The sequence below is a fragment of the Rana temporaria genome, chromosome 9 (assembly GCF_905171775.1).
Source record: "Rana temporaria chromosome 9, aRanTem1.1, whole genome shotgun sequence".
Taxonomy (NCBI): domain Eukaryota; kingdom Metazoa; phylum Chordata; class Amphibia; order Anura; family Ranidae; genus Rana; species Rana temporaria.
Genome location: NC_053497.1, coordinates 4,295,541 through 4,366,232, shown reverse-complemented (window position 1 = coordinate 4,366,232; position 70,692 = coordinate 4,295,541). Strand labels below are relative to the sequence as shown.

At 50.4% G+C, this 70,692-nt stretch overlaps 2 protein-coding genes and 1 long non-coding RNA gene across 3 annotated transcripts; all 3 read left to right on the top strand.

Moving 5' to 3' along the window:
• Positions 1-11,120: 11,120 nt before the first annotated feature.
• LOC120913033 lies at positions 11,121-17,423 on the top strand. Its single transcript, XR_005743475.1, has 3 exons — positions 11,121-11,371; positions 11,598-11,844; positions 17,300-17,423. It is a non-coding gene; the product is annotated as an uncharacterized LOC120913033 (long non-coding RNA).
• On the top strand, positions 11,851-17,784 carry LOC120913032. Its single transcript, XM_040322705.1, has 2 exons — positions 11,851-17,423; positions 17,650-17,784. The coding sequence occupies exon 1, from the start codon at positions 12,332-12,334 to the stop codon at positions 16,991-16,993; it is 4,662 nt and encodes a 1,553-aa protein (XP_040178639.1). The 5' UTR covers positions 11,851-12,331; the 3' UTR covers positions 16,994-17,423; positions 17,650-17,784.
• Positions 17,785-33,665: 15,881 nt separating this feature from the next.
• On the top strand, positions 33,666-59,247 carry LOC120913031 (putative testis-specific Y-encoded-like protein 3). The gene is made up of 8 exons (XM_040322704.1): positions 33,666-33,855; positions 33,965-34,749; positions 46,611-46,688; positions 50,326-50,437; positions 55,734-55,882; positions 57,535-57,620; positions 57,701-57,849; positions 58,729-59,247. Exons 2-8 carry the CDS (start codon positions 34,033-34,035, stop codon positions 58,905-58,907), a joined length of 1,470 nt encoding a protein of 489 aa, XP_040178638.1. The 5' UTR covers positions 33,666-33,855; positions 33,965-34,032; the 3' UTR covers positions 58,908-59,247.
• Positions 59,248-70,692: the final 11,445 nt, after the last annotated feature.

The window sequence follows — 70,692 nt, the reverse complement described above, 5'->3', positions numbered from 1 at the left end:
AATGATCGTGTGTACGCGGCATAAGGGTTTGGGATTTTCAAGGTGCAAAATTACTACAAAGTATTATATGAAAAAAAATTGATATTTGTATTCACCGTAAAATCCTTTTCTTTTTCGTCCATGGACGGACACAGCTTCCTTATACTCTTGACTGTAGGGTTATGTTCCGTCTATTAGGAGAGGACTAGGCAGACATGTTAATGGTTAAAACATGTAGGCCTGGATTCACAAAGGAGTTACGACGGCGTATCTCCAGATACGCCGTCGTAACTCTGAGTGCGGGCCGTCGCAACTCGGCCCCTAATTCATAGAATCAGATACGCCTCACAGTTGCCTAGATACAAGCGGCGTAAGTCTCCTACGCCGTCGTATCTTTGGGTGCATATTTACGCTGGCCGCTAGGTGTCGCTTCCGTATATTTCCGTGTCGAATATGCTAATTAGCTAGATACGCCGATTCAAGAACGTACGTGCGCCCGGCGTATCAAGATACGTCGTTTACGTAAGACATACGCCGGCGTAAAGTTACCCCTCATAAAGCAGGGGTAAGTCATGTTAGGTATGGTTGTCGGAAACGTACGAACAGCCTCGTATTTTACGTTGTTTGTGTAAGTCGTCCGTGAATGGGGCTGAACGTAAGTTACGTTCACGCCGAAAGCATTGACTATTTGCGGCGTAATTTTGAGCATGCGCACTGGGATACGTTCGCGGACGGCGCATGCGCCGTTAGTTAAAAGCGTCAATTACGTCGGGTCACGATTCATTAGCATACAACACGCCCACACCAGCCTACTTTGAATTACGCGGGCTTACGCCGGCACAGTTACACTACGCCGCCGTAACTTAGGGCGCAAGTTCTTTGTGAATACGGGACCTGCCTCACTAAGTTACGGCGGCGTAGTGTATCTGAGATACGCTACGCCCGCCTAAAGATAGGCGCGTCTACGTGAATCTGGGCCGTAAACTTTAGCAAAGCTGAAACAGCCACGCCCAGGGGGCGGTCCCTCTGGTCATAACCCCTCACACTGCTCTGAGCAGCGCAGTTCGTCAAAAAGCAGTACAAACTCAGTGGGTGCGAGAGTGGGTGCTGTGAAGTCTCTGTGGACTTCAGAGAAAAGGATTTTACGGTGAGTACAAAAATCCTATTTTCTCTTTCGTCCATGGACAGACGCAGCCTCCTTATACTCTTGACTGTAGGGACATCCCCAAGCAGTGTCAGAAACGAGGGGTGGGAACAGCAATCAAAAACCAAACTTCACCCCAACACACTAGAGCTCCTCAACGGAGGAGATGCAACCTCAAACAGCCGCCTGCAAAACTTTGCGGCCAAAGCCCAGCAAGCACCTATTGCCCTGGTTGAATGCGCCTTGACAGGAAAGGGAGGTGCCTGCCTTTTCAGAGCGTAAGCCTGAATCACGGTCTGTCTGATTTACCAACCCCTGGGGCGCAGATTGACCTACAGGACAGATTCTGGAATTGGCAGCAGCCTAAATTTCCATAATTCGTGAATGGGAGTGATTAAGCCTTCCATTCCCCACTAATTTTAGTGTAGCGCCCGTACTGAAAGTAGGGGGGGTGCTACATACTCCCCCCACTTGAGTGTCCAAAAGCATTCGATCCCGAATGCGGGCCTGATACTGAACAACAGGAAAGTAAAGAAAGAAGAGAAAAACACATTTGTAAAAACGGCATTACATTTTAATGTTCATGACACACACACATACACAACCCTGTCATCAGACTGCCCATTCTCCGCAGTGGACGACAGGTGGGTCCAAAAAAGAAAAAAACCTGTATGTACAGTATAAAGAAAAACATGTGATACACAAAAAAATAACAATGTAAGACATACATCCTAACATGTTACTATAGTCATAATTGTCTAGGATCAGGGCTGCACGCTCGAACCTGAACGTGAAACCCTCTCCAAATAGCATAAACCTGCAAGTACTGGTAAAAGGCATTTTATGCAGAGGGAGAGAGAAAAAAAAAAAAATGAAATCCACACATCAGTAATGGCATTGCCTCTTAAAGGGGAGTTCCAGCCAATATTTATGTTTATTAAAAGTCAGCAGCTACAAAAAGTGTGGCTGCAGGCTTTTAATAAACAGACACTTACCTGCTCCAGCGTTCCAGCGGCACGCCGGCCGGGGCTCCGCTTGTAAGCAGCTGTCAGTGATAGGGCAGTCTAGTGCTGCAAGAGCAAGTGGTAAAGTAATCATATGTGTTCATACTGCAGTCAAATTGTTATGTTTTTGTATGTATTTATGTATAACACTTCTGCCTCTAGAGTGTCTCCAACACCATTTTGGAGGAGCCCTGTGTTCTGATAGGCCGCACGAGATCTCGAGAGATTTGGGAGACCATCTTTGGGTGGTTTCTTTTTATAGTAAAGGTCAGGCAAGTTTTTAGGCAGAACACGTGTGGATGTAGATAGGGACAGAGACCCTGCTTGTGAGGGAGAGAGAGGAGAAGCCAGGGAGAGTGTTCCAGCCTGTGAGGGATAGTTCAGGGGTCCTACGGAGTCCTGCAGTGGTAACCTTGGTCGGATGAAAGACTCCCAGCTGCTACGGGTAACGTGTTTCCAGCCTCTTCCAATAAGCATTGTGTGCTGGGGTATATAATGTACCATTAAGTGGGAAGTGCCTGTGATACTCAGAAATCCACATCGCTTAGAACAACAGTATCTGTACTGCATATCTGTGCCTCCATGCCTGGAGAGGAACCATTTGCCGTTTGATTGTAAAGACTGTTACTACTACCGCCTCTCGGTAATAAACGTTACCTTGTTCAAAGAACTTTACGTGTGTCTCCCTCAGTGAATCGCCGCACCCCTCACCCCGCTTACATTTTGGCGTAGTCGGCAGGATGTCAGTTCCATCGTCCTCAAGCGGGGGAGCGGCTAGAGGGTCCTTCATGGCACCGTCTGGAGCGGCCTTAGCAGATTCCAAAATTCAATGATGCAAATATTCCCCTGACAGATTGGGTGGAGAGACTGGACAGCTCGGTCCGATTGTTCGAAATACCCGCAGCACACTTTGCAGATTTGGCGGTTAATGCGCTAGAAGGAGAAGCCCGCCGGGCTGTGATGGTTCTGCCCGAGAAGGAGAGAGATAACAGAGCTGCCATTGTGGCCCGCTTAGAAAGTTTGTATGGTGAGAATACCTCCATAGCCGAACTCCGTAAAAGAATTTCTACAGTCGGGAGCAGTATGATTGAGAGACTATTCCTCAATTTGCAGTGGCATTGCAGGAGATCTGGTGCCGGTTGGAGGAGAAAATGGCCCCCACAGGAACTGGAGTTGCTAACCCCGATCAGCTAATAAGGGACCAGTTCCTCGCTGGTGTGTGGTGCCCTTCATTAAAAAGAGCCTTGAAGGATCGAGTGAGGGCTGATGGTACAGTGAAGTTTGCAGTGATCCTACAAGAGGCCATCGAGAGGGAACAGGAAGAGTCGGACCATGAACGGGATGGTGCCAGAAGCCAGGTTACCCGCACTCAGGGAGCTGGGTGGCCGGTGGGGCGGGATGAAGCGACTGCCCTATGCCCTGCCACAGTCTCGATGGTGGAGACGCCCTCGATGGAGAAGGTCGTACGAGACTTAGCTGAGATGGTCGCCTCCCTCAGCCAAGAGGTGGCAGCCTTGCGGAGAGGGTCAGAACAACCCCGGGCGGTGACCAACCCACTCCGGAGGGACCCAGATACTGACCAGAAAATGCTGGCAGTGTGGACGGTTCAGCCACATCGCAAGGGACTGTGCGAAACGGGGAGCCCAGAACGTACAAAGGCATCCTTTAAACTAGTGATTCCTGTGGTAGAGGGGCGACCCGCAGGAAATGTTCAGTCACCGCCTCAATGTGATCCTACAATGATTTCTGGTTGCCCCGTGGTGACAGTGATGTTCAACGGACAGCCGGCCAGATGTCTGGTGGACACTGGATCAGAAGTCACTACCATGGCCTATTCATTCTATCAGCGACATTTTAGGCCGACCCCAACGCTAGACCCCTCCTGGGTGAGACTGAAAGCTGCCAACAACCTCCCTATTCCAGTAGTAGGGGTCACTTGGATGTCCATGAATGTATATGAGCAGATCCTCCATAGGGTTGGAATCGTGGTGACTCGGAATGCCTCTTTCCCAGAGATCCCAGTAGTGTTGGGCATGAACGCCCTAAAGGGACTGGACTTAACCCCTGATGGCGCAAATATATTGAAAGTCCTGGTTGATGGGGTAGGTGAACTTTGTTGCAGGGCAGCACCCCCCGGTTGCAGGAAGGTAGACATTTTCACACGGCTCTTCCCTTCTTGGTAGATGGGCGGTGCGAAAAGTCTCTGTGCACGTTGCACGCAGGGGAGGGTGGCTCCTCCCACTTGGAAAACTTTCTCAGGCACGTTGCTGGCGCGTGCTGAACTGCACGCACGCCCAGGCTTAGCGAGGCAAGGTTAACTCCTTCACCTCTGGACAGTTTTCACACACGGGCGAACACTCTTCGCTCCTTAGTAGATCACACTCACACTTTCTTTGGTTGTCAATGGCAACAGCCGATAATCCCGGACGAGCCCCCACGTGTAGCGCTACCCCCGGAGGAGCCGCTGTTCGATTCAGGATCGGCTTTCTAAGTTACCTTCTTGACTTGGTCTAGGGGTGACTTCTGTGAGTGTGAATAAAGAGCAAGTGTCCAGACACAAATTCAGTTTCAAAGTTTTATTCCAAGGCCTAAACTGGCCAACATCAATAGGGCACACGACAGGAAAAAGGCTGATGAGTGTAGAGGAACTTTAGTATCAGGCCCTTAGATGTTAGGAGAGAGCAAGCCTGCTCTCAGCAATGATGCAGATCAATTCGTCGCCACCCAATCAGGGTGGGTAAAGTGCCCCCGGACAGGCAGTTATCTCAGGCCTGGCAACCGGAGTGCCACTTGCAAAAAAAATCACTGGGAGGATACAGGCCTCTGCCACAGGCTGGACCATTTTGGATTTAGGAAAGTCAGTTTGAGTAGATCCTCCCAGTTAGTTCAATCAATGTCGCCCACTGACAGCTTAACCATACCTGTCATACGGTGCGGCGACTGGATCCCTGGTGGTTCGTCTAGGCCTCCCGGACAACCTCTGGTTTTAGGTTCTCCCGAGCCAAATTCCCACCGCACAGCTCCTAGCTTGGGATCCTTTCAGCAACAGTTTGGGACCCAGCAAGCCGCTGGGGGTCCCTCTCTAATTAAGGTGCATGATGCATGACCTCGGCATGGCAGGACGCGGTGGCGGGGCCCATGGATGTGCGTACCCTGAAGGTGGGCACCGCACCTGGAACTCGGGCCCCGCAAGAACAACCCGCCAAAAGCGGCCGCCACAGATATATCCCCCCTCCCAGCATGCCCAATGAGGGAAAAAAAACCCTGATTGGCTGCTGAAAGGAGGTGGATCCCCCAGAACCCCTCTAGCGCCAACTGCTGCCCAGGGGTGTCAACTCACCCCTGGCGTGCAGACTGACCTACAGGACAGATTCTGGAATTGGCAGCAGCCTAAATTTCCATAATTCGTGAATGGGAGTGATTAAGCCTTCCATTCCCCACTAATTTTAGTGTAGCGCCCGTACTGAAAGTAGGGGGGCGCTACACTTGAATAGAGAGCTCTCTATGGCTTCAGAGCTCAAGTCTTGCCCATGCAGCGACAAGACCTGCATCTGGGTGGTCAACATGCACTGTTCTCAGTCTTTTAACACGATCTGCAGATTATGGTCCCAGCCACTTTATGAGCAAATCAAGTTCCTCCTTGGCAGTAAAGTTGAGATCAGCAATAGCAGCTTTGAAGGTTGATCTCCAGGCCCTGTAGCTCTCTGGACAGTCATCATACCTTGAGAGGGTAGTGTTAATGAGCTCACGGCGTACCATATATCTGGGAAAATCATTCAAGTCTGACTTCTCACTCTTGGTGCCAAAGTAACTTGTGGAACCCCTCGGGTGTGAAAGTTCTTTGGTGAAGTAGGGTGAGGTTCACCAGGATAAAATGATGTTGCAAGAGCGTTTAACTGTGGTGTAGTCTCTAAGGCTTGTGCTGGCTGTGGCTTGTGCTGTGGCTTGTCGCTGGAAGTCACCTTGTTGTCAGCTAGAGGTGATGTGGTTTTCTGCATAGATGCACTTGTGTTGTAGACTTGAAAAGGCTCAGGCATTTGGAGATAAGAAGTCTCTGTGTTGAGAGTCAGAACAGTATTGTTAGTAGGAAGTATAGGAGATGACTCTGTATCATTGCAAACACTATGCTTTAGTACATATTCACTGGTGCGTTCAACTGGGTCTTTCAGCTCCGCTGGGATGGAACAGTCTGAGTTAGCACTTTCTCCCATCGCTTGTTCAAGGACTCTCAGCCGTGCTAGGGCAGCTGCTTCCTCCTTTTCCATTTGCAGAACCTTTGAGGCCCCGTACACACGACAGAGTTTCTCGGCAGAATTCAGCGAGAAACTCGATCAGAGCCGGATTCTGCCGAGAAACTCTGTCGTGTGTACACTTTCGGCCCGATGGAGCCGCCGAGGAACTCGTCGAGAAAATAGAGAACATGTTCTCTATTTTCTCGTTGTTCTATGGGAGAACTCGGCCCGCCGAGCTCCTCGGCGGCTTCAGGGCTGAACTCGCCGAGGAACTCGATGTGTTTGGCATGTCGAGTTCCTCGGCCGTGTGTACGGGGCCTATTTGGGAATCTGCCTTTGCTTGTTGAGCTGCCGCCTCTGCTTCAAGAGCTTTGCTTTTAGCATCCAGGTCTGCTTGGCGAGCTTTGCTTTGAGCATCCAGGTCTACTTGGCGAGCTTTGCTTTGAGCATCCAGGTCTGCTTGGCGAGCTTTGCTTTGAGCATCCAGGTCTGCTTGGCAAGCTTTGCTTTGAGCATCCAGGTCTGCTTGGCAAGCTTTGCTTTGAGCATCCAGGTCTACTTGGCGAGCTTTGCTTTGAGCATCCAGGTCTGCTTGGCGAGCTTTGCTTTGAGCATCCAGGTCTACTTGGTGAGCTTTGCTTTGAGCATCCAGGTCTGCTTGGCGAGCTTTGCTTTGAGCATCCAGGTCTACTTGGCAAGCTTTGCTTTGAGCATCCAGGTCTGCTTGGCGAGCTTTGCTTTGAGCATCCAGGTCTACTTGGCGAGCTTTGCTTTGAGCATCCAGGTCTACTTGGTGAGCTTTGCTTTGAGCATCCAGGTCTGCTTGGCGAGCTTTGCTTTGAGCATCCAGGTCTACTTGGCGAGCTTTGCTTTGAGCATCCAGGTCTGCTTGGCAAGCTTTGCTTTGAGCATCCAGGTCTGCTTCGCGAGCTTTGCTTTGAGCATCCAGGTCTGCTTGGCGAGCTTTGCTTTGAGCATCCAGGTCTGCTTGGCAAGCTTTGCTTTGAGCATCCAGGTCTACTTGGCGAGCTTTGCTTTGAGCATCCAGGTCTGCTTGGCGAGCTTTGCTTTGAGCATCCAGGTCTACTTGGCGAGCTTTGCTTTGAGCATCCAGGTCTACTTGGTGAGCTTTGCTTTGAGCATCCAGGTCTGCTTGGCGAGCATTGCTCTGCGCTTCCATCTCTGCTTGGTGAGCTACCATCTTTGCATGGCGAGCTGCCTTTTGTGTTTCTGTTTCTGCTTCCTTTTTGGTAAAGGAGCTTTGCACTTTATTTTCTTCCAGACGTGCACGGGCCTCTATTAGCTTGTCACTTAATGTTGAGCTTCTGGAGCAGGGCTGGCCCTATGATGGGACCGGGTGGTACCATGGGTACCAGGCAGCACTTTTAGGGGGGCAGCATACTGATCCTGATCCATAGAGCCATGGCAGGTCCTCTTTATATTCCTTTACATGTAAAGAGTCTCGACAGGTCCTCTATATACATGTATAGAGCCATGACAGGTTCTCTTTATACATCTATAGAGCCATGACAGGCCCTTGTTATACTCCTTTATACATGTATAGAGCCATGTCAAGTACTCTTTATAGTCCTATATACATTTATAGAGCCATGGCAGGTCCTCTTGATATTCCTTTACATGTAAAGAGTAATGACAGGTCCTCTATATACATGTATAGAGCCATGACAGGTCCTCTTTATACTCCTATACATGTATAGAGCAATGACAGGTCCTCTTTATACTCCTTATACATGTATAGAGCCATGACAGGTCCTCTTTATACTCCTATATACATGTATAGAGCAATGACAGGTCCTCTTTATACTCCTTATACATGTATAGAGCCATGACAGGCCCTCTTTATACTCCTTTATACATGTATAGAGCCATGACAGGCCCTCTTTATACTCCTTTATACATGTATAGAGCCATGACAGGTCCTCTTTATACTCCTTTATACATGTATAGAGCCATGACAGGTCCTCTTTGTACTCCTTTATACATGTATAGAGCCATGACAGGTCCTCTTTATACTCCTTTATACATGTATAGAGCCATGACAGGTCCTCTTTATACATGTATAGAGCCATGACAGGTTCTCTTTATACATGTATAGAGCCATGACAGGTCCTCTTTATACTCCTTTATACATGTATAGGGCCATGACAGGTCCTCTATATACTCCTATATACATGTATAGAGCCATGACAGGTCCTCTTTATACTCCTATATACATGTATAGAGCCATGACAGGTCCTCTTTGTACTCCTTTATACATGTAAAGAGCCATGACGGGTCCCCTTTAGTTATCGTGATATAAAATAATGAATGTGGGGGCCTTTTGGTTGGCGTGATTTTTTTTCTGGGGGGGGCAGCATTTCATTCTTGGTCCCAGGCAGCACGATGTCTTGGGCCGGCACTGTTCTGGAGCGAGAGGATCTGGAAGTACGTGCAGTGTGCTTAGTTGATGTGGATCTGTGAGATCTGGTCTCCTGCAGTTGATCAATGTGGAGTTCTGCCTTATGCTGTGCATTTTGCACTTAGGGCCCTTTCACACTGGGGCATTTTTCAAGCGCTTTAGCGTTAAAAAAAGCGCCTGTAAAACGCCTGAAAGAAGCTGCATCTGCAATCCCAATGTGAAAGCTCGAGTGCTTTCACACTAAAGCGCCTGAAAAACACCCCAGTGTGAAAGTGGTCTTAGCATTAAAAAAAAGCGCCTGAAAGAAGCTGCATCTGCAATCCCAATGTGAAAGCCTGAGTGCTTTCACACTGAGGCGCTGAGCTGGCAGGGCGTCAAAAAAAGTCCTGCATGCAGCTTCTTTGCAGCGCTTTAGGAGCGTTTAATACACCACTCCTAAAGCCCCCTTCCTATTGAGGAAGCTTTTTTTAACGCCAAAGCGCCTGAAAAGCGCCTCAGTGTGAAAGGGGTCTTAGCAGCGCTTTACCAGCGTTTTTCGGGCGCTGGCAGTGTGAAAGGCCTCTGAAAGCACTTGGGCTTTCACATTGGGATTGCAGATGAGGCTTCTTTCAGGCGCTTTACAGGCTTTTTTTAAACGCCAAAGCGCCTAAAAAACGCCCGAAAAACGCCCCAGTGTGAAAGGGGTCTAAGAGATCCCTTTGTTGGTTTAGTGTATCAGCCCTGGTCAGTTCTGCTGAAGAGTCCTCTATATTACAGTCCTGCAAGAAAGCCGTGTACTTTGCAAACAGCTGTAGCGCTACCCCCGCAGGAGCCGCTGATTTGTTATTGGGATTGGCATATTGAGTTACCTTAGTGTCGCGTATGGCTGGAGAACAAAGCAGTGAGCGAAGGTCCAAACAGTGAATAAAGGGTTTTCCAATGCTTTATTCCAGGCCAAACACGGCCAACATCAACATTAAATGGGAAGAGCGTGACCAGTGTAATTCGGATAGCCCAACTTCCCCCCTAAACCAACAGAACCTTTATATACATTAACTTAACCCATTACTAAGATTAACGAGAGACACAAAATTGTTGGAGTAAAAAATGGCCACGACAGCCAATTTTTATTTTTAACCACATAAATAATTTTAAATTAAATAATTAATCACACCAAACTTTATTCCTTAACAATTTTATAAACAACTTTATAAACAACTTTAAAGCGGAGGTTCACCCATGGAGAACACTTTTTCCCTTAGGTTCATGCTCGTTTTCTCTAGGGGAATCGGCTATTTGTTTTAAAATATGATCCGTACTTACCCGTTTACGAGATGCATCTTCTCCGTCGCTTCCGGGTATGGGCTGCGGGAATGGGTGTTCCTTCTTGATTGACAGTCTTCCGAGAGGCTTCCGACGGTCGCATCCATCGCGTCACGATTTTCCGAAAGAAGCCGAACGTCGGTGCGCAGGCGCAGTATAGAGCCGCACCGACGTTCGGCTTCTTTCGGCTACTAGTGACGCGATGGATGCGACCGTCGGAAGCCTCTCGGAAGACTGTCAATCAAGAAGGAACGCCCGCTCCCGAAGACCCATACCCGGAAGCGACGGAAGAAGATGCATCTCGAAAACGGGTAAGTACTGCTCATATTTTAATACAAATAGCCGATTCCCCTAGACCGAACGAGCAGGAAGCTAAGGGGAAAAAGGGCAAAAATTAAATAAATGGGTGAACTCCCGCTTTAATAACCCAGCTTCTTGGTCTTTGATGGCAACCCGGCTTCACCTTCCTTTTTAAAACACTACACTGCTGGAACATTAACCATAACCGGCCCCCAGCCGACCCAGCTCGGAGACGAACCTTTTCCCCCCGCAGTGCAACCATAACCGTATTCCAGCAGACAACGTTCCACTGGAATAATCCCCCATAAGGGTCCCATCCCACCGATGAGCCCACCACCATTTCCATCACATCTGTAACTGCCACCATCAAAGACCACCGAACACCGCCAACCCTTCCGCCACGGCTGTCATGACAACCTTACCATAGACCTGAAAAAAATAAAAAAAATAAAACGACACCAAAACGCACAACACAACACAGGGTGGGTGGGAAAAACCTGCCTCCTTGTTAAGTTTCTTCCCGCACTTTGCCACCACGACCCCTCCCCCTCCTTAAATAATACTCCTCCCCTCCTTGTTTTCCACAGCTTTTCCTTCCAACCAACCAGCTTCCTTCCTGCATTAACTCCTTGTTGCCCTACCTCCACCCAGTCATGCCCGGCCCTCCGTTATTCTGCCTTTTGTTGTTTCCACTCCGGGCCTCCCTGGTTGATGAAGAAAAGGGAGAACCTTGCTGTAACTGTCCGCTTATCATTGTGGATCTAGTTCAGCACTTACTGCTGGGTGGAACATTTCTGCCTCCCTTTGGTTCCCTGGGGAATGTTTTGATCAGCAGGATTACAAGACCACTCCTTCTTCCTGTCTTAGAAAGAAAGCCTTTTCCTGTATCTCAGATGCCACATGTTAGCTGTCTGCATAGGATTTCATGGAAGATGTCTGCAGAAAATCCCTAAAGCTTAAAGTTTGTACCCCCCTTGGCAAGTGGATCGAGGTATGCAGAAAAGTGTGCATTGTTATAAAGGTGTATATGTTCTAGAGATAAACCCTGTTCATGCTGTTTGGTTTTAAATACGCTATATGATCCAAGACACTTTGCATGTAACCATGTTTCTTTGAATGTTCAATGTAATTAGATGTGTGTGCAGACAACTGTAATTAACCCTGTAACCCCCTTTTTGGTGACAACTGTAAATAAGTGTTTTGTATGTCATTTACAGTTTTCACGGTGCTATGGTGCTATGGTGCTATGGTGCTTACGATATTCATATTTACGGTGCTCAAGGAGATAAAGAAAATAATATTCAACCCTGCTGCGCACCTTTGTTCCGAAATAATAAAACTACTGCACCCGTCAGAAGCTCTCCTCTTGTTATTTATTCGATGCCAAAGGGGCCGTAACAGTGAAAACTCGTCGCTGCGGTGGAGACTCGACATCACCAGCTGCGTCGCTGTCTTCATCGAACTGTGAGTAAAGGCTTCCCAACGCCTCGCAAGACACGTGCGGACGCCATCTTGGCAACAGAGACTTGGCTAAAAAAGTAAACGTGTCACGTGGACTTTTAAATATAGCGGGCTCTTTATATGTGATCCGGAAGCCGCCCTTAACTAGTATGCGAGCCAAATAGTTAATATTTTGCTAAACCAGTGATCAAGTTATTATATTCGTGTTTAGAGGCCTAGTGTCAGATTTAAAGCAACGCTATCTTCCAAGTTCCTAATCCACTAAACTGCAGTTATTTAGGTAAAGGGTTAATTGTCTGGTTAGAAAGTGTCAGCAGTATATTCGTTTAAAACATTTTGTAGTACTGTATGCATTGTTTGCTAATCTTTAGTTACAAGTGTGAACACCTGTTATCTGTTGTAGCCCTTAGTAGCAAGTTTGAGCCAACACTCATTCAAGTTAGGTTTCAGGCACACTCACACTTGAAAGGCAAAGGCACACTAGAACAAAATGTTGTCACCTGCTGAAGAAACAGACAAACCCACAGAGTCACAACAGGTACGATTCAGCTCTAGAGAGCGAAGCCTAACAGAAAAGGGCAAAGAAATGCACGAAGAAACAGTTAAGAAAAATGAAAAGGCATTCAACAAGGTGTGCAACTCTTGGAAGGAGCTAGCAAAGGAATGTAGGACAAAGTTAAAAGGTTTCTGCTCAACTGAAGACTTTAATACAAGATTGAAAGAGATTAAAGCCAAAGAAGCGTTAGTGCACCAACAGTATGAGTCCATGTGCCGAAATAATTCCACTACCCCGTACGTTGTTAAGAAAATGGATGCATGCACCGCGTTAACGGCTGAAATCTGCAACCTCATCAGCAAGCGGCTAGAGAATGTAGATGAAATCTTTAACGATCAACTTGAGAAGGAAAGGGTGAGGATGGTGCTTAATAAAGAAGAGCATGAGTCAGTCTTTGGAAACTCAGAAACAGAAACTGTCCTCTCAGAGTCATTACCAGACTCCAACGCAAGCTCAAGAGCCACTTCCAGATCTAGCAAACGCGCTGACGCAGAAGCAGATCTTGCAGCCAAAATAGAACAGGCAAAGGCGACGCAACAGATGCGCGAGGAGCAAGCTAAGCTGAACAAACTAGAGGCAGAAATTAAACTGAAGTTGGATGAGGAAAAGACAAGACTACAACAGCTACAAGCAGAAAATGAAGTCAAGGTAGCTGCAGCAAGAGTGAAAGCCTACAACGCTTATGATAGTCTTGAAATTTACGAACAGGAGACAGACCACAATGTGCAATACCTCTGCCAAAATAATGAACCACGAAACTCATTGAATCCAAAGGCTGTGCCATTTCAACCTTCAAATACACCACTTGGGGTGTCAAGACCAAATGAAGAAGTTAGTCTAACCCCAGGACTTGCAAGTCTGCTTATCTCCAACCGTCTCCCTATACCTGAACCAACTGTATTCACAGGTGATCCTTTGAAGTTCATAGATTGGAAGATATCCTTTATGGCGCTGATTGATCAGAAACCACTCCCTGTGTGCGAAAAAATGCTGTACTTGAAGAGGTATCTCGGTGGTGAAGCTCGTAAGGCAGTGGAAGGGTTCTTCTACCGAAATTCAGAAGATGCCTATCTAGGTGCTTGGGGAATCCTACAGGACAGGTATGGAGGTCCATTCATAGTGCAAAGAGCCTTCAGAGAAAGGTTGGCTAAATGGCCAAAGATATCAGCAAATGACCCTGTAGCATTAAGAGAGTTTGCGGATTTCCTTAAAGGTTGTGTGGAGGCCATTCCTCATGTTAAAGGCCTAGCTATTCTAAATGATTGTGAAGAAAACCACAAGCTTCTCAAGAAACTGCCTGAATGGATCGTGCGCAGATGGGGTCGCATCGCCGTGGACGAGCTGGACAAGTCCCAAGAATACCCAACCTTTGCTCGTTTCACAGAGTTCCTGCAAAGGGAAGCTAAGATTGCATGCAACCCCATTGCCTCTCCTTTTCTCCTCAGTACCAAGACTACAGATGAGAGAATTCCCAAGAGAGCCAAGGCGCTCAACACAAGCACTCAAATGAAGCCCTCTACCTTCAACGTTCCAAATATCTCAGCTTCAAGACCGAAACCACCTTGCCTAGTCTGCAAAGACGAAACACACGGTGTCGCTAAATGTCTGACTTTTGCGGCAAAGACCATCGATGAAAAGAGGGCCTTTATTCACGAAAACCATCTCTGTTTTGGTTGCTTAAGAAAGGGCCACACTACAAAAGACTGCAAAGGAAGACACACGTGTAGCATATGCAGTCGACGTCATCCAACCTGTTTGCACATACAGAGAGACACTGAGCCTGTCAAGGCATCAAACGATGATTCAGTAGGCATGAGAAATAAGGCAAACGACAACGTTCCCAAAGTTATGTCCCATACTTTGACAAGACATACGTCTGCCACATCATGCATTGTTCCAGTTCTGTTGTCAGCTACTGCGGAGCCTCAGAGGGAAATCCTCACTTATGCCTTACTTGACACACAGAGTGATTCAACCTTTATTCTTGCAGACCTGGTATCGAAGTTAAGTGTGAGCACCAAGCCATTACAGCTAAAGCTCAGCACAATGACAGCGGTTGACGAAGTTATATCAAGCCAAATTGCTCACGGTCTGCAAGTGCGTGGCTTCAACTCCGAAGTTCAAGTCCAACTCCGTCAAGCCTATACAAGAGATTTCATTCCAGTAGATAAGTCTCACATCCCCACTAAGGAGACTGCACTCCAGTGGTCACACCTCAAACACTTGGCAAACAAGTTACAGCCACTTCAAGATTGCGAAGTAGGACTACTGATCGGTTATGACTGCCCATCAGCACTGGCTCCCTTGGAGGTTGTTATCGGCTCCGAAAATGAACCCTTCGCTCAAAAAACTATGCTCGGCTGGAGCATTGTAGGATCAGCAAATCCACATCTTGATAGACAGGGTAGCCAGAGCTTCGTACACAGAGTCGCAGTGAAAGAAATGCCAATGCCGCCAGTCGCTGATGTGTTAAAGGCTTTAGAAATGGACTTCATTGAAAGAAATTATGAAGATAAGTACGTGTCTCAAGATGATGTTCGCTTCGTGCAGTTTCTCTCGGAAACTATAATGAAAAGGAAAGATGGACACTACGAGATGCCGTTACCCTTCAAAGACAACAGTCAACTGGCACTACCAAACAATAAGAGGCTGGCCCTTATTCGACTTCATCATCTAAAGAAAAGATTAAAGGGAAATAGACAGTACCATGAACACTACACTGCATTCATGGAAGAAACAATCAGAAGAGGTGATGCAGAACCAGCCCCTTCATTATCAGAGGAAGAGACAGTGTGGTACATCCCACATCACGGGGTTTATCACCCCAAGAAGCCAGACAAGTTAAGAGTTGTCTTTGATTGTTCAGCAAAGTTCAAAGGCATCTCCCTAAACGATACCTTGCTGACAGGTCCCGACCTGATAAACTCTCTAGTGGGAGTCCTCTGTCGCTTCAGGAAGGAAGCAGTTGCTGTGATATGCGACATTGAAAAGATGTTCCATCAGTTCTATATCCCCTCAGAAATGCGCAATTACTTAAGGTTCCTTTGGTGGGAGAACGGTCAGTTGGAAACAGAACCGAAAGAATACAGAATGGCAGTTCACCTTTTCGGTGCCAGCTCCTCTCCAGGATGTGCCAATTTCGGCCTTAAGTATCTTGCACGACAACACAAGTCAGAACATCCCTCAGCATCAGCCTTCATCGAGAAGAACTTTTATGTCGACGACGGCCTAACTAGCGTTCCAACAGTCAGCGAAGCTTCGAATCTAATCCTCGAAACTCAAGGATTATGTAAAAATGCCGGCCTACGACTGCATAAGTTCAACTCTAATAAAAGGGACGTCCTGTCCTGTATTGCTCCGTCAGAAAGAGCAACAACTAGTGTGCCTGTCAAACTTAGCCCAGACTCAACAACAGAAGGACAAGTACTTGGCATTCAGTGGTCAATTGAAAACGACACCTTCAGTTTCAGTGCTGACATAAAGCATCAACCCTCAACTCGTCGTGGTATCCTGTCAGTCGTAGCCTCCCTTTATGATCCTCTAGGCTTCATAGCCCCCTTCATACTGAGTGGCAAGTGCATTCTCCAAGAGCTTTGCCGCAGAGGCATCAGTTGGGATGAAGCACTTCCTGAGAGCTTGTGTCCACGGTGGGAGGCTTGGAAGAGTAGTCTGCAAGCTTTAAGGGAAATCAAGATACCCAGATGTTACCATCCCCCAGACTTTGGTAACAGAATGAAAGTGGAACTACACCACTTTTCCGATGCCAGCAACATAGGATATGGTGCCTGTTCGTACCTTAGGTACAAAAATGACAGAGATCAAGTCCATTGCAGCTTCGTAATGGCCAAGGCAAGAGTTGCACCAACGAAGATTGTGAGCATCCCAAGGCTTGAACTCTCAGCTGCCGTCACTGCAGCAAGGTTGAGTGTCATGTTGAAGGCAGAACTTGAAATAGAAATTGACAAAGAATTCTTCTGGACAGACTCCCAAGTAGTCTTAGCCTATATCAATAACCAAGCAAGAAGGTTTCACGTGTTTGTAGCCAATCGTGTTCAACTCATAAGAGAGATTACAGATCCAACCCAGTGGCATTATGTGGATACGACACAAAACCCAGCCGACCATGCATCCAGGGGTCTACATGTAGCGGATATCTCCACCTCAAGTTGGTTATCTGGGCCTAGTTTCCTTTGGAGATCTGAAGTGCACGCATCTTCAAGCTCTTCAGCAGAACTAATTGTAGACGATCCTAAAGTCAAACCCATTACAACCCTTGCATCACAAGCCAATGAACAATTCTGGAGTCGGTGGAAAAGAGAATACCTCATGAGTGTTTCCACAAGACAGAAATGGCACACACCTCGACGTAACCTCAAAGTAAATGACATCGTCATAATCAAAGAAGATATGTCTCCCAGATGCCAGTGGCAACTAGGACGTGTAATTGAAACTACAATAGAAAAGGATGATCTAGTTTGTCGAGTCAAGGTGTTAGTAGGTGACAGAAGATTGCAAGATAAGAAGGACTATGTATCAAAACCTTCAATTATTGAACGTCCTATTCAAAAGCTAGTAGTTCTCATAGAAAGCAAATAAGTTCAGTTTTAGTGATACACTAGCATACCACCACACAAGACAGTAGCCAGTCACAGAGGTACCTATAAGCTAAATTGTGTATGATGTACCATGTTTTATAGCGGCCAAGGTTATGTTCTGTAAATTATGTATGACTTTTAGGTTATGTTCATCATAACATAATTTGGTGGGAGTGTAACTGTCCGCTTATCATTGTGGATCTAGTTCAGCACTTACTGCTGGGTGGAACATTTCTGCCTCCCTTTGGTTCCCTGGGGAATGTTTTGATCAGCAGGATTACAAGACCACTCCTTCTTCCTGTCTTAGAAAGAAAGCCTTTTCCTGTATCTCAGATGCCACATGTTAGCTGTCTGCATAGGATTTCATGGAAGATGTCTGCAGAAAATCCCTAAAGCTTAAAGTTTGTACCCCCCTTGGCAAGTGGATCGAGGTATGCAGAAAAGTGTGCATTGTTATAAAGGTGTATATGTTCTAGAGATAAACCCTGTTCATGCTGTTTGGTTTTAAATACGCTATATGATCCAAGACACTTTGCATGTAACCATGTTTCTTTGAATGTTCAATGTAATTAGATGTGTGTGCAGACAACTGTAATTAACCCTGTAACCCCCTTTTTGGTGACAACTGTAAATAAGTGTTTTGTATGTCATTTACAGTTTTCACGGTGCTATGGTGCTATGGTGCTATGGTGCTTACGATATTCATATTTACGGTGCTCAAGGAGATAAAGAAAATAATATTCAACCCTGCTGCGCACCTTTGTTCCGAAATAATAAAACTACTGCACCCGTCAGAAGCTCTCCTCTTGTTATTTATTCGATGCCAAAGGGGCCGTAACACTTGCAGTGTCAGGCCCGGATATTAATTGAGCAGTCTTTGCTCAATAGAGTACCAAATTAATATTCGTTGCCACTCTAGTCGGAGTGGGTGAAGTGCCCCCAGACAGACCCCTCTCACAAGCCTGGCAGCCGAAGTGTCACTTAGGATTGGCTGGGAGGAACAGATCTCTCTCACAGACCTGGCTGGTTGACACCGGCCAATTAGGCCTAGGTGTCACTGACTAAATGAGAGGGGGGACGACAGGGTTAAGTGAGCCTCATCCCCCTCCCTTTCTTTTCTATAGGGGACGTCCCATAGGTTGGCAAGGGACCAATAGTTTTTTGGTTGGGGGTAGGCCTAGGTGGGACAGAGGGTGTAAAAGGAGGGGTAAGACCCCTCCCCACTTCCTCTTACCTGGACAGCGCCAGCGGAGAAAGCTTCGGCTGAGGATGGCTGACGAGCTGATGGATATGCTCCGGGAGAGGGTGCGGTCCGATGGCGACTTCCTCGCCCGTGTTGCCGCCGACTTGGGAGTGCTGGGACCGCCCTCCTCGCCGTGCCACACTACAGGTACCAACGTGGGGGGTCGGCGGGCCCCTCGTAGGGCCATCCGGCCGCCTGATCGATTGAGCCCGAGCCCCCTGAGAGCTTCACAGCGGCGGGGGAGCTCTGTGGCAGCTGGAGCTGGGAGGGGGGGGGAAGGGGCGGGGCCGCCGCTCGTACGCGCGTCGGCGCGGTAGCTCCGCCCCCTTCTTGTCGCAGCTCTCCTCGTGGCATCTATTCACTCCCCTGCCGAGTGCCTGTTGTGAGCTGTCCCCTTCCACAGTCTGGCTCTGCTATTATGGGCAATGCAAACGCCTCAGATGGATCCAGCTCCTCAGCTACAGAGGAGGCTGGTTTAGTGTCCAATACTGTCCCCACTGCTGCAGCTGCACATATTATAGACCCACCTCCTGATCAGCCTATTGTTAATGACCCCCCAGCGTCTGTATTTGAGGATGCTGGGGAGGACGCTGGAGCCCCCTCTTCCCCCCTTTTATTTAATTCTGTTGATGACCCCCCCCGCGCCGGGTGTCGCAAGCGCGACCGCTCCCGCAGACGGGAGATACGGTCCCCTTCCAGGTCCTCCTCCCACAGCTCAGATAGATATTACAGGCGTAGCAGAAGCCGTCGCCATAGGTCACACAGGCGTCGCAGCAGGTCCAGGCGCTCCAGATCCTCTCGCTGGAGGTCGCCGTCCTCCTCTCGCAGCCGCTCTAGGACCCCGGCGGGCCGGGAGGGTTATCGTAGGTCCACATGCGGATCGTCAAGGCGCTCCAGGCAGCCTTCTCGCGTGGACGTCAGGTCCGGCGCGCCCGCCTCCTCTGCTACCCCATTGGCTGCTCCTGTCCAGGGGCTCTCCCTTCGATGTCGGTTCTGCCTCCACGTGATCCAGTGCCTGCTCCTCCGGTGATGCTGCCATCCGTGATTTCTTCAGAAATGCCTCCTGCTCCGTCTCCTGCCGTGGTTGGTGAGTTTGACTACGCGGGGGCCTGGGGGGCTGGGGGCGGGTCGCAAGGTTTGGTTCCGGCCCTTAAGGCCTTGTTGACGCAGCTGGAGTCCGGTTCCCAAGGGGCGGTCTCGCCTCTTCCGAGCAAACGGGCTCCGTCTCCGCCAAGAGCTGGTGTGTACAAGGAGTCTTTTTTCTGCGGGATTAGCCCGTTGGGTTCACACGTTAGCGACGACATTAGGCAAAAAATTTGGGATAACAAGTATGTAGACATCTGGTCGCTGGTATCGGTGGACCAACATACAATTGATAGAGAGCGCAAGCCTTTCACGGATAGATCAGCTGAGCGTAGGCCCCGTGTCGCCAGGACAATAGGTAACTGGCTTCAGGCTTTTGCGGTGCTGGGTGGGATAATGGGAGAGAAACATCCCGAACGCTGTTCTGAACTCTTCATCTATTTGGACTCGGTCTACAATGCATTCAAATCCCATGGCGGCAGCGCCTGGTGGAAATACGATGAGGAGTTCCGAAGGCGCTTGTCGTTGCAGCACGAAGTGGGGTGGGGTTGCAAGGCTACGGACGTCTGGCTGCGTCTTATGATGGCGCAGAGACAGACTCCCTTTCTTGGCGGGGCCGCGGCGTCCTCAGCAGGCCAGCAGGGCGCGGCGGCCGCAAAGAGACCCGGCACTTGCTGGCTCTTTAACGAGGGCCATTGCAAGTTCTTCGGGCTATGCAAATTTAAGCACGAGTGCTCCTCTTGTGGGTGCCCCCACGGTGCAGTCCGTTGCCCCCGCGGTGCTAAACCTGCGCAGAGGGGAGCAGCGCCTGCTGATGGGAAAGACGCCAGTGAGCGTGGACGAGATGTTGCCCTGGCTAGAGCGCTACCCCAATAGGTCTGAAGGGGAACAACTGCGCTTAGGTTTTTTGTATGGTTTCTTCATCCCCTTTGTTCCTTCAGCGTCACCTCAACTGGCTGGCAATTTGCAATCGGCTGCACTTTATCCGGAGGCTCTTCGGGACAAGGTTAGTAAGGAAGTTAACCTGGGTCGCATTGAGGGCCCATTTTCATACCCCCCTTTTCCCAATTTGAGGGTTTCTCCTTTGGGAGTGGTCCCCAAAAAGGACAGTGGTAAGTTTTGCTTAATTCACCATTTGTCTTACCCGAAGGGCTCATCGGTCAACGACGGCATCTCCAAGGAGGAGGCTTCGGTTTCCTATGTCTCTTTTGATAAGGCGGTGATGTTGGTCCGGCGAGCTGGTCGGGGCGCCCTCATGGCCAAGACGGATGTTGAATCCGCCTTCAGGTTGTTGCCGGTACACCCGGATTGCTACCATCTTCTGGGTTGCTGCGTGGATGGCCTGTTTTACTATGATACCTGTTTACCGATGGGGTGCTCCATATCGTGCCACTATTTCGAAATGTTCAGTTCCTTTTTGGAATGGGTGGTGCGACGTGACACTGGCTGCAGGTCTATTATTCATTATTTGAATGATTTTCTGATCGTGGCCCCGGGTAAGTCTCCCACATGTCAAGTTTTGTTGAATTCTTTCTGTGCCTTGATGAGCAGGTTTGGTGTTCCGCTTTCCGCCGAAAAGACGGAGGGTCCAACTACTAGGCTGTCTTTTTTGGGCATTGAAATAGATTCCCTTGAGATGGTTTTTCGGTTACCAGTGGTCAAGCTCGAGAAACTAATAAATTTAATTGACGGTTTTTGCGGAGCTCAGAAGGTCACTTTGCGTCAGTTGCAGTCGCTTTTGGGTCTCCTGGTTTTCGCATGTCGCATAATGCCGATGGGTCGGGTTTTTTCACGTCGGCTATCTTTGGCTACCAAAGGGGCTAAGCGGCCTGAGCATCGGATACGTCTGACTTCATCTCTGAAAGCAGACCTGTTGGTATGGCGTGAATTTTTGCGGCGCTACAACGGTCGCACATGTTTTTTGTCAGATGAGATGTGTAATCAGGAGTTGTCCCTGTTCACCGATGCGGCTGGATCGGTGGGCTACGGTGCAATTCTCGGATCGGACTGGAGTGCGGAATTATGGCCGCAGCAGTGGCAGGATGAGGGGTTGTGTCGCAACCTGACTCTCCTTGAGCTTTTTCCCATCGTTGTGGCGGTTGAACTTTGGGGGGACAAGCTCAGGGATAGGAAGGTATGTTTTTGGACTGACAATAGCAGTGTGGTTCATTGTATTAACGGTCTGTCTTCCTCCTCCCTTCCGGTCCTGGCCCTCCTCCGTCACCTGGTTCTCAGGTGTCTAGAGTATAATATATGGTTCAGATCTCGTCATGTTCCCGGTGTTGACAATGTGACCGCTGATTTATTGTCTCGTTTCCGTTTCCAGGAGTTCCGCACGCTGTGCCCGGGGGCGGCTCAGGAGGGCCTGCCTTGCCCGCAGTTCCTTTGGACCCTGGCGTTATGAACCTTATGCCGCTCATCGCATCTTCGGTGACTCCGGCCACCTGGTCCAATCACGGTAAGGCGTGGAAGGCCTGGTTGGGGGTGGCAGGTAATAGGGACATAGCCTCTGGTGAGAGCGTTCGTTTTCAAGTCACAGTCGACTACCTATTGGGTTTGGAGCGTACTGGTTGTCCTGCCGCGGTGGCGCGTCGCCGACTGGGGGGTGTTGGATTTCACTTGAAGTTACACGGCTGGCAGGATTGTACAAAACATTTTGGCATCTCACAGGCGATGAGGGGTTGGCGGAAGGTACACGCGAAAAAAGACAATAGGCGTCCGGTTTCCTTTGCCTTGTTAGATTCTTTAGTTAGGGTTACGGGGGGCGTTTGTTCCTCTCCTTACGAGGGGCTTCTTTTTTCCACGGCCTTTTGCCTGGCTTTTTTCGGTGCGTTACGGGTGAGCGAATTGGTACCCACCTCGGTCAGCGGGGCCGGGGGCCTTTTCAGGGAGGATGTTTTACTGACCAACGGGGTGGTCCAGGTCAGGATTAGGAAGTCCAAGACGGATCAGTTGGGCGAGGGTTGTTGGCTGCGCCTTGGGGCGGTGGGGGGTACCCTTTGTCCGGTCGCCATGGTGATGGAGTACCTGAAGGTGAGTCCTATTGGGGAGAAGTTTTTAGTACACGCCTCCGGGGCCCCCCTTACACGGTACCAATTCGGTTCAGTATTTAAGAGTTGTCTAGCGGCTGCGGGGGCTTCGGCTGGTGATTTTGGCACGCATTCCTTTAGGATCGGTGCGGCTACTGAAGCGGCCAGGGCGGGGCTGTCGGTGGGCGACATTCAGAGAATTGGTAGGTGGAAATCGGGTTGCTATGCGGGCTACGTTCGCCCAGAATTGTTGCTCTAATAATTTTCCCCCCCCTTTTTAGGTCCTCGTGCTCCGGTGGTGCACATTGTGGGGCACTCCTACATTCATCGGGCCGCGCAGAGGGCTATCTGCCGGCCGGGCGGTAGAGCATTGGGATTTCCGGTGGAGGTGCATTGGAGAGGTATTGGGGGTCTCCCTTGGTCCCGGATCCTCATGGAAGTTTTCCAGATTGCCGGTGTATCTCGGACGCCGGTGGTGTTAGTGGTTCATGCTGGTGGGAACGACATACGTTCCCTGCGAGTCCCGGAAATAATCGTACTTATGCGAATGGATCTGGAGAGAATGGTTTGTCTTTTTTCCGAAATGATCATTGTTTGGTCGGAAATTGTTCCTCGGGTCACATGGCAGGAGGACAGGGACGCGGTGGGCATAGAGAGGGCGCGCAGGACCATAAATTCCCGTATGTCCCGTTATGTTAGGGCCAGGTCCGGGGTGGTAGTCCGGCACAGACAGTTGGAAGGAGATAATAGGCGGCTTATGAGCCAAGATGGCGTTCACCTCAACGACATTGGGATGGATATATTCTTATCTGGCCTTCAGGATGGCATTGAGCAGGCTCTGTATATTCTGGGTGGGGGTCGGAGCTCAGTTTGAGGGGGACCGAGCTCCTCCTGTGGCGGTACAGGAGAATAAAGCCATGGAAAGGAGAGGTGGAAGGCTATTATGCCCGTCGGCTTAGGCCGGCGGCTGGCTGTTGCTTCCCCCTGGTGAGCAACCTTTGAAAGGTTGATTAAGGTTAACAAGTTCATGTTGTAATTTTAACAAAATAAAGCTGTGGCCGACCCCTTCGTCCATTCAAGAATAAGTCGTTGTCAGTGTCTTTATTGTAGGTTACAATAAGGGGGTGAGACGAACAAATGGTTACGGTAAGGGGTTGTTCAATTAGTCTCTAGGGCCTCTGCCACAGGCCAATTACTTTAGGTGAGCTAGATGGATAAATGGAGCGAATCCTCCCAGTAGGTTTGTAGCATAGGTCACCAGATGACAGCAAAACGTACCTGCCAACATTCCGGTCACCAGATCCTCGATTGGTTCGTTCAAGCCCTGTTGGACAACCTGCCTCCGGGTTCCCCTCAAGCCGACCCCCAAAATGGAACGGCACCCAGCCTGGGATCCTCTCAATAGAACTGGGGACCCAGCAAGTCACTGGAGTCCGTTTTTACTTCCGGATGAGGGTTTGTGTAGACTGCAATTCTGGCCTGGTGGGCCGCGCTGGCGGGGTCCATGGATGCGCGCACCCTGAAGGTGGATGCCGCACCTGGAACCGGGACCCCGCCAAACTTGCCTAGCACATGACACCTGTCACAGATATACCCTTCCTCAGCATGCCCCGCGAGGGAGAAGCTCCTCTAATTGGCTGCTGGGGAAAGTTGCTCTGCCAGAACCCCTCTGGTGCCAACTGCTGGCCAGGGATGGTATTGCATCCCTGGAGCACAGACTGACCCAGTGGACGTTTCTGGAATGACAGAAGTCCCAATTGTAGCAAATTGTGAATGGGAGCAAAGTAACTCTCCCATTCCCCACTAACTTTAGCGTAGTGCCCATACTGAAAGTAAGGGGGCGCTACACAGCCGCTGGTAGCGTTCATATGTGACAGATAAGCGATCTATAGAGTCTCTTAGTTCAGCTGGTTGATCATTAAAGTGTGACAAAACTGGCATGCAGTGTGAGGTTCTGTCCCATAAGTCTGACAGATTGCTGGAGAGCTCATCTCTAGTGGATTCATAGTTTTCTCTGAATTTCTGTGTCGGTTTCATTGCACGTTTGGGACTTACACTCTGTTCGGCAATGTCTGCAGAATCTGCTCCCTGTACATCTGTGGGTTCAGAGGCATGATGAATCTGCGTTGGTTCAGCGACAGAAAGGTGCTCAGAGTCTTTTGTAGACATCTTTCACGTTTTTGCAAAAAATGGTACTGTCTCTTTAAGAAGACGAACAGCAGCTTAGACGGGTGGGGTAACACAGTTCAATGTAGAGAAACAGTTTTTAACATTCACATGAGGTGCAGTAAGCTTGTGCGACCATGTGCTTTCACAAGATGGCGGATGGCGCTGAGCAGTGGCGTAGCGTGGGGGGGGGGCAGGAGGGAGCGTGGCCCCGGGTGCGACATTTAGGGAGGCGCAATTCTGTGCCTCCTCCTAATTTTCACTTCCTGTGTCCCCGATCTCCGGCCGCCATGTTTAGTGTCTGACGCCCTGTGATTGGGCGTATGGGGGTCATGTGCGGCGTGGGGCTGGCCTGTCAGAAATCGCTCTTGAAGTCCCGCCTCCGCACATGATCGCCATACGGCCAATCACAGTGGGCCGGGAAACACTGAACATGGCGGAGGAAGACAACCACTGGAAATGCGATCCGCTGTCTTCCCCTCAGCCTGGCACCAGTCCCTCTCCGCTGGTTCGGCCGCGGCGCTTCATGTCTAGCGGAGTGGAGCATGGAGGTGCAGCGTGTTAACTGACCTCCCGCCTGGCAGGGACACATGGTGCTGACTGCGGGTGGATGGCACTGGCAGGCAGTCCGGACCAATTCTGCACATCCAGTGCTGAGGTCCTCCTGAGGAGAGTCCTGTAGGCTGTAGAAGAGAAGACGGAGATAAGGAGGACGATGGCTTTGCAGTTTTGCACAGAGCCGTGTGGAGGGAAAGGGGGGGGGGTGCGAGTAGTGCAGGAAGTAGGACTCCTACTGTAGGAGTCAGGTGGGTCAGTGTAGGTGTATGGTCGGTGGGTCAGTGTATGTGTCAGGGGTCAGTGTGTGTCAGTCAGTGTAATAGTCAGTGTTGGTGTCTGGTCAGTGTAATGGTCAGGTGGGTCAGTGTAATGTGAGTGCAAGAAGTAGGAGTGAGGTGGGTCAGTGTAGGTGTAAGGTAGGTTAGTGTAGTAGGTGTCACGTGGGTCAGTGTAATGGTCACTTGGGTCAGTGTAATATGAGGAGTGCAGGAAGTAGGAGTCAGGTGGACCGTGGATCAGTGCATGTGTCAGGTAGGTGTGTCTAGGGGTCAGATAGGTCACATGTGTTGCAGGGAAAAGTGGATTTAGGGCGCAGCCAGGGGGGGGGCAAAATTCCTTGCACCAGCCCTGGTGGTCAGTGTGGTGTGTAGTGGTCAGTGTGCAGGGTAGTGGGCAGTGGTGTGCTGGTTAGTGGTCAGTATATAGTGGTGTATGTGGTGTAGTGGTGTGCGGGTTAGTAGTCAGTGTGTGGTGTAGTGGTCAGTGTGTGGTGTAGTGGTCAGTGTGTACTGTAGTGGTGTGTGGGGTAGTGGTCAGTGTGTGGTGTAGTGGTCAGTGTGTACTGTAGTGGTGTGGGGGTTAGTGGTCAGTGTGTAGTGTAGTGGTGTGCGGGTTAGTGGTCAATGTGTAGTGGTGTGCGGGTTAGTGGTCAGTATATAGTTTAGTGTTCGGTGTGCGGGTTAGTGATCAGTGTGTAGTGGTCAGTATGGTGTGGTCAGTGTTTAGTGGTGTGTAGTGTAGTGGTCAGTGTGGTATGCAGTGTAGTGATCAGTGTTTAGTGGTGTGTAGTGGTCAGTGTATAGTGTAGTGGTCAGTGTGGTATGCAGTGTAGTGTGTAGTGTTTAGTGTATGGTGTAGTGGTCAGTGTGGTATGCAGTGTAGTGGTCAGTGTATGGTGTAGTGGTGTATGGGTTAATGGTCAGTGTGTAGTATAGTGGTCAGTGTGTAGTGTGGTGTTGTCAGTATTTAGTGGTGTGTAGTGGTCAGTGTATGGTGTAGTGGTCAGTGTGGTATGCAGTGTAGTGGTCAGTGTGTAGTGTAGTGGTCAGTGAGTAGTGTAGTGGTCAGTGTGTAGTGGTCAGTGTTTAGTGGTGTGTAGTGGTCAGTGTGGTGTGTAGTGGTCAGTGGTCGGTGTGTAGTGGTCAGTGTGGTGTGTAGTGGTCAGTGGTCGGTGTGTAGTGGTCAGTGTGGTATGCAGTGTAGTGGTCAGTGTGTAGTGTGGTGTGGTCAGAGTTTAGTGGTGTGTAGTGGTCAGTGTATGGTGTAGTGGTCAGTGTGTAGTGGTCAGTGTGTAATGTAGTGGTCAGTGTGTAGTGGTCAGTGTGGTGTGTAGTGGTCAGTGTATGGTGTAGTGGTCAGTGTGTAGTGGTCAGTGTGTAATGTAGTGGTCAGTGTGTAGTGGTCAGTGTGGTGTATAGTGGTCAGTGTATGGTGTAGTGGTCAGTGTATGGTGTAGTGGTCAGTGTGGTATGCAGTGTAGTGATCAGTGTATGGTGTAGTGGTTAGTGTGCAGTGTTGTGGCCAATGTAGGAATCGGGTAGGTCAGTGCAGTGGACAGGTAGGTAAGTGTAATGGTCAGTATAGGAATCATAAAGGGTCATTGTAGTGGTCAGTATAGGAATCAGGCTGGTAAGTACTATTGTGGGAAGGGAGGGGACTCGGGGAGTTCAAAAAGTCTGCAGGTTAGGGGGGGCGCATATTTCTTGCCTTGCCCCGGGCGCTGACAACCCACGCTACGCCACTGGCGCTGAGCTTGATTGCAGATAAGGCACACACATATGCACAGCAGGCTGTAGGAATTCTATACATCTTTTGACTAAGCTTGCTTGCAGATCAAGAGCACATATATACACGGCAAGCTGTAGAAATCCATCTTTTGACTAAGCTTGAATGCAGATAAGGCACATATATGCACAGCAAGCTGTAATAAAATCCATCTTTTGACTGTTCTGACTCTGATTGTTGTGAAGTGATTTATCCCTTGTGAGACCTCTATGCCTGGCCTGTATAAGCAGATAGAATCACTGACGACAATCCTTATCAGATAGCTTGAACTCACCAATACCGATTCCATTCACAGAAGTTGCTTTATGTAACAGGCACTTCCAGTGCTGTAATGCGTTCCACGCTGGAACGCATTACGGCGACCGTGCTGATGACGTCATCGCCCGGCGCCGCATGCGTTCCAGCTTGGAACGCGGAAGTGCCGAGCGCACTCAGCGCTGGATTCGGCACACCTGCCTTGCACCTGTCTCCTGCCTATAAAGGCATTCAGGTTATACAGAAAGGGCATTCTATTATTGTCAGCCGTACCGGCCATGCTACAATACGGGTACCTTTGCTACCACACTGGACATCAACCCAGGCTGCAACATTATGGACAGCTAGCAAAGACCTTCACTACGTCCACGCTGCCATCGCTGCGAACAACCTAAGAGTTCTTCCTTGCTGACACCCTACACTACGGATTCCCTTGCTGCTAAACTCAAGCCCTGCAAACGGATAAGTAGCAATTGTTTCACTTGTAGTGCCTTAGAAAGACCTGCTACGTATATTGCTTCTGAACATTGCTGTATTTAACTCTGGCTTATTGGAAACTAAGAAACTGCTTGGGACTGACTGTTGTGCCTGCAGGCTGTTTGCTGTGGAGTATCTTAAAGGGACATAAACTCCCAAATTAGCTGAGCTATAAGTGCCTCTCCTATGCAACTATTAATTGTTATCACAATTCCAATTTATTACGTGCTTGACAAAAGTTCTTACTTGTTTATGGGGCCATGCCCTACGTTACTGAACATGTTCGCCTAAAGAGCAGTACAATACAATTAATGCCTCCAGAACAATCTGAGGCAGAATAAAATGCATACAGTACATAAAAGGAATTATACCTATGAGAACAGTTTCCATCCAGCTTATAATAGTTTATCCTTTCTAGTTATGTGTAATCAAGTTTGCAATAGCAGGAAAACCGGTCATGTGCACTTATCTCTGAAGTCTGTTCCGACACCCTCAATGGGTACACACTGTGCTGGATACTGACTGAATTTATGCATTCATAAAATGTGCAACAAAAATGAAAAAAAACGGACTGGTCACGCGGTTCCGGAAAAACAGAAACCTCCAAGGCCGCGGGAGCGTCCAAAAATAGAGAATAGAAAAATTGTCAGACTACAATAGCTCAATTTTACTTAAATTATCCTGACTGTGGCATACAGAGAATATGAATATTCCCAAAGACTAAACACATAAACAAGAAGGGCCAGATTCACGTAGCTCAGCGGATCTATAGATCCGCTCGATCTACGTGAATTAAGATCCGCTCCCGCAAGTTTAGGAGGCAAGTGGCTAATTCACAAACCACTTACCTCCAAACTTGCGACGGCGGATCCTAAATCCCCCAGCGGAATTCAAATTCCGCGGCTAGGGGAGTGTCATATTTAAATCAGGCGCGTTCCCGCGCCGATTTAAATGCGCAGGCGCCGTCCGCGAAATTTCCCGGCGTGCATTGCTCCCACTGACGTCGCTAGGACGTCAGTGGTTGCGACGCTTACGTAAACGACGTCCGTCCGTATTCGAGAACGACTTACGCAAACGACGTTAAAAAATTCTAATTCGACGCGGGAACGCCGGCTATACTTAACATTGGCTGCGCCTGATAAAAGAAAGGGTAAGTATACGACGGGTACGCCGCTAAAGAAACGTTGTAAGAAGACTGCGTTGGGTCCGCGTACGTTCGTGAATTTGCGTATTTCGCTGATTTACATATTATTTCTTGTAAATCAGCGGGAACGCCCCCGGCGCCATTTTTAAATTTAAAAATAGATCCGACAGTGTAACACAGTGTAACACTGTCAGATCTAGCCCTATCTATGCGTATCTGATTCTATGAACCAGGCGCATAGATAGGACCAGTTTACGTCAGAGATACGATGGTGTATCTGTAGAAACACCGTTGTATCTCTTTGTGAATCTGGCCCGAAGTCTTTAATTCAAATAGTCAAATTTATATTGACTGCTGATAATCGTAAGTCAAAACAAAAGAAAAAAGGGAAAGAAGAAGGCATAGAAAAAATAAAATAAAAAGGGAGGAAAGAGAGATAATAGAAAATTGCCAGCTGCGACATCAAACATATAAAGCAGGTGTCGAGATCCCCGGAACAAGGGATACTCCTACATATCTAGCCCAGGGCTCCCAAATCTTCTCAAATAGTTTAGTGGTGTTTAGGATTGAACTGTCGCCTAAACTTTTCTATGCTAAGGGTTGAAGGTATTTCATACCTATTCCCTTAGTGCCCTAATGTATTTCTGTATGTTAAAAGTGATATGATGTAGAGAACCCCCAAACTCCTGTTCTCTGATTGGAGTGACGCCTGGGGTCCGATACTGATAATCACTTGCATACAGAGGTGCATTGGAATCTTCACGTGCATTATAATCTTTTAATGTTAGGGGTTGGACGCATGTTGTAATACCTCTGCCCTTAGAAGTTCAACGCATTGATATATGTGAGAGAGATGATGTAGTGACCCCCCAAACTCCTGATCTCTGATTGGAGTGATGCCTGGGGCCTAGTACTGAAATCTCACATAGGTACATGAATTAAAATCCTTGCTATCCGCAGTTGTGGTTCACTCCCGTTCACCAGAGCCGTTACACTTTAATCCAAACATCAGAATACAGCCGATGACAGGTTACAGCAGATCAACAGGTTGTAATATTGTGCGGTCAAAAGATGATACTATCTGTAGCTTATTTATGCAGAATACATGTGCCCTTGTTACATGTGGCCTGAAGCTTCAGCCATGACAGAGGAAGAAGAAAGTCAGGAAGAAGGGGTGGAGCATTACACAGAAAGGAAGTGTGTAATTGATCAGATTATAATAAATCTTTGCCCATTGGGCAGCACAGGGATGCCATCTCTGGGAGTGTCTTAGCACCGTTCTACCAACAAGACAGCACATGGGGGTGCCATCTCTGGGAGTGTCTTAGCACCATCCTAGCAACAAGACAGCACAGGGGGGTGCCATCTCTGGGAGTGTCCTACCAACGTCATAGCAACAAGACAGGACAAGGGGGTGCCATCTCTGGGAGTGTCTTAGCAACGTCATAGCAACAAGACAGCACAGGGGGGTGCCATCTCTGGGAGTGTCTTAGCACCATCCTAGCAACAAGACAGCACAGGGGGGTGCCATCTCTGGGAGTCTCTTAGCCGTCCTAGCAACAAGACAGAACAGGGAGGTGCCATCTCTGGGAGTGTCCTAGCAACGTCATAGCAACAAGACAGGACAAGGGGGTGCCATCTCTGGGAGTGTCTTAGCATAAGGTGACCAGATTTTTTAAATGAAATCCGGGGACATATTTTTTTACTAGTAATGGCGGCAATCAGCGACTCTCTATCTGCCGCTGCCCACCTCACAGCCTGTCAAGTTTTATGCCGCATACACACGATCGGAATTTCCGATGGGATAAAATCCGATGGAATTTTCCGTCGGAATTCCGATGAAGCTGACTTCCATCAGTCTTGCATACACACTGTCAGACTAAATTCCGTCCGTTCAAAACACGGTGACTTTAAACACTACGACGAGCCGAGAAAAATGAATTTCAATGCGTCGACTTGATTCTGAGCATGCATGGGTTTTTTCTCTGTCGGAGTTGCACACAGGCAATAGGAATTTCCTATCGTTTTTTTTTTCATCGGAAAAAAAATATAACATGTTCTATTTCTAAAAAAACACTGACTGAAAAAAGTCTGATGGGGCCCACACAGCTAGTAGGAGCGGCAGAGCGGGGGGGTGTAATTCAGATATGTTTTTAATTCTGCACTGACTGTCTTTGAAATTCCCCCAGCCCATGTTCAAATCCAATCCGGGGACAAAACTGGGGACAGACTTGGTCCGGGGACAGTGTCCTCAATCCGGGGACTTCCCCGGAAACCAGGGATGCTTGGTCACCCTATCTTAGCATCGTCCTAGCAACAAGACAGGACAGGGGGTCGCCATCTCTGGGGGTCGCCATCTCTGGGAGTGTCTTAGCACCGTCCTAGCAACAAGACAGGACAGGGGGATGCCATCTCTGGGAGTAGGGTTGCCACCTGTCCAGGATTCACCCGGACAGTTTGGGTTTGGGATCTTGTGTCCGGGTTTCAGTCTGCCTAAAACCCGGACACATTATTTAGACTGGGCTGTGGCTCCCCAAGTAACTGAGGTAGTCACACAAAAATCTGTTGCCATTCGGGAGATGCGAGCCGCTGTCTGGGGGCAGGTTTGGCATCACTGAGGGGGAGCCACGATGTCAGCAAGAGCAGTCTAGCCACACCCACTGTTTGCCGCAGCGCGCTGCAATACCACTGTCCTCGAGTCACCCAAAGGTGCCCCAGGTCTTTTATTATACTACGAAAAAAAACGTGCCCTGTGGTGCTAAAGTGTTCGGGTTTGGCTCGAAGAAAAGGTGGCAACCCTACGCAACGTCCTAGCAACAAGACAAGACAGGGGGTCGCCATCTCTGGCAGTGTCTTAGCTAAGGTGACCAGATTTTTAAAATGAAATCCGGGGACATATTTTTTCTTTACTAGTAATGGCAACAATCATCGACTCTCTGCCCGTCGCCGCCCGCCTCACAGCCTCTCAAGTCTTACTCTTCGGGCCCCGGTGACTTGTCGGTATGGTTCCCCTATCAAGATGGTTCCTGTAAGGATTGCGCAGGCGCAATCCTTGCCGACCAAAATCTCTGAACCTCGGCCAGCCTTCAGGCTCATTCCTTAACATCCCTGTGGATTTGAGGATGTTAAAAAAAGAGTCAGGAGGCCGAGTTAGCGTAGCGAGCCATCCGAGCGGCCACTTACCTCAAATTCCACGTCGTCCTGGAGGTTCGGTGATTACCGTCGGCAAGGATTGCGCCTGCGCAGTCCTTACAGGAACCATCTCGATAGCCGGAACCATATCGTCAGATCACCGGCTACTACTGGATGGGGAGCGGATGAAGATCACTCCGCCAGGGAAGGCAAGGAGATAGGCAGGTGGCTGGCCAGGATTTGAGCCAAGGCAGAAGAACATGCGAGCGAAGCTGAATGGGCATGCGCCCAAAACTGAAGAAATATTCCCTCCGCTCCGACCAGCACATAATCATCAGAAGGGGGCTCAGATAATGGGAAAAATACAACCCCCCTATGCTAGTAGGCACGGCGGAGCGGGGGGGGGGGGGTGTAATTATATTTATTTTATTTTAATTCTGCACTGATTGTCTTTGAAATTGCCCCTGCCCCCTAATAAATCCAATCTGGGGACAAAACCAGGGACAGACTTGGTCCGGGGACAGTGTCCTCAATATTGTGAAGGTCAAAAGATGATACTATCTGTAGCTTACTTATGCAGAATACATGTGCCCTTGTTACATGTGGCCTGAAGCTTCAGCCATGACAGAGGAAGAAGAAGGTCAGGAAGAAGGGGTGGAGCATTACACAGAAAGGAAGTGTGTAATTGATCAGATTATAATAAATCTATGCCCATTGGGCAGCACAGGGATGCCATCTCTGGGAGTGTCTTAGCACTGTTCTACCAACAAGACAGCACATGGGGGTGCCATCTCTGGGAGTGTCTTAGCACCATCCTAGCAACAAGACAAGACAGGGGGTTGCCATCTCTGGGAGAGTCTTAGCAACGTCCTAGCAACAAGACGGGACAGAGGGATGCCATCTCTAGGGGTTTTTCAGTCAGGCTTCAGAAAGGAATGTAAACGACCCCCACCTATAGCAAGGGCATTATTCATATTTTGAGAGGCATTTATGTCAGAGGAGGTTATGCGGTGAGTTTTATTATTACGGGGGTAGTAAATGGCGTGCTGTATGTGGCGAGAGATTGCCAGAAGCACTGTATTACATTTGTATCTGAGGTAAAAGGTTATTATGGCTGACTATACAGCCCCATGGTGGAAACATTTATTGTGTACAGTGTTGTGTGAGCTGAACTGGTTAATAAAGTTTTGTTTTGTTTCTTTATTTTGGGGGCTTGCACATAAACGGCACCACGTGACCAGAACCACACACGACGGCGACGTCCCGTCAGTCAGAGAGCGTCATTTATAAACCCCCCTCCGCGCGCTGCACTCTGGGAGACGGGAATCCTCTCCGAAGGGAACGCTCCAACAGCCCCGCCCACTCCAGAGTTTGCGTCTCGCGCCTCGCTCTCGTGCAAAAAGCGTCCCGATTGGCCGCCGCTAGCTTCGGGGCGGGTCTCACGTCAAACTGGCCTCCCTGCCATTGGCTGAGGCGCGTCGATGGACGGGCGCGTCGCGCGCCTGTCAAGGGGGGGGTGGGGGAGGAGGAAGCGGCCAGCTCACGTGACCTCGGTTCGTATCGGGCGGGAGATGCGGCCCGGGCTGTAGTCGGTGACGTCCGGTTTTTTAGTCACGTGCTCGGCGCTGAGAAGGAGGGTTGTCCCTGACGTCACTTCTTCGGGCGGAGGAGGAGGGGGTGACAAGTTTTTTTTGGGGGTGGCCCCCTGTGGGGTGAGTAAGTGGTCCTGGGGGGGGTAGGGGGTGTCTGGGGGGGTGTTATGAGGTGAAATTGGGTCTAATGTTGTTTTTTTTTTTGTCACCCCTTTTTTTTTTCATACAGATGCCGGACCATGCAACGGAGCGCCGCTGACCGCCCACGCCTGCCCTGAACCCGCGTTTTTCTACGCCATGAGTTGCCCCGACAACAAGGAGGAGTGCTCCGCTCCCCCGGCCAAGCAGCCTCGGGTGGCGGAGAAGGAGACGGAGGAGAAAGGCAGAAAAGAGGGCGCCCTGGACACGGCGGCCAGCCAGGAGGCGCAGGCCGCCCAGGCGTTGTGCGAAATGACCAACTGGCGAGACGCCGGCGACCCGGCGCCCCCCGAGGAGAAGAAGAAAAAGAAGAAGAAAAACCCGGAAAGGGCCCCCGAGGAGCCCAACGGCGGGCTCCCCGTCTGCACCCCGGAGAGGGGCGACACGGGCGAGAGCGCCCGGGGGATGCCGCACGTCCCCGAAGGCGGGGAGACCGCCGAGAAGAACCCGTCTCTGCGGAAAGCGGCCGACAAGAAGGAACCGGTGGAGCCGTACCGCAGGAACGGGCAGAAGAACCGGGACGGGAAGGGGACGGAGGAGCCGGCCGTGCTCTCGCCCCTCTCCTCCGATTCCGGGGAGCGGAACTCTTGTAGCGAGGGCGACGAGTGCTGCATCGTCAGCGTCGGGACCCAGCCGTCCAGCAACGACCGCTCCCTGCGGGCCCTGGAGACTGTGCAGGAGGAGCTGAGGGCCGTCAACGAGCGGGCCGACCGGGCGCTGCTGCAGCTCAAGAGACGCTACGGGCAGCTAAGGAAGCCGCACATCCAGAAACGCAATTCCATCATACGGGCCATCCCTGGATTCTGGGTCACCGCTGTATCCTAATACGTCTGTCGGGGGGGGCGATTTATACCTCTGGGGGGCACACATCCCCCCTACCCCGCCTGGGTGTCACAGGGGCCTGTACAGATCAATGACGGGCTGATAGGGGCCGCAGCTGTACTGGTGTGACCGCTTATCTGTCTCTGTATGCAGGTAACCAATGGGAAGAACGGTCATATCTGTACAGATCAATGACGGGCTGATAGGGGCCGCAGCTGTACTGGTGTGCCCGCTTATGTGTCTCTGAATGCAGGTAACCAATGGGACGAACAGTCATATCTGTACAGATCAATGACGGGCTGATAGGGGCAGCAGGTGTACTGGTGTGACCGCTAATCCGTCTCTGTATGCAGGTAACCAATGGGACGAACGGTCATATCTGTACAGATCAATGACAGGCTGATGGGGCCGCAACTGTACTGGTGTGCCTGCTTATGTGTCTCTGAATGCAGGTAACCAATGGGACGAACGGTCATATCTGTACAGATCAATGACAGGCTGATGGGGCCGCGACTCTATGGATGTGACTGCTTATCCGTCTCTGTATGCAGGTAACCTCTGGGAAAGTCTCATCTGTACAGATCAATGACAGGCTGACATATGTTGTGGCTCTATAGATGTAACCAGTTACCCATCCCTGTTTGCAGGTGACCTCTGAGATCGGTCATATCTGTACAGATCAATGACAGGCTGATGGGGGGGGGGGCATGGCTGTACTGGTGTGAGTGCTCATCCATCCCTGTATACATTGAATGTTCAATTCACATCTGTACAGATCAATGACAGGCTGACACATGCTGCGGCTCTATGTATGTGACTGTTTATCCATCCCTGTATGCAGGTAACCTCTGGGATGAACTGTCATATCTGTACAGATCAATGACAGGCTGATATATGTTGTAGCTCTATAGATGTGACCATTCATCCCTGTATGCAGGTAACCTCTGAAACAGTCACGTCTGTACAGATCAATGACCGGCTGACATATGTTGTAGCTCTATAGATGTGACCGTTCATCCATCTCTGTATGCAGGTAACCTCTGGGATGAACAGTCTCATCTGTACTGATCAATGACAGGCTGATGGGGCTACACCTTTATGGACGTGACCGCTTATCCATCCCTGTATGCATGCAACTTCGGAGACAGTCACATCTGTACAGATCAATGACAGGCTGACACATGCTGTGGCTCTATAGATGAGCAGTCACACCAGTACAGCTGTGGCCCCATTAGCCTGTCGATGATCTGTACAGATATGACCCTTCATCTCAGAAGTTACCTGTGTACAGGGATGGATGCATCCCTGTATGCAGGTAACCTCTGGGACAGTCACATCTGTACAAATCAATGACAGGCTGACATATGTTGTAGCTCTATAGATGTAACCGCTTACCCATCCCTGTATGCAGGTAACCTCTGGGACAGTCACATCTGTACAAATCAATGACAGGCTGACATATGTTGTAGCTCTATAGATGTAACCGCTTACCCATCCCTGTATGCAGGTAACCTCTGGGACGAACAGTCTCATCTGTACAGATCAATGACAGGCTGACACATGCTGTGGCTCTATAGATTAGCAGTCACACCAGTACAGCTGTGGCCCCATTAGCCTGTCGATGATCTGTACAGATATGACCCTTCATGGATGCATCCCTGTATGCAGGTAACCTCTGAAACAGTCACGTCTGTACAGATCAATGACAGGCTGACATATGTTGTGGCTCTATAGATGTAACTGCTCTTCCATCCCTGTATGCAGGTAACCTCTGGAACAGTCACGTCTGTACAGATCAATGACAGGCTGACATATGTTGTGGCTCTATAGATGTAACCGCTTACCCATCCCTGTATGCAGGTAACCTCTGGGACGAACAGTCTCATCTGTACTGATCAATGACAGGCTGATGAGGGCCGCACCTTTATGGACGTGACCGCTCATCTATCCCTGTATGCATGCAACTTCGGAGACAGTCACATCTGTACAGATCAATGACAGGCTGACACATACAGCCACGGCCCCATCAGCCTGTCAATGATCTGTACAGATATGATCCTGCATCCCAGAGGTTACCTGCATACAGGGATGGATCCTCTGGGACAGTCACATCTGTACAGATCAACGACAGGCTGACTCATGCTGTGGCTCTATATATGTGACCGCTCATCCATCCCTCAATGCAGGTAACCTCTGGGATGAACGGTCGCATCTGTACAGTTCAATGACAGGCTGATAGGGGCTGTGGTTGTACTGGTGTGAGTGCTCATCCATCGCTGTATGTGTGTAACCTCTGGGACGAACATTCACATCTGTACAGATCAATGACAGGCTGACGCATGCTGTAGCTCTATAGATGTAACCGCTCATCCACCCCTGTATGCAGGTAACCTCTGAGACGAGCAGTCACATCGGTGTGGCTGCAGCCAGAAGCCTGTACAAAATCGGTGACATGCTGCAGCTGTACAAGTGTGACCGCTGAGCCAGTCCCTCTGGAATGGGCAGTAAGATCTGCAGCAAGGAGCCTGTACAAATCAATGACAGGCTGTCCTATGGATGTGAATGCTTATTTATCCCTGTATGCAGGTAACATCTGCACAGATCAATGACAGGCTGACAGTTGCCACGGCTGTTTGGATGTGACTGCTCATCCATGTACACATGTAACCTCTGGAATGGGAAGTTACATCTGTACAGATCAATGACAGGCTAATGCATTCTGTGGGTCTATAGATGTTATCGCTTATCCATCCTTCAATGTATGTAACCTCTGGGCAGTCGCATCTGTGCAGCTGCAGCCAGAAGCTCGTACAATGACAGGCTGCAGCTGTACAAGTGTGACCGCTGATCCAGTGCTGGTATGCATGTGTTTCTGGAATGGGAGTGAAATCTGTACAGCTGCAGCCAGGAGCCGGTACAAATCAATGACAGGCTGACATGATGACATAGCTCTGTGGATGTGACCGCTCATCCCAGGGGTTATATTTTATTGTTCTGTTTAAACAGAATGTTTTTTTTTACAGAGTGTTGTAGCCGGGCGTGCGTGGCTGAGCTCTGGGGCCAGGGCGTGCGTGGCTGAGCTCTGGGGCCGGGGCGTGCCTGTCTGAGCTCTGGGGGCGTGCCTGTCTGAGCTCTGGGGGCGTGCCTGTCTGAGCTCTGGGGGCGTGCCTGTCTGAGCTCTGGGGGCGTGCCTGTCTGAGCTCTGGGGGCGTGTCTGAGCTCTGGGGCCGGGGGGCGTGCCTGTCTGAGCTCTGGGGGGCGTGTCTGAGCTCTGGGGCCGGGGGGCGTGCCTGGCTGAGCTCTGGGGCCGGGGCGTGCCTGGCTGAGCTCTGGGGCCGGGGCGTGCCTGGCTGAGCTCTGGGGCCGGGGGCGTGCCTGGCTGAGCTCTGGGGCCGGGGGCGTGCCTGGCTGAGCTCTGGGGCCGGGGCGTGCCTGGCTGAGCTCTGGGGCCGGGGCGTGCCTGGCTGAGCTCTGGGGGCGTGTCTGAGCTCTGGGGCCGGGGGGCGTGCGTGGCTGAGCTCTGGGGCCGGGGCGTGCCTGGCTGAGCTCTGGGGGCGTGCCTGTCTGAGATCTGGGTTGAATATATTTTCCCCACTTTTTAGATTGGGAAAATGTGAAAAAAAAAATTCCATTTTACCTGAAGCCACGATCACATGTTTATCTCTCTCTTATATTTACTTCCTGGGGTCCTTCTTCGGGTGTCCGAATTACTGCCTGTTAAATGTGGGCACCTCCTATTGGTGGAGGCGCCACTTCCAGTGGTCAGGAGCTTCTCGTAAGCTCCAAAGCCAGGGGAACTGGAGAGCGGAGAGGGGTCCGTTACCCAAGAACAGGGATCCCCATCATTGGTACCAGTGGGAGGAATGGTGTCCCATCATTGGTGTCAGTGGGAGGAATGGTGTCCCATCATTGGTGTCAGTGGGAGGAATAGTGTCCCATCATTGGTATCAGTGGGAGGAATAGTGCCCCATCATTGGTGTCAGTGGGAGGAATAGTGCCCCATCATTGGTGTCAGTGGGAGGAATAGTGTCCCATCATTGGTATCAGTGGGATGAATAGTGGCCCATCATTGGTATCAGTGGAAGGAATAGTGTCCCATCATTGGTGTCAGTGGGAGGAATAGTGTCCCATCATTGGTATCAGTGGGAGGAATAGTGCCCCATCATTGGTGTCAGTGGGAGGAATAGTGCCCCATCATTGGTGTCAGTGGGAGGAATAGTGTCCCATCATTGGTATCAGTGGGATGAATAGTGGCCCATCATTGGTATCAGTGGAAGGAATAGTGTCCCATCATTGGTGTCAGTGGGAGGAATAGTGTCCCATCATTGGTGTCAGTGGGAGGAATAGTGTCCCATCATTGGTATCAGTGGGAGGGATAGTGCCCCATCATTGGTGTCAGTGGGAGGAATAGTGCCCCATCATTGGTGTCAGTGGGAGGAATAGTGTCCCATCATTGGTGTCAGTGGGAGGAATAGTGCCCCATCATTGGTGTCAGTGGGAGGAATAGTGTCCCATCATTGGTGTCAGTGGGAGGAATAGTGTCCCATCATTGGTGTCAGTGGGAGGAATAGTGCCCCATCATTGGTGTCAGTGGGAGGAATAGTGCCCCATCACTGGTGTCAGTGGGAGGAATGGTGTCCCATCATTGGTATCAGTGGGAGGAATAGTGCCCCATCATTGGTGTCAGTGGGAGGAATAGTGCCCCATCACTGGTGTCAGTGGGAGGAATGGTGTCCCATCATTGGTATCAGTGGAAGGAATAGTGTCCCATCATTGGTGTCAGTGGGAGGAATAGTGTCCCATCATTGGTATCAGTGGGAGGAATAGTGTCCCATCATTGGTGTTAGTGGGAGGAATAGTGCCCCATCATTGGTATCAGTAGGAGGAATAGTGCCCCATCATTGGTATCAGTGGGAGGAATAGTGTCCCATCATTGGTGTCAGTGGGAGGAATAGTGTCCCATCACTGGTGTCAGTGGGGGGGAATAGTGTCCCATCGTTTCCCAAGAAAATAGAAGAGAGGGGAAAAAGTCTGGTCCTCAGTGAAGGAAATTAGAGGGTTTTGGTCCATTGCACTGGGTTATGAAGAGGAGTTTGTAATCGGGGCGGAGGAGTCGGGTCATTGATGGACAATCCGTTTTTTAAATGTCATTTTTTCTATTTTCTGGGTGGGGCTGTAAAGAAATCCTTTTCATTATAATGAGTTTTATAGGAATGCACATTTCCAGCCAGCATTGTACAGCTGTAGGCTCATGCATTCACTTTACCACCGTTGTATAGCCTGTTTACTCAGCTCAATAGCTCAACCTGAAATTGACACAACTGCTGGATCAAGGGAGTCGCTTAAAGCGGTTCTCCACCCTAAAGTGGAGTCCCGCTGATCGGAACCCTCCCCCCCTCCGGTGTCACATTTGACACCTTTCAGGGGGGTGCAGAAACCTGTCTAAAGACAGGTATTTGCACCCACTTCCGGACGGCATTCACGGGCAAAAGACGGGCATTCCGTCACATCCCGTCACCCCCCCCCCCCCCCCCCCCGTTGTGTGCTGGGAACACTCGGCTCCCAGCACACAGCGGGAGCCAATCGGCGGGCGCGACTCGCGCATGCGCCGTAGGGAACCGAGCAGTGAAGCCGCAGCGCTTCACTTCCTGGTTCCCTCAGCGTGGATGGCGGGGGGAGCAGCAGAGAGACGAGCGATCGCTCCTCCTCTGCTGCGATCAGCGCTGGACTCCTGGACAGGTAAGTGTCCTAATATTAAAAGTCAGCAGCTGCAGTATTTGTATCTGCTGGCTTTTAATATTTTTTTCCCATGGCACATCCGCTTTAATGGCCTGACTGGTACGCTAATCCACTGGCTTCGCTAATTGACCTGACCTGAAATAAGTACAGTATGTACACTACTGTGCAAAAGTCTTGAATGAAGAATATTTTCAGAAAATCAAAATGTTAGTTTATTTTTTAATCAATGAACAGAAGAGAAATCCAATCGATATTTGGGGTGCCGCCTTCTACAGTTGGTGAAGGAACTTGGGAGGTAGGTTGTTCTCTGTAGATCTTGGAGAACTAACCTCAGATCTTCTGTGGATGTTTGCTGCCTCCAATCCTTCTATCTCTTCATGTCATCCCAGTTAGATTCCACGATGGTGAGATCAGGGCTCTGTGGGGGCCAAATCATCACTTCCAGGACTCCTTGTTCTTCTTTACACTGAAGATGGTTCTTAATGCTGTTGGCTGTATGTTTGGGGTGGTTGTCCTGCTGCAGAATAAATTTGGGACCAATCGCATGCCTCCCTGATGGTATGGCATGATAGGTAATTATCTGCATGTATTTCTCAGCATTGAGGACACTATTGATCCTGACCAAAATCTCCAACTCTAGATCCCACTGGTTTCCACCAGACTTCTCCTCACAGTAGATGGGTGGAGCTAGATCCCACTGGTTTCCACCAGACTTCTCACAGTAGATGGGTGGACCTGGGTCCCACTGGTTTCCACCAGACTTCTCTTCACAGTAGATGGGTGGACCTGGGTCCCACTGGTTTTCACCAGACTTCTCTTCACAGTAGATGGGTGGACCTGGGTCCCACTGGTTTCCACCAGACTTCTCTTCACAGTAGATGGGTGGACCTGGGTCTCACTGGTTTCCACCAGATTTCTCCTCACAGAAGATGGGTGGACCTGGGTCCCATTGCTTTCCACCAGATTTCTCTGGACAGTAGATGGGTTGACCTGGGTCCCACTGGTTTCCACCTGTTCTGTGATGAAGGCACTGCAGGACATGTTCCGATGTGGAAGGGAAGTGAGCATGATGTATCTTTCATCTGCTGGATTAAGTTTCTCTGGCTGATCACTGCGTCTATGCTCCTCAACATTGACCGATCACTGCGTCTATGCTCCTCAACATTGACCGATCACTGCGTCTACATTCCTCAACGTTGCCCGACCACTGCGTCTGCGCTCCGTACTCTACATTGCCCGGCCACTGTGTCTATGCTCCTTAAAGCGGGAGTTCACCCAATTCGTTTTTTTTTTTCTATTTTCCCCTTAGATTCCTGCTCGTTCAGTCTAGGGGAATCGGCTATTTGTTTTAAAATATGATCCGTACTTACCCGTTTTCGAGATGCATCTTCTCCGTCGCTTCCGGGTATGGGTCTTCGGGAGCGGGCGTTCCTTCTTGATTGACAGTCTTCCGAGAGGCTTCCGACGGTCGCATCCATCGCGTCACTAGTAGCCGAAAGAAGCCGAACGTCGGTGCGGCTCTATACTGCGCCTGCGCACCGACGTTCGGCTTCTTTCGGAAAATCGCGACGCGATGGACGCGACCGTCGGAAGCCTCTCGGAAGACTGTCAATCAAGAAGGAACGCCCATTCCCGCAGCCCATACCCGGAAGCGACGGAGAGGATGCATCTCGTAATTGGGTAAGTACTGCACATATTTTAAAACAAATAGCCAATTCCCCTAGACAAAACAAGCAGGAATCTAAGGCTAAAAAGTGTTCGCTATGGGTGAACCTCCGCTTTAATGTTACTCGACCACTGCGTCTACGTCCTCGATGTTACCCAACCACTCCGACCTGGGTCCTACTGGTTTCCACCAGACCTCTTCGGACAGTAGATGGGTGTGCCTGGGTCCCACTGGTTTCTGTCAGACTTCTCCAGACAGTAGATGGTGGTACCTGTGTCTACACTCCTCGACGTTGCCCGTTTTTCTTTCTGCTTCAGAAGAGCTTGAACTGCACATCTTGAACCCACCAGTCTGCTTTGAAATCTTTCACTGGGAGAGACCAGTAAGGAACATTCTTCTCACTGATCACCAATATAAGGGACATTCTTCTCACTGATCACCAATGTAAGGGACATTCTTCTCACTGATCACCAATGTAAGGGACATTCTTCCCACTGATCACCAATGTAAGGAACATTCTTCTCACTGATCACCAATGTAAGGGACATTCTTCTCACTGATCACCAATGTAAGGAACATTCTTCTCACTGATCACCAATGTAAGGGACATTCTTCTCACTGATCACCAATGTAAGGGACATTCTTCCCACTGATCACCAATGTAAGGGAAATTCTTCCCACTGATCACCAATGTAAGGGAAATTCTTCCCACTGATCACCAATGTAAGGGACATTCTTCTCACTGATCACCAATGTAAGGAACATTCTTCCCACTGATCACCAATGTAAGGAACATTCTTCCCACTGATCACCAATGTAAGGGACATTCTTCTCACTGATCACCAATGTAAGGGACATTCTTCCCACTGATCACCAATGTAAGGGACATTCTTCTCACTGATCACCAATGTAAGGAACATTCTTCCCACTGATCACCAATGTAAGGGACATTCTTCTCACTGATCACCAATGTAAGGAACATTCTTCCCACTGATCACCAATGTAAGGGACATTCTTTTCACTGATCCCCAATGTAAGGGACATTCTTCTCACTGATCACCAATGTAAGGAACATTCTTCTCACTGATCACCAATGTAGGGAACATTCTTCCCACTGATCACCAATGTAAGGAACATTCTTCCCACTGATCACCAATGTAAGGGACATTCTTCTCACTGATCACCAATGTAAGGAACATTCTTCCCACTGATCACCAATGTAAGGAACATTCTTCCCACTGATCACCAATGTAAGGGACATTCTTCCCACTGATCACCAATGTAAGGGACATTCTTCTCACTGATCACCAATGTAAGGGACATTCTTCTCACTGATCACCAATGTAAGGGACATTCTTCTCACTGATCACCAATGTAAGGGACATTCTTCTCACTGATCACCAATGTAAGGAACATTCTTCCCACTGATCACCAATGTAAGGGACATTCTTCCCACTGATCACCAATGTAAGGGACATTCTTCTCACTGATCACCAATGTAAGGGACATTCTTCTCACTGATCACCAATGTAAGGGACATTCTTCTCACTGATCACCAATGTAAGGGACATTCTTCTCACTGATCACCAATGTAAGGGACATTCTTCCCACTGATCACCAATGTAAGGAACATTCTTCCCACTGATCACCAATGTAAGGGACATTCTTCTCACTGATCACCAATGTAAGGGACATTCTTCCCACTGATCACCAATGTAAGGAACATTCTTCCCACTGATCACCAATGTAAGGGACATTCTTCTCACTGATCACCAATGTAAGGAACATTCTTCTCACTGATCACCAATGTAAGGAACATTCTTCCCACTGATCACCAATGTAAGGGACATTCTTCTCACTGATCACCAATGTAAGGGACATTCTTCTCACTGATCACCAATGTAAGGGACATTCTTCTCACTGATCACCAATGTAAGGAACATTCTTCCCACTGATCACCAATGTAAGGGACATTCTTCCCACTGATCACCAATGTAAGGGACATTCTTCTCACTGATCACCAATGTAAGGGACATTCTTCTCACTGATCACCAATGTAAGGGACATTCTTCTCACTGATCACCAATGTAAGGGACATTCTTCTCACTGATCACCAATGTAAGGGACATTCTTCCCACTGATCACCAATGTAAGGAACATTCTTCCCACTGATCACCAATGTAAGGGACATTCTTCTCACTGATCACCAATGTAAGGGACATTCTTCCCACTGATCACCAATGTAAGGAACATTCTTCCCACTGATCACCAATGTAAGGGACATTCTTCTCACTGATCACCAATGTAAGGAACATTCTTCTCACTGATCACCAATGTAAGGAACATTCTTCCCACTGATCACCAATGTAAGGGACATTCTTCCCACTGATCACCAATGTAAGGGACATTCTTCCCACTGATCACCAATGTAAGGAACATTCTTCCCACTGATCACCAATGTAAGGGACATTCTTCTCACTGATCACCAATGTAAGGAACATTCTTCTCACTGATCTCCAATGTAAGGAACATTCTTCTCACTGATCACCAATGTAAGGGACATTCTTCTCGTAAAACTCCTTTTACCTGCTAACAATTTTGTTTTTATTTTTGACCGAAAAGTGGTATGTATGTAAAACGAATAGTGAACTTGCATACAATTTGCAGTAACTTTCATATTTATTTTTTTCATAGCTAAGATACATGTGAATGGGTAAGAAATGGGAGCAGTGCCATTGAGGAATGGAATAGACTAAGTGGGTGATGACAGATGGCCAATGGTGAAAGCAGGAGATCTGTTATTATTTGGGGTCAGTCCCTGTCTTGTCCTGTGTATGTTGCTCCTGCTGTAGTTATCAACCAACCTAACAAAGTAGCCAATGTTGCAACCAAAAACGTAAATGTATTTTATTGGGATTTTATGTGATAGACCAACACAAAGTGTCACATAATTGTGAAGTGAAAGGAAAATGATACAAATGTGTGAAAAGTGTGGGGGGGAGGGGCATTTGTATGGCGCCCCCTTTACTCTGATACCCCTAACTAAAATCTAGTGGAACCAATCGCCTTCAGAAGTCACCTAATTAGTAAATAGAGTCCGCCTGTGTGTCATGTAATCTCAGTATAGATGCAGCTGTTCTGTGAAGCCCTCAGAGGTTTGTTAGAGAACCTTAGTGAACAAACGGCATCATGAAGGCCGAGGAACACACCAGACAGGTCGGGGATGAAGTTGTGGAGAAGTATAAAGCAGGGTCAGGTTATAAAAAAAAATCTCCCAAGCTTTGAAGATCTCACGGAGCTTCTGTTCAATCCATCATCTGAAAATGGAAAGAGTATGGCACAACTGCAAACCTACCAAGACATGGCCGTCCACCTAAACTGACCGGGCCGGGCAAGGAGAGCATTCATCAGAGAAGCAGCCAAGAGGCCCATGGTAACTCTGGAGGAGCTGCACAGCTCAGGGGGGAGAATCTGTCCACAGGACAACTATTAGTGGTCTCTCCACAAATCTGCCCTTTATGGAAGAGTGACAAGAAGAAAGACATTGGAGAAAGAGACATAAGAAGTCCTGTTTGCAGTTTGTGAGAAGCCATGTGGGGGAGGGGACGCAGCAAACATGTGGAAGAAGGTGCTCTGGTCACATGACACCAAAATTCAACTTTTAGGCCTAAAAGGGGGATAAAACTAACACTGCACATCCCCCTGAACACACCATCCCCACCGTGAAACTAATGGTGGCGGCATCATGTGGTGGGGATGCTTTTCTTCAGCAGGGACAGGGAAGCTGGTCAGAGTTGATGGGAAGATGGATGGAGACAAATACAGGACAATCTTAGAAGAAAACCTGTTAGAGTCTGCAAAAGACTTGAGACCGGGGCGGAGGTTCACCTTCCAGCAGGACAACGACCCTAAAGTACAGCCAGAGCTACAATGGAATGGTTTAGATCAAAGCCTATCCATGTGTTAGAATGGCCCAGTCACAGTCCAGACCTAAATCCCATTGAGAATCTGTGGCGAGACTTGAAAATTGCTGATCACAGACGCTCTCCATCCAATCTGACAGAGCTTGAGATATTTTACAGAGAAGAAGAATGGGGAGAAATGTTCCTCTCTAGATGTGCAAAGCTGGTAGAGACACCCCCAAAAAGACTTGTAGAGAAAGGGGGTTCTACAAAGTATGGACTCCGGGGGGCGCCATACAAATGCCCCTCCCCCCCACACTTTTCACATATTTATTTGTATCATTTTCCTTCCACTTCACAATTATGTGACACTTTGTGTCTCTCACATAAAATCCCAATAAAATACATTTACGTTTTTGGTTGTAACATGAGAAAATGGGGGGAATTTCACGGGGTATGAATACTTTTTTAAGGCACTGTATAGTATATTGATAAACTGTATAATATGAACACAAACGGCGTTGATGCTCCTTAACAACGCGCTTCAGTTCCTCAATCATCCTCAGCTGTCCGCCATGATAAATGATCGGGATGAGGACACACTGAGTTACATGAACAACCTACAGGTGAGTGTCCTCTATAGGATAAGATGCTATTTATTGACCTTCAGATGTGAAAGTTTACTGATAACCAGAGGTAAAGAAGAAAATAGTTTAGCTGTAACCCTTTAACCACTTAAGGACCGCCTCCTGCAGATATATGTCGGCAGAATGGCGCGGCTGGGCACATGTACGTACAGGTACGTCCTCTCTAAGTGCCCAGTCGCGGGCGCGCTCCCGAGACCCGGTCCGAAGCTCAGTGACCGCGGGACCCGATCGCCGCTGGAGTCCCGCGATCGGTCCCCGGAGCTGAAGAACGGGGAGAGCTGTGTGTAAACACACCTTCTCCGTTCTTCACTGTAGCGCCGTCATTATGAAGGGAACCACAATCAATGACGTCACACCTACAGCCCCGCCCCCCTACAGTTAGAAACACAGATGAGGTCACACATAACCCCATCAGCGCCCCCTGTGGTTAACTCCCAAACTGCAACTGTCATTTTCACAGTAATCAATGCATTTTTCGCTGTGAAAATGACAATGGTCCCAAAAATGTGTCAAAATCGTCCGATGTGTCCGCCGTAATGTCGCAGTCATGAAAAAAATCGCTGATCGCCGACATTAGTAGTAAAAAAAAAAAATGAATAAAAATGCAATAAAACTATCCCCTATTTTGTAAACGCTATAAATTTTACATTTTGCATTTTATCAGAATAATAATAATATTATTATTAACCACTTCCTTCTGGGCACTTAAACCCCCCTCCTGCCCAGAACAATTTTCAGCGCTAACGCACTTTGAATGACACATTGCGCGGGCTTACAACGCTGTACCCAAATTACATTTTTATCATTTTTTTTTTGCACAAAAATAGAGCTTTCTTTTGGTGGTATTTAATCACCTCTGGGGTTTTATTTTTTGCTAAAGAAACCAAAAAAACATGGAAAGCGTTGAAAGAAAATTAATTACCGTATTTATCGGGGTATTGCGCGCTCCGGCGTATAGCACGCACCCCTAATGTGGACCCTCATTCCTGTAAAAAAAAACATTTTAGTACTTACAGTTTTGGTGTCTTGCGCGGCGGCCTCGTTGGGTCCGGCGTCCTTCTGCGGCCATCGTGGCGTCCTCCCCGCTCGATCCCCGCTTCCCGCGCTGAGTTTGAACCACTGCGCCGGCATATACCGAGCGCAGTACACTTGGGTATAGTCGGGCAGGCTCGACTCCTCTCGCGGTCACGTCCTGTACGTCCAGGACGTGACCGCGAGAGGAGCCCAGCCTGCCCGAGTGTACTGCGCTCGGTATATGCTGGCGCAGTGGTTCAAACTCGGCGCGGGTATCGGCGTATATCGCGCACCCACGATTTTGCCCTGATTTTCAGGGCACAAAAGTGCGCGGTATATGCCGATAAATACGGTATGTTTCCTAGTTTGTTATAAAATTTTGCAAACAGGTAATTTTTCTTCTTTATTGATATGCGCTGATGTGGGCTGCACTGATGGGCACAGATGAGGCGGCACTAATGGGCACAGATGAGGCGGTACTGATGGGTGTTACTGATAGGTACCACTGATGGGTGCTGGCAGGTGACACTTATGGGCGGCACTGATGGGTGGCACTGGAAGGCGGCACTGTTGTGCACTGCTAGGTGGCACATACAGGTGACACAAATGATTTGATCACTTTTATTGCTGATTTGATCCCTTTTTATTGCTGTCACAAGAAATGTAAACATCCCTTGTGACAGTAATGGGTGGTGACAGGTACTCTTTATGGAGAGATCAGGGGTCTAAAATACCACAAATCCCCCCCTTTGCACTTCAAAGTATTCAGATCACCAAAAACGGCGATTCTGAATACTGTATTTTTTTTAAACCGGCGCCATTGGCAGCCCAGTAAACTGGAAGTTACGTTGTGACGTCTCTTCCGTGTTTGCATACAGGAGACTGGAACGAGGCCATTTCCATCTTCGTGCCAGTCTGTCTCTAGGTGGGCGGATCGCAGATCGGGTCTCCCGGTGGGACGGGAGGCCCGGTAAGAGCGGCGGGAGGGGGGTCGATGTGCCCCCCTCCGGGATAACGGCCAAGCGGCTTTTAGCTGCATCGGTTGTTATCCCTGGAAAGCAATCCGCACGCTCTAAAAAAAAAAAAACGGTACCAGGATGATCCCTCATCCCGGTATAACCCCCTAAAGCCGAGGCCGCAAATGTGCGTATGGTTGGCACGATGGGGATAAACCACTTCAACCTGAGAGCGTACAGGTATGTCCTAAGAGCGTGAAGTGATTAAGGCCCGGATTCACGTAGAAGCGTGTATCTTTGTGCGGGCGTAACGTTTCCTATTTACGTTACGCCTCCGCAACTTTGACAGGCAAGTGCCGTATTCTCAAACCAAAGTTGCGGCGGCGTAGTGTAAATAGGCCGGCGTAAGCCCGCCTAATTCAAATGTGGTAGATGTGGGCGTGTGTTATGTAAATTTACTGTGACCCCACGTAAATGACGCTTTTTTACGAATGGCGCATGCGCAGTCCATGAAAGTATCCCAGTGCGCATGCTCCAAATTAACCCGCAAGAAACCAATGCTTTCGACGTGAACGTAAATGACGCCCAGCCCTATTCGCGAACGACTTACTCAACCGTCGTAAAACGTGAAAAATTAGACGCTGGCCTAAAAAAAAGCCTAACGTAAACGGCGTATCTGTACTGCGTCGGCCGGGTGTATGTTCGTGAATTTGCGTATCTAGCTGATTTACATATTTCTAGGCGTAAATCAGCGTACACGCCCCTAGCGGCCAGCGTAAATATGCAGTTAAGATACGACGGCGTAAGAGACTTACGCCGGTCGGATCTAATACAAATCTATGCGTAACTGATTCTAAGAATCGGACGCATAGATACGACGGCTCGGACTCAGAGATACGACGGCGTATCTGGAGATACGCCGGCGTAACTCGTACGAGAATCCGGGCCTAAATGTCCATAATCAATACTTATAATCTGTGGCCGGCGAAGGGGCTTTACTGTAGAAGAGATCAAGAACGGCTGTACGGCTGCCTGATCACGCCTACAGGGTTTGGAAGGGGGTCCCTGTCTGTCTGTCCGGGTGCACAAATATTTTTTTCGCTAAGGGTCCTTTCACACTGGTGCGTTTTTCCCGCGTTTTTGCTGCGTTTTTGCGATAAAAATAGCGCTATTAAAACGCCCATAAAACGCTCCCCATGCCCCCTCCATTGAAATGAATAAAAAAACGTGGTAAAAACGGAGCGTTAAAATCGTGGTAAAACCTTTTAATGTTAAAAAAAAAAATCGTGGTAAAACACCGCGATTTTACCGCGTTTTCTAATTAATTTCAATGGAGAGGGGCATGGGGAGCATTTTAATAGTGCTATTTTTACCGCGAAAACGCGGCAAAAATGCACCAGTGTGAAAGGGCCCTTACGGTTTCGATTGGTTACAAGCAATTCCTGACTTGTAAAGCATCTGATCCAACCGGTCTCCGTTGGATCAAATGCTTTTGAGGGCAGAGGAGAGATCTGGGGTCTAATAGACTCCAGTTTTAATAAATCGGCCCCTTGTCACCAGATGCTTCTTCTTCTTCGTTCTGTTTCGCTCGGCTGGGCCATCATTTTCAGCGTCAGACCTGCTAAACCTCTTTCTGTTTACCATAGGTGGAGGACATCACACACCTGAAGGCAAGTTGTAAAATCAAATTCTATTTCAACTCCAACCCTTATTTCAAGAACGACGTGATCATCAAAGAGTTCCAGTTTGGCCCCTCCGGTGAGTTTCCGCGTCTGCGTTCTTTGACGTCGGTTGCTGACTTTCGGAGCATGTGATTTCATATTTTGTTGTCTTTCACTTCTGCTTTGCACCTCCAAATGTTTGCTTTGCAGCTGTTATGAATATTTCTGTATATTTAGGGTGATGTGATAATCTAACGAATGTAGATTTAAGATAGGTATTAAAGAGGAACTAAACGTTGGAAGTAGGGATGCACCGATATATCGGTGGTCGATACATACCGGCCGAAAACAGCTGTTTTGGCGACATGCCGAAACGGCTTTAAAATTGCCGATATGGGTGCCCGTAAAAAAAAAATTGTCGCTGGGCTGTCACGGCTCAGTCCTCTGCACGAGCCAACGAGTGTCCCTGCCTCCTGAGTTCTCCTGACTCCATCGACTATTCAAAAATGGCGGCGGGTGGCGCCATTACGTATCTGCTTATGCGCAGAGCGGATACGAGCTTTCCCGAGGCCGGCTTCGGGCTCGGGAAAGCTTGTATCCGCTCGGCCCGGCGGCGCATAAGCAGATACGTAATGGCGCCACCTGGCGCCATTTTTGAACAGGCGATCGAGTTAGGAGGGACACTTTGGCAGGGACACTCGTTGGCTCGTGCAGTGCACTCGCCATAGGCAGAGGATGGAGCGGTGACAGTCCAGCAGAGCACAGCACACAGCCCAGCCACGTCCAGCACAGCCCAGCTTTAAGGTAATAAAGAAGCTGATGGTGGCAGGTGGTGGGGGCATGAGGTGATGGTGGATGAAAGTAATGGTGGCAGGAGGTGGGTGAGGTGATGGTGGCAAGAGCCGATTTTGGCAGGGGGTGGTGGGTGCAGGAGGTGGTGGCGAGAGCAGGAGGTGATGGCGGCAAGAGCTGGCAGGGGGTGGTGGGGGCAGGAGGTGATGGTGGCAGGAGGTGGGGGTGGTGTTTTAACATACAATTATATTCGGTGCACCTCTAGTTGGAAGGTTTGCCCAAGAAAAGGGATGAGAGAGCGCAAATGACAAGTTACCGGTATCACCAGTATTGCCTGTGGTTACCTACAGCTGATCTTTTCCCCATTACTGACTTACCATGCCTTGTTCTGCACCGTGTCTCTGTGTGGCGGTGGCCATGTTTGCTGAGGAGCATGTCTTTGCCTCCTAATAGTAGAGCTGCCCCCCTTCTCATTACTGGTGAACTGATGACTGGTGGGGTAAGGATAGATGTGGAGGAAGCACAGATCCAAGGAATGAATGACAAAAGCAGGGGGATCCTTGCAGTGCAGGTCCTCAGGTACAGCTTCCTCTCCAGCAAGGAGAACAGTGAGTAGCACAGTAGTAGGACCGCCAGTATTGCTTGTGGTCTCCCTGCAGCTTATCTTTTGCTTATGACTTAGTGTCTTATTCTGCAATGTGTTTCTGTGGAGGTGGCCATGTTTGTTGAGGAGTAGGGTTTTGCCTCCTAATGTTAGAACTGCCCCCTTCCCCTTCCCATGACTGGTGGGGTAAGGATTGAGGTGGAGAAAGGAAAAGATCCAAAGAATGACTGACACAAAAGCAGGGAGATCCTTCCGCTGCAGGTCCTCAGGTACAGCTTCCTCTCCAACAGGAAGAACAGTGTATAGCACGGTAGCAGGACCACCGTTATTTCTTGTGGTCTCCTTCAGATGATGTTTCCCCCCCATTACTAACTTATCATGCCTTATTCTGCACTCTGTGTAGAGGCAGCCATTTTTGTTGAGGAGTGAGGCTTTGCCTCCTAATGTTAGAGTTGCCCCCTTTCCCATGAATGGTGGGGTAAGGATAGCATGGAGATCCTTGCACTGCTGTTACAGCTTCCTCTCCAGCAAGGAGAACATTGAGTAGCACAGTAGCTGGACCACCAGTATTGCTTGTGGTCTCCCTGCAGCTGATCTTTTGGCCATTACCAACTTACCATGCCTTGTTCTGCACTTTGTCTCTGTGTGGAGGCAACCATGTTTGTAGAGGAGCAGTGCGTTGCCACCTAATGTTAGAGCTGCACCCCTTCTGATTACTGGCGATCTAATGACTGGTGGGGTATGGATAGAGGTGGAGGAAGCACAGATCCAAAGAATAAATAACACAAATTCAGGGAAATCCTTGCACTGCAGGCCCTCAGGTACAGCTTCCTCTCCAGCACGGAGAACAGGGAGCAGCACTGATCCACAGAATGGATAATGTAGAAGCAGGGAGATCCTTGCATTTTAGGCCCTCAGGTACAGCTTTTTCTCCAGCACGGAGAACAGGGAGCAGCACTGATCCACAGAATGGATAATGTAGAAGCAGGGAGATCCTTGCATTTCAGGCCCTCAGGTACAGCTTCCTCTCCAGCAAGGAGAGCCACCTAGTAGTAGGACCACCGATATTGCTTGTAGTCTCCTTGCAGCTGATCTTTTCCCCACTTCTCATACCTTGTTCTGCACTATCTCTCTGTGTGGAGGTGGCCATGTTTGCTAAGGAGCAGGGCTTTACCTCCTATTGATAGAGCTGTCTCCTTCCCGTGAGTGGTGGGGTACGGATTGAGGTGGTGAAAGCACAGATCCGAAGAATGAATGACACAAAAACAGGCAGATCCTTGCGCTGTAGGTCCTCAGGTACAGCTTCCTCTACAACAGGGGAGCACAGTGAGTAGCACAGTAGTAGGACCACCAGTATTGCTTGTGGTCTCCCTGCAGCTGATCTTTTGACCATTACTGCCTTACCATGCCTTGTGGACGTTACATAGGTTGAAAAAAGACATAAGTTCACCCATAACTGTCTCTGTGTGGAGGCAACTATGTTTGTAGAGGAGAAGTGCTTTGCCTCCTAATGTTAGATCTGTACCCCTCCCCATGAATGGTAATCTAATGACTGGTGGGGTAAGGATAGATGTGGAGGATCCAAAGAATAAATAATACAAAAGCAGGGAGATCCTTGCACTGCAGGTCTTCAGGTACAGCTTGCTCTCCAGCACGGAGAACAGGGAGCAGCACTGATCCACAGAATGGATAATGTAGAAGAAGGGAGATCCTTGCACTGCAGGCCCTCAGGTACAGCTTCCTCTCCAGCAAGGAGAGCAGCACAGTAGTAGGACCACCGATATTGCTTGTGGTCTCCTTGCAGCTGATCTTTTCCCTATGAATTGGTGTCTTATTCTGCAATGTGTCTAGGCAGCCATGTTTGTTGAGTAGGGCTTTGCCTTCTTATGTTAGAACTGCCCCCTTCCCATGACTGGTGGGGTAAGAATTGAGGTGGAGGAGGCACAGATTATTATTATGGTACTTATACAGTGCTGTCAATTTACACAGCGCTTTACATATACAATGTACATTCACATCAGTCCCTACCCTCAAGGAGCTTACCATCTAAGGTCCATAACTCGCATTCATATACTAGGGACAATTTTTATGCAGAAGAAAATTAACCTACCAGCATGTCTCACAGATCCAAAGAATAAATAATACAAAAGCAGGGAAATTCTTGCACTGCAGGTCTTCAGGTACAGCTTCCTCTCCATCAAGGAAAACAGAGAGCAGCACAGTAGTAGGGCCACCCACAAGTATTGCCTGTGGTCTCCTGCAGATGATGATTTCCCCATTACTGACTTACCATACCTTGTTCTGCACTATATCTCTCTGTGTAGGCGGCTATGTTTTATAGAGGAGCAGTCCTTAGCCTCTTAATTATAGAGCTGCCCCTCTTCCCATAACTGGTGGGGTAAGGATAGATGTGGAGGAAGCACAGATCCGAAAAAAATTAATGACACAAAAACAGGGAGATCCTTGCACTGCAGTTCCTGGGATACAGCTTCCTCTCCAGCATGGAGAACAGTGAGCAGCACAGTAGTAAGACCACCAATATTGCTTGTAGTCTCCCTGCAGCTGATCTTTTTTTCTTCATTACTGACTTCTCATGCCTTTTTCTGCACGATGTCTCCGTGTGGAGGTGGCCATGTTTTAAGAGGACCACCTTTGTTGATGTAAGCAGTGTTATTTATAAGGCCTCGTTCACTCGGAGCGTAGTATAGAGTATGCCCGTGCAGAGGTGTTCCGTGCATCACCACGCAGGCAGTCCTGATGATGTAAACTCTTACGGTTTTTGTTCGGGGATCCTCACCCACACAGATGTCCTATTGGGAGCAGCGGCCGTGTCCATTGACCTCGATGGGACGGGATGCGCAGGACACCTGTGCGGGTGAACACGGGAGCACGCTATCCTACGCTTTGTGTGAACAAGGGGAAAAAACTCCCAACTGACTGACACAAAAGCAGGGAGATCCTTCCTCTGCAGGTCCTCAGGTACAGCTTTCTCTCCAGCAGGGAGAACAGTGTATAGCACAGTAGCAGGACCACCGGTATTGCTTGGGGTCCTAAGGAGTAGTGTCCCAAGGAGCAGCGTGCCATTGCATCACTATGTCCAAGGTGCTTTCTTGACATTTACATATATCGGTTTTACTGTATTTATCGGTGTATACCGCGCGCCGGCGTATAACGCGCACCCCAAGCTTAGAAAGGTAAAAAAGAAAACTTTTGCCCTGCGTCCATCGTCGGCCTTGTCCGGCGTCCGTCTGCGGCCTTGCGCGGGGTCCGTCCAGCCTTGTGGGTGTCCGTCTGCGGCTTCCTTGCGTGGGGTCTGTCTGCGGCTTTGGAGGTGTCCATCTGCGGCCTCCATCCAGGTGTCCGTCTCCGTCCAGCATGTCCGTCTGCGGCCTCCATCAAGGTGTCCGTCTCCGTCCAGCGTGTCCGACTGCGGCTTTGGAGGTGTCCGTCTGCGGCCTCCATCCAGGTGTCCGTCTCCGTCCAGCGTGTCCGACTGCGGCTTTGGAGGTGTCCGTCTGCGGCCTCCATCCAGGTGTCCGTCTCCGTCCAGCGTGTCCGACTGCGGCTTTGGAGGTGTCCGTCTGCGGCCTCCATCCAGGTGTCCGTTTCCGTCCAGCGTGTCCGTCTGCGGCTTTGGAGGTGTCCGCCTGCGGCCTCCATCCAGGTGTCCGTCTGTGGCTTTGGAGGTGTCCGTCTGCGGCCTCCATTCAGCGTGTTCGTTTTTGGATTTGGCGCGAGCCGAGAGGAGCCGGATTTCCTGTGTGTTCGGCTTGTCTCGGCTCCTCTCGCGTGGCTGCCGGCGGAGCCGAGCCTAGCCGAGTGCGCAGTACACTCGGCTCGGCTCTAGGCTAGCGGCTCAGAGACAGCGGGGATCGCCGTATGTCGCGCACCCACGAAAAGTGCGCGGTATACGCCGATAAATACAGTAATGTTAACATAATTCCTCCTTGTGTATATGTTGTTTTTTAATCTTTTTTTTTTGAATTTTTTTATTTAGGGCGCCTCACCTCCCACTCCACTCCCATTCGATGGTGGCGGAGACAAAACCCAGAATCGTACAACCAGGGCAAATCTGCCAACTCCACACCAAGTTTTTTCAGCTGGTTCACCGATCACAACTTCCCGGCAGCTGACCGTATAGCCACGGTGAGTTTCGTAGTCTTGTATGTATTTTTAGTATATTTATAGCCATAACTTTACTGTGTTTTTTGCTAAGGGACCCGGGATAGTCTGATTTCTGTAATGATTTGTCAGGGTAGCGTGTAGCAGAAAGGGTGCGTTCAGTTCAGGCTCTTTATCAATATTGTCCAATCAGTCCAGATGCTGAATTTTATTTTGAATGCTCAGATTGAATTTATTTATCTTTTTTACACCCGCCCTGGCATCTCTTTTAACCACTTAAGGACCTTGCCTGTTTTTCAGATTTGGTATTTACAAGATTAAAAAAATTTTTTTTGCTAGAAAATTACTTAAAACCCCCAAACATTATATATATATATATATATATATATATATATATATATATATATATATATATATATATATATATATATATATATATATATATATATATATATTGTATTTATTTTTTTCTAACACCCTAGAGAATAAAATGGCGGTCATTGCAATACTTTTTGTCACACCGTATTTGCACAGCGGTCTTACAAGCGCACTTTTTTTTAATAAAAAAAATAAGACAACGGTAAAGTTAGCACAATTTTTTTTTTTTTTATATTGTGAAAGATAATGTTACGCCGAGTAAAATGATACCTAACATGTCGCGCTTCAAAATTGGGCACGCTCGTGGAATGGCGTCAAACTTTTACCCTTAAAAATCTTCATAGGCGACGTTTAAAAAATTCTACAGGTTGCATGTTTTGAGTTAGACAGGGCTGTGGAGTCAGCCTGGGATCCAAGACGTTCCACAGGTAAACAAAGATCTGCGTTTTACCCTCTTGCCGTCATTCGGATATAACGCAGTCGTCCAATTCTGGGAGGACGTCCTGCCGGAACCCTGCCCCTCCCCGCACACAGCCTCAGGGTGCGCTCTGTGATCGCTGATCACAGATCAAGGTAATCGATGCAAATCACAGCGGCCCTTTACTGTGTGATTAGCTGTGTCCAAGCACAACTGATCACATGTAAACAAATGCTGGTTATTGGTTACTGTCTGAGGGAAGGAAAGCTGATAACCGTTGTTTCTGGTACTAGGCACACTTACAATGATGATCAGGGCACTGATCATCGGTGCAGCCCCATTGCCGCCCATCGGCGCAGCCCCATCGTCTCCCATCGGCGCGGCCCCCCCATCGTCTCCCATCGGCGCGGTCTCCCATCGGCGCGGCCCGGTCTCCCATCGGCGCGGCCCCATCGCCCGGCCATCGTCGCAGCCCCCATCGCCCGGCCATGGTCGCAGCCCCATCGCCCGGCCATCGGTGCAGGCCCATCAGTGAGGGCCCATTAGTGCAGAAGAAAGAGGACCTACCTATTTACAACATTTTATAACAGAGACAAAGGAAAAGGTTTGTTTTGGGTTTTCTTCAAAATTTTCGGTAATTTTTCAGTAATTTGTTTAGCAAAAAATAAACAGCAACGATTAAATACCATTTCAGATGGGTAAAGGTTTGCATGACCACTTAATTGTCATTCAAAGTATGGCAGCGCTGTAAATTGGCCTGGGCAGGAAGGGGGTGAAAGTGCCCGGTATTAAAGTTGTTACAGCACCGGGTAGAATGTTAGAGATGCGCCTATTCATGTGAGTGTGCTGCTATTGTCTCCTATACGTGACCTTTCTGCAGATCATCAAAGAAGACCTCTGGCCAAATCCTTTGCAATATTACCTAATGGGGGAAGGAGAAAGTGATGACCATGCAGCCGAGGACAGGTCAGTGAGTTGATTGCGTTGTCCTTTTTCCGCCTGCGCGTTTTGTCCTGGAAGTAACGGTCCTGTGTGTTTTTTAACAGCGACCCCGACAACACCGATGACTGTGTGGTCATAGTGGACGACGACGATGAAGACGACGATGATGAAGAAGGGGAGGAAGATGAGGGAGATGATGAAGATGAAAATGAAGTGCATGAAATTTCTGACAATACCGAAAAGCAAGCAGAAGGTAAATTTGACAAATGTTTTGTTTACAGCGGCCGTTCTCTGGAACCCCCTAGGGCTCCTCCAAAGGTTGCTAGGGCTCCTCCATAGGTTGCTAGGGGCTCCTCCCAAAGGCTGCTAGGGGCTCCTCCCAAAGGCTGCTAGGGGCTCCTCCCAAAGGCTGCTAGGGGCTCCTCCCAAAGGCTGCTAGGGGCACTGTAGCTTTACTTGCAGTACAGTTACAGTGCAGGCTGTCTGTGTAGAATCATCTCTCTCTCTCTCTCTCTCTCTCTCTCTCTCTCTCTCTCTCTCTCTCTCTCTCTCTCTCTCTCTCTCTCTCTCTCTCCCCCCCCCCCTCTCTCTCTCTCTCTCTCTCTCTCTCTCTCTCTCTCTCTCTCTCTCCTCCCCCCCTCTCTCTCTCTCTCTCTCTCTCTCTCCTCCCCCCCTCTCTCTCTCCCCCTCCCCTCTCTCTCTCTCTCTCTCTCTCTCTCTCTCTCCTCCCCCCCCCCCCCCCGTCTCTCTCTCTCTCTCTCTCTCTCTCTCTCTCCCCCCCCCTCTCTCTCTCTCTCTCTCTCTCTCTCTCTCTCTCTCTTCCCCCCCCCCTCTCTCTCCACTTACCTCTCCCCTGTTCTTCAGCTCCTGTGACCCGATCGCGGGACACCGGCGGCGATCGATCGTGACCGCGGGTCACGGAGCTTCAGACCGCGCTCGCAACACACGGCTGGGTTCTGAAAGGGGATGTTCCTGTACGCCCTTGTGCCCAGCCGTGCCATTCTGTCGACGTCTATGGTTGCACGGCGGTCCTTAAGTGGTTAAAGGAACCTATTTAGGAAATCAAAGAACAAACCTTTACAACCCCTTTAATACCATCTTTGATCTCTGTCCAATTTTTTTTTTCTTTTAGGTACCGATAATGAGGAGGAGGAGGAAGAGGACGACGAGGAGGAAGCGGAGGAAGCGGAGGAGGAGTCAGTACCTGGAGACTTGGTGGAGTCCACCATGGAAGAAGAGAACATTGTGGTGGATGCAGATGATTCTGCAGAGGAGGAGTCGTCATCAGAAGAAGGAGGAGACTCTGAGTAGGAGGAAGATGACGGCATCTAGCGGATATTAGGAGGTGCAGGGGAAAGCCGCACCACCCCAACTAGAAGGCGAGTTGCACTGCAGGGAGAGAGAGAGAGAGAGAGAGTGTAAGGTGTTCTGGAAACACAGCGAGTGCAACTGTCCTAGGAATATAGAAATGTGAGGGGCTTCCAGCGCACCCAGTCAGGGAAAAGCCCAATCTTTTCTAGATCATAGAGTGGGAAGCGAGTCCCCGATTCTTTACCCACCGCAGGCTCCCCATAGCATTTGCACTGCAGCCCTAGGCCCACCGGAGCCAGACTTGCCAACCTTCAGTTTTTAATTAAAAATGTTTTTCTTTTTTTTTTCTTTTTTATTCATGAAGAGCTTTTTTTTTTTTTTTTTTTTTTTTAAGCTAGTTATTTACTTGCAGTTTTATAATTCAGGTGTTTGGTGTTTTTCATTATTTTGTGTGTGTTTTTTTTTTGTAGTTGCAAGAGTGGTACCTAAAAAAACACTGCTTATGCCGCTTTGTGGGGGAGGGGAGGGGAGGGTGGGCGGGGCTGGGCATTACGTTTTTGCGAATTTCATTACAGAAATGTCTTTTTTTGTAACTAAATTAAGAAAGATTTACGAATACAGGGTTGGTCTTTTTATTTTTTGTTTTTTGTTTTGTTTTTTTCCCCCAGTACATCATATAAAGCATTCCAGTTTTTTTACCATTTTGTTTTTAGGTTTCAAATATTTTTTCTGCATTTGGTTTTACAACGCGTGTGTGTGTGCGCGCGCGCGCGCGTGTGTGTGTATGTGTGCGCGTGCGTGTGTGCGGTATTGACGCATCAATGGCGATAATCATCGGGCCGTGCAGTGGACATGAAGTGCCAGATCCACAAAGATCTGCCTATCTTTAGGCAGGCGTAGCGTATCTCAGATACACTACGCCGCCGTAACCTAGAGCGGAGGTTCCTTATCCACAAAGAATTTGCGCCGTAAGTTACGGCGGCGTAGTGTAAATGTGTCGGCGTAAGGGCGCGAAATTCAAATGACTAAGATGTGGGCGTGTTTTATGTTAATTCATCTTGACCCCATGTAAATTACGTTTTTTTTTAACGGCGCATGCGCCGTCCGTGGGGGTATCCCAGTGCGCATGCTCGAAATCGCGTCGCAAATAGTCAATGCTTTCGACGTGAACGTAATTTACGCAAAGCCCTATTCCATGGGTGCTCAACCTGTGGCTCTCCAGCTGTTGCGGAACTACAATTCCCATGAGGCATTGCAAGCCGCTGACAGGTACAAGCATGTCTCCCAAAGGCTGAGGCATTATGGGAATTGTAGTTTTGCAACAGCTGGAGAGCCACAGGTTGAGCACCCATGCGCCTATTCGCTAAAGTTTTATGCAAACGACGGAAAATTCGTCGCTGTCCCGACGTCCATACCTAACATTGCGTACGCCTCATAGAGGCAGGGGTAACGTTACGCCGAAAAAAGCCTTACGTTAACGACGTAAAAAAATGCGCCGGGCGGACGTACGTTTGAGAATCGGCGTATCTAGCTAATTTGCATACTCTACGCGGAAATCAACGGAAGCGTCACCTAGCGGCCAGCGTAAATATGCACCTTAGATCCGACGGCGTACTAAGACGTACGTCAGTCGGATCTAGCCCACATTCAGGCGCATCTTGTTTTGTGGATACGACGGCACATCGGAGAACTTACGCGGCGTATCAATAGATACGCCGCCGTAAGTTCTTTGTGGATCTGGCCCGAAGCAACCCAACGCAGGGGGGGGGGGGGTACATACATTTCTCAGCATGCTGTGCTATTACTTTGACATTTGGGGGTTGATTTTACTAAAGGCAAATAGACTGTGCACTTTGCAAGTGCTTTGCTCCAGAGCTTAGTCAGTGAGCATAAGCTCTGCGGACTTCCATCGTCCAATCATATGCAATCTAAAAAGCATTTTTTTTTTTTTTTTTTCTCCTTGCATTTGATTGGGTATTTTTGCAAAGTGAAGGTTTAATCCATTTATTAAGCTCTGGAGCAACTGCACTATCTATTTTCCTTTAGTAAATCAACCCCATAGGCTCCAATAAGAAGAATATGTACAGCAAGCTTTGACAAAGCATTGGAAAGCTTTGAGCAGCTTTTTTTTTTTTTTTTAAGCCTCTTAAGCAGCCTTCAGTTCCGGTTTGTATATATTAAAGGACGGGTTCATGAATTATTAACACGCCCCCCCCCCCCTCTCCTGATCCTTACCTCCTACAGCTGCGGCCTTCTGATAAAAATGTAAACTCCGGGCTGCCCACCCCCCCTTATAAGCCCCCCCCCCCCCCGCAGGTCGTTGGTTCCTCCTTCTATGGCTGCAACCCTACCGGTAAAAATAAAATGCCGGACTTGCTACCCCTGCTGGTCTTTGCTTCCTTCTATGGCTGCGGACTCCTGCGCTGTCTGCAGCCCTGCTTGTAAAAGTCTAGTGCCAGGCTGCTTCCTCTTCAGCCCCCCGCCACCCCCCTACTATGCCACCCCCACCCCTGCAGGTCGTTGCCTCTTCCCAGATACGACTTGTAGCCCCCCTGCACTGTCTGCAGCAGCCCTCCGGCAAAAGCTCCTTGATTCCTTTTATGTCTGCAGTCCTGCTGGTAAAAATCTAATGCCAGGCTGCTGCCCCCCTCCCTACTATGCCACTGCACCCCCGCAGGTCGTTACCTTCTCCTTCTATGGCTTGTAGCCCCCCCCCTGTCCTGCCTGCAGCCCTGCTGGTAAAATTCAAGTGCCAGGCTGCTTCCTCTTCAACCCCCCCCCCCCCTCCCTACTATGCCACCCCACCCCTGCAGGTCGTTGCCTTCTCCTTCTATGGTTTCTAGCCCCCTGTACTGTCTACAGCCCTGCTGGTAAAAAAATCTAGTGCCAGGATGCTGCCCCCCCCCCTCCCTACTATGCCACTGAACCCCCCCAGGTCTTTACCTTCTCCTTCTTTGGCTTGTAGCCCCTGTACTGTCTGCAGCCCTGCTGGTAAAAAAATCTAGTGCCAGGCTGCCTCCCCCTCCCTTCTAGGCCACTGCACCCCCACAGGTCTTTAACTTTTCCTACTATGGCTTGTAGCCCCATGTACTGTCTGCAGCTCTGCTGGTAAAAAATTTAGTGGCAGGATGCTGCCCCCCCCCTCCCTACTATGCCACTGCACCCCCCCAGGTCTTTACCTTCTCCAGATACGACTTGTAGCCCCATGCCCTGTCTGCAGCCCTCCGGCAAAAATAAAGTACCGGGCCTGCTACCCCTGCTGGTCTTTGATTCCTTCTATGTCTGCAGTCCTGCTGGTAAATAATCTATTGCCAGGCTGCTTCCCCCCTCAGCCCCCCTCCCTACTATGCCACTGCACCCCCCCAGGTCTTTACCTTCTCCTTCTTTGGCGTGTAGCCCCCTGTACTGTCTGCAGCCCTCCTGGTAAAAAAAATCTAGTGCCAGGCTGCCCCCCCCCCCCCTCCCTACTATGCCACTGCACCCCCACAGGTCTTTACCTTTTCCTTCTATGGCTTGTAGCCCCCTGTACTGTCTGCAGCCCTGCTGGTAGAAAAAAAATAGTGCCAGGATGCTGCCCCCCCCTCCCTACTATGCCACTGAACCCCCCCCCCCCCCAGGTCTTTACCTTCTCCTTCTATGGCTTGTAGCCACTGTACTTTCTGCACCCCTTCTGGTAAAAAATCTAGTGCCAGGCTGTGTCCCCCCTCAGCCCCCCCCCTCCCTACTTTATGCCACTGCACCCCCACAGGTCTTTATCTTCTCCTTCTATGGCTTGTAGCCCCATGTACTGTCTGCAGCCTTACTGGTAAAAATAAAGTACCGCCTACTACCCCAACTGGTGCTTGATTCCTTTTATGTCTGCAGCCATGCTGGTGAAAAAAGAAAAAATCTAGCACCAGACTGCTTCCCTCTAAACCACCCTTCCCATTATGCTAGTGCCACCCTCGCAGGTCGTTGCCGCCTCCATTTATGGCTTGTCATCGCCTGTACTGTCTGCAGTCCTGCCGGTAAATATAAAGTGCTACCCCCTGCTGGTCCTTGTTTTTTGATGTCCGCAGCCCTGCTGGTAAAAAATCTGGTGCCAGGCTGCTTTCCTCTAAATTCTCCCTACCTCTAAAATTAAGTATCGGGCTGCTTCCCCCCCCCCAAAGCCACCCTCCCTACTATGCCACTGCCCCCCCAAGGTCTTTACTTCTTCCTTCTATGGCTTGTGGCCTCCTGCACAATCTGCAGCCCTACCGGTAAAAAAAAAAGTACCTGGAATACTACCCCTGCTGGTCCTTGACTTCTATGTCTGCAGCCCTGCTGGTAAAAATCTAGTGCCAGGCTGCTTCTCCCCCTCAGCCCCCCTCCCTACTATGCCACTGCACCTCCGCAGGTCTTTACCTTCTCCTTCTATGGCTTGTAGCCCCCCTGTACTGTCTGCAGCCCTGCTGGTAGAAATCTAGCGCCAGGCTGCTTCCTCTTCAACCCCTACTGTGCCACTGCACCCCCGCAGGTATTTACCTTCTCCTTCTATGGCTTGTAGCCCCCTGTACTATCTGCAGCCCTGCTGGTAAAAATCTAGTGCCAGGCTGCCTCCCCCCTCAGCCCCCCTCCCTACTATGCCACTGCACCCCCACAGGTATTTACCTTCTCCTTCTATGGCTTGTAGCCCCCCCTGTACTGTCTGCAGCCCCGCTGGTAGAAATCTAGCGCCAGGCTGCTTCCTCTTCAACCCCTACTGTGCCACTGCACCCCCACAGGTATTTACCTTCTCCATCTATGGCTTGTAGCTGCAGCCCTGCTGGTAAAAATCTAGTGCCAGGCTGCCTCCCCCCCCCCCCTCCTTACTATGCCATTCCACCCCCACAGGTTGTTACCACCTCCTATATATGGCTTGTATCCCCCTGCACCGTCTGCAGCCCTACAGGTAAAAATAAAGTACTGGGCCTGCAACCCTGCTGGTAAAAATCTAGTGCCAGGCTGCCTCCCCCCTCAGCCCCCCTCCCTACTATGCCACTGCACCCCCACAGGTATTTACCTTCTCCTTCTATGGCTTGTAGCCCACTGTACTGTCTGCAGCCCTTCTGGTAAAAAATCTAGTGCCAGGCTGCGTCCCTCCTCAGCCCCCCTTGCTACTATGCCACTGCACCCCGCATGTAGTTACCACCTATATATATGGCTTGTAGCCCCCTGCACCGTCTGCAGCCCTACCGGTAAAAATAAAGTACTGGGCCTGCTACCCCTGCTGTCCTGCAGCCTTGCTGGTAAAAAAAAAAAAAAAATCTAGTGCCAGGCTTCTTCCCTCTAATCGGTCAGTGACACCCCCGCAGGTTGTTACCAATTCCTTTCATGGCTTGTAACCCCCCTGTACTGTCTGCAGCCCTTTTGGTAAAAATAAAGCACCTGAAATACTACCCCTGCTGGTCCTTGGTTCCTTTCTATGGCTGCATCCATTTACACTGTCTGCAGCCCTGCTGGTAAAAAAATCAAGTGCTGGGCTGCTTACCTCCAACCCCCGCTTCCTACTATGTCCCCCTCCCCTGCAGATCCTTATTTTCTTCTATGGCTGCATCCCCCTGCTCGGTCTGCATCCCCACCGGTAAGAGTCAGGTAACAGGCCACCTCCCTCCCTGCAGGGCATTACCTCTGTCTCTGGCTGCAGGCTCTTTTTTTCTGTCTACAGCCCGGCCAGTAAAAAAAACAAGTGCCCGCGCCTGCACACCCCATAGACATAGTACCCGTGCTTCCGCCTGCACGCCCCATAGTACCCGTGCTTCCGCCTGCACACCCCATAGACCTAGTACCCGTGCTTCCGCCTGCACACCCCATAGACCTAGTACCCGTGCTTCTGCCTGCACGCCCCATAGACCTAGTACCCGTGCTTCCGCCTGCACGCCCCATAGACATAGTACCCGTGCTTCCGCCTGCACACCCCATAGACATAGTACCCGTGCTTCCGCCTGCACACCCCATAGACATAGTACCCGTGCTTCCGCCTGCACGCCCCATAGACCTAGTACCCGTGCTTCCGCCTGCACACCCCATAGACATAGTGCCCGTGCTTCCGCCTGCACGCCCCATAGACATAGTACCTGTGCTTCCGCCTGCACGCCCCATAGACCTAGTACCCGTGCTTCCGCCGGCACGCCCCATAGACATAGTACCCGTGCTTCCGCCTGCACGCCCCATAGACATAGTACCCGTGCTTCCGCCTGCACGCCCCATAGACATAGTACCCGTGCTTCCGCCTGCACGCCCCATAGACATAGTACCCGTGCTTCCGCCTGCACGCCCCATAGACATAGTACCCGTTCTTCCGTCTGCACGCCCCATAGACATAGTACCCGTGCTTCCGCCTGCACGCCCCATAGACCTGGTGACCGTGCTTCCGTCTGCACGCCCCATAGACATAGTACCCGTGCTTCCGCGGGTGACATCCAATTCCAGTCTATGGGCTGGTAGTGCGTGAGCGGCCCAGCGTTACACTTTCCTGTATTGGGGAGGCTGGGGGGCGGAGTTTTTAACAATTACTGAACTTGTCCTTTTGAAGGGGGGCCGGGGGGGGGGGGAAATAACTTGTCCCGTAACGATCGGCGGCTGCCAGTTTTGAACGAGTTGCTAAGCGGCTTTTAGCACTCCTTTTTGAACTTTTAAAAACTTGCTGAAACTTGTTAAAAAGTGACATCCGGCGGGCGCTCCATTATGACCTGCGTTGGGCATCCTGGAGCTAAAAGTTCCTTCTTAAAAGCCTAGGACAGGGGGAGGCGACCTCGGCCCTCCAGCTGTGGTGAAACTACAACTCCCATCATGCCTCTGCCTCTAGGAGTCACGCCTGTGATTAGATACAAGAGGAGAAATTGTGACTTTTGAGGTGCAAAAAATAAAGTGAAACAGCACTGTAGAATGGAGTTCCCAACATGTTTCGCCCATCTATCGGGCTTCTTCAGGGGATGCTAAAACCAATGGCTCAACCTCAGGGTTTTACCTCCCCCTCTGAGCCCTAGAAAAGTTGCTGAAAGCTCTGCCGTACGCACCTCTCATGTGTACGTGACCTCGCCGAGCTGCCCTTTCACTGTGCACATGCTGAGTGTTCACTTCCAGAAGGTCAGATCATGTGACCCACAGCCCCCCGCTCCTCGTCTGGCCAGCCAATAGCGATGTTTGTTTACACTCGCCCCAATGGGACCGTCCTCATTAACCTCCCTGCCATCCCCTCCTCTGGAAGCCGCCTGCCTCCCTCTAGCACAATAGCGTGTACACTGGCTCGCTGCGCGTGCGCATATTTATAGAGAGAGAGGCGATTGCACAGGAACTTGGAAAGCCACCCTGCTGGATTGCGTAGTTCTATGCGACACATGCTCTCCGCATTCTACAAGTCGCACTGCCAGCGCTGTAAATAATTCTCAAGACACGTCGATACATAATAGCTAACAGATGCTCACCCTGCGTCATGAGGATACTTTGTTGTTGTGTTTTTTTTGTCTTTTTAGATTTAAAAAAGGTAAAAAAAAAAAAAAAAATGTTGCAATAATTGCTTTAGCGGCTTTGCCTTGTTTTCTCCAGCGAGTGCTGCGCAGAAAGGCCTAAACGTGTTCACGCTGCCCCCTGCTGGCAGTTATGTGGTACGGCAGAGCGAAGGAACTTGGCGTCGAAGCCGCATTTCTCAGCAACGCGATACCGATTCTTCTATATGCGTAATCCCACCAGAAGGGGCAACTGTCGCTGTGTGCAGAGAACGCGGCGCTGAAAGGTCTCTGCTTCTGGCTTTGTTAGGATTTAACTTCATAGGGGGGGGGGCTGGGGTACAGAAAAAGGACGCGGGACCCCCGGTGTAATATACAAGTGCAGCATTTAGCCCGGGTTCACACTGATGTGATGAGAGTTGGATCCGCTTTGTAGTGCGATTTCAAGGAGCCGCTCCAGTGCAAGGTGATGCAGTTCAGAAGCGATTCTGATGAATTTTAATGCGATTTGGATACAGTCAGTCTCTCCCTTTCCCCCTCTCTGTCTCTTGATCACCTCCCTCTCACTCTCTCCCCCTTCCCTCTCACTCTCTCCGTCCCCGTCCCTCTCACTCTCTCCGTCCCCGTCCCTCTCACTCTCTCCGTCCCCGTCCCTCTCACTCTCTCCGTCCCCGTCCCTCTCACTCTCTCCGTCCCTCTCACTCTCTCCGTCCCCGTCCCTCTCACTCCGTCCCCGTCCCTCTCACTCTCTCCGTCCCCTTCCCTCTCACTCTCTCCGTCCCCGTCCCTCTCACTCTCTCCGTCCCCGTCCCTCTCACTCTCTCCGTCCCCGTCCCTCTCACTCTCTCCGTCCCCGTCCCTCTCACTCTCTCCGTCCCCGTCCCTCTCACTCTCTCCGTCCCCGTCCCTCTCACTCTCTCCGTCCCCGTCCCTCTCACTCTCTCCGTCCCCGTCCCTCTCACTCTCTCCGTCCCCGTCCCTCTCACTCTCTCCGTCCCCTTCCCTCTCACTCTCTCTCTCTCTCTCCCCCGTCCCTCTCACTCTCTCCCCCGTCCCTCTCACTCTCTCCCCCTTCCCTCTCACTCTCCCCCCTTCCCTCTCCCCCCTTCCCTCTCACTCTCACCCCCTTCCCTCTCACTCTCACTCTCTCCCCTTCCCTCTCCCCCCTTCCCTCTCACCCCCTTCCCTCTCACTCTCTCTCCGTCCCTCCCGCTCTCTCTCTCCCCCCTCCCTCTCACTCTCTCTCTCCCCCCTCCCTCTCACTCTCTCTCTCCCCCCTCACTCTCACTCTCTCTCTCTCCCCCCCTCCCTCTCACTCTCTCTCCCCCCTCCCTCTCACTCTCTCTCCCCCCCTCCCTCTCACTCTCTCCCCCCCCCTCTCTCTCTCCCCCCCCCTTCCGTCCCTCTCGCTCTCTCTCCCCCCCCCCTTCCGTCCCTCTCGCTCTCTCCCCCCCCTTCCGTCCCTCTCGCTCTCTCCCCCCCCTTCCGTCCCTCTCGCTCTCTCTCCCCCCCCTTCCGTCCCTCTCGCTCTCTCCCCCCCCTTCCGTCCCTCTCGCTCTCCCTCCCCCCCCTTCCGTCCCTCTCGCTCCGCTCTCCCCCCCCCCCTTCCGTCCCTCTCGCTCTCCCTCCCCCCTTCCGTCCCTCTCGCTCCGCTCTCCCTCCCCCCCTTCCGTCCCTCTCGCTCTCCCTCCCCCCCCCCCTTCCGTCCCTCTCCCTCTCTCCCCCCCCCTTCCGTCCCTCTCGCTCTCTCTCCCCCCCCCTTCCGTCCCTCCCTCTCTCTCTCCCCCCCTCCTTCCGTCCCTCCCTCTCTCTCCCCCCCCCCCCTCACTCTCTCTCCCCCCTCCCTCTCCCCCCCTCTCGCTCTCTCTCCCCCCCTCTCGCTCTCTCTCCCCCCCTCTCGCTCTCTCTCCCCCCCTCTCGCTCTCTCTCCCCCCCCTCGCTCTCTCTCCCCCCCCCCTCGCTCTCTCTCCCCCCCCCCCCTTCCGTCCCTCTCGCTCTCTCCCCCCCCCTTCCGTCCCTCTCGCTCTCTCCCCCCCCTTCCGTCCCTCTCGCTCTCTCTCCCCCCCCCTTCCGTCCCTCTCGCTCTCTCTCCCCCCCCTTCCGTCCCTCTCGCTCTCTCTCCCCCCCCTTCCGTCCCTCTCGCTCTCTCTCCCCCCCTTCCGTCCCTCTCGCTCTCTCTCCCCCCCCCTTCCGTCCCTCTCGCTCTCTCTCCCCCCCCTTCCGTCCCTCTCGCTCTCTCTCCCCCCCCTTCCGTCCCTCTCGCTCTCTCTCCCCCCCCTTCCGTCCCTCTCGCTCTCTCTCCCCCCCCTTCCGTCCCTCTCGCTCTCTCTCCCCCCCCCCCTTCCGTCCCTCTCGCTCTCTCTCCCCCCCCCCTTCCGTCCCTCTCGCTCTCTCTCCCCCCCCCCTTCCGTCCCTCTCGCTCTCCCTCCCCCCTTCCGTCCCTCTCGCTCTCTCTCCCCCCCCTTCCGTCGCTCTCTCTCCCCCCCCTTCCGTCCCTCTCGCTCTCCCTCCCCCCTTCCGTCCCTCTCGCTCCGCTCTCCCTCCCCCCCTTCCGTCCCTCTCGCTCCGCTCTCCCTCCCCCCCTTCCGTCCCTCTCCCTCCCCCCCCCCCCTTCCGTCCCTCTCCCTCCCCCCCCCCCCCCTTCCGTCCCTCTCGCTCTCCCTCCCCCCCCCCCCCCTTCCGTCCCTCTCGCTCCCCCCCTTCCGTCCCTCTCGCTCTCTCTCCCCCCCTTCCGTCCCTCTCGCTCTCTCTCCCCCCCTTCCGTCCCTCTCGCTCCCCCCCTTCCGTCGCTCTCGCTCCCCCCCTTCCGTCGCTCTCGCTCCCCCCCCTTCCGTCGCTCTCGCTCCCCCCCTTCCGTCGCTCTCGCTCCCCCCCTTCCGTCGCTCTCGCTCCCCCCTTCCGTCGCTCTCGCTCCCCCCTTCCGTCGCTCTCGCTCCCCCCCTTCCGTCCCTCTCCCCCCCCCCCCTTCCGTCCCTCTCGCCTCCCCCCCTTCCGTCCCTCTCGCTCTCCCCCCCCTTCCGTCCCTCTCGCTCTCCCCCCTTCCGTCCCTCTCGCTCTCCCCCCCTTCCGTCCCTCTCGCTCTCCCCCCCCTTCCGTCCCTCTCGCTCTCTCTCCCCCCCTTCCGTCCCTCTCTCTCCCCCCCTTCCGTCCCTCTCTCTCCCCCCCTTCCGTCGCTCTCTCTCCCCCCCCTTCCGTCCCTCTCGCTCTCTCTCTCCCCCCCTTCCGTCCCTCTCGCTCTCTCCCCCCCCCTTCCGTCCCTCTCGCTCTCTCTCCCCCCCCTTCCGTCCCTCTCGCTCTCCCTCCCCCCCCCTTCCCTCCCCGCCCCTTCCGTCCCTCTCGCTCTCCCTCCCCCCCCCCTTCCGTCCCTCTCGCTCTCCCTCCCCCCCCTTCCGTCGCTCTCCCTCCCCCCCCTTCCGTCGCTCTCTCTCCCCCCCATTCCGTCGCTCTCGCTCTCTCTCCCCCCCATTCCGTCGCTCTCTCCCCCCCTTCCGTCCCTCTCGCTCTCTCTCCCCCCCTTCCGTCCCTCTCGCTCTCTTGCCCCCCCCCTTTCCTCTCGCTCTCTCCCCCCCCCCCCCCTTTCCTCTCGCTCTCTTGCCCCCCCCCTTCCTCTCGCTCTCTTGCCCCCCCCCTTTCCTTTTTACTCTCTCGCACTCCTCTCTCCCCCTCCCCCTGACATGGAACAAAGATTTGCAGAAAATGGACTGGAATTGTGTTATCAGAAGCGATTCGCGTGCAATTTCCATTCAAATCGCACTGCACAGGACCCTTTTTAAAATTGTATTCAAATCGCACTGCCTATATGTAGAACTCATGTTTCTATGGTTAATAGAAACATCAGTGTGACCCAGGGCTTAGGCCTCGTTCACAGCAGCCTGCGCGCTAAAATGATCCCTTTATTGTGCGGGAGGGGAGGGGCCTGGCAGTTGTACAACACAAGACACAGTTTGCCTTTTTTTTTTTGCAACTTTATTGAGATGTCACTTTGGGCTCTTTCACACTCGTGGTGGAGTGCGGTGCCCTGTGAAGAGCCGCCCACGTTCTGATCGTCTCCTCGCCACCCAGGTGAGCTCCGCTGTGGGAAAATGCCGACGTGCCTGGCTCCTCCCCTCTCCGCAGATTTCCACACACGGTGTCACCGAGCCCCTAAAGCAGAACTCCGGGGCTAGAAGAGAAGTTACTTCTAATGCGGCGTATGTATCGATCATTTTGGAGTCACGATTAAGCGTTGAGTTGGAATGAAACGCGTTGACTGTTTCTCATTTCATCCGGTGTTCGTTTGCTGGATTTTGATGCTTTAAAAAAAAAAAATTTAGAATAAAGATGGACTTTAAACTGAT

Excerpts from the sequence above, each read along its gene's own strand:
- LOC120913032 (XM_040322705.1), top strand. The coding sequence starts at position 12,332 with ATGTTGTCACCTGCTGAAGAAACAGACAAACCCACAGAGTCACAACAG.
- LOC120913031 (XM_040322704.1), top strand. The coding sequence starts at position 34,033 with ATGAGTTGCCCCGACAACAAGGAGGAGTGCTCCGCTCCCCCGGCCAAG. Across the intron at positions 34,750-46,610 it reads CTGGATTCTGGGTCACCGCT|TTCCTCAATCATCCTCAGCT; the intron begins GTATCCTAATAC and ends AACGCGCTTCAG. Across the intron at positions 55,883-57,534 it reads CAGCTGACCGTATAGCCACG|ATCATCAAAGAAGACCTCTG; the intron begins GTGAGTTTCGTA and ends ACCTTTCTGCAG.